The sequence below is a fragment of the Lathyrus oleraceus genome, chromosome 2 (assembly GCF_024323335.1).
Source record: "Lathyrus oleraceus cultivar Zhongwan6 chromosome 2, CAAS_Psat_ZW6_1.0, whole genome shotgun sequence".
Classification (NCBI taxonomy): domain Eukaryota; kingdom Viridiplantae; phylum Streptophyta; class Magnoliopsida; order Fabales; family Fabaceae; genus Lathyrus; species Lathyrus oleraceus.
The window spans coordinates 203,891,740-203,963,828 of NC_066580.1; the positions used below are offsets into that span (position 1 = coordinate 203,891,740).

At 33.3% G+C, this 72,089-nt stretch overlaps 1 long non-coding RNA gene and 1 other non-coding gene across 12 annotated transcripts; one reads left to right on the top strand and one right to left on the bottom strand.

Annotated features, from left to right (window-relative positions):
• Positions 1 to 10,867: 10,867 nt before the first annotated feature.
• Positions 10,868 to 49,093, top strand: LOC127118900 (uncharacterized). 11 transcript variants are annotated; one of them, XR_007802439.1, is made up of 9 exons: positions 10,868 to 12,417; positions 14,252 to 14,317; positions 17,048 to 26,060; positions 27,895 to 27,960; positions 29,744 to 30,616; positions 30,793 to 30,993; positions 31,451 to 31,508; positions 43,982 to 44,818; positions 44,995 to 45,226. It is a non-coding gene; the product is annotated as an uncharacterized LOC127118900 (long non-coding RNA). The 11 variants fall into 11 exon arrangements; XR_007802429.1 differs by having other exon boundaries at positions 10,868 to 14,317; XR_007802434.1 differs by lacking the exon at positions 31,451 to 31,508 and adding an exon at positions 43,748 to 43,805 and having other exon boundaries at positions 10,868 to 14,317.
• An 18,240-nt stretch (positions 49,094 to 67,333) lies between these two features.
• On the bottom strand, positions 67,334 to 67,440 carry LOC127124996 (small nucleolar RNA R71). Its single transcript, XR_007804464.1, has one exon. It is a non-coding gene; the product is annotated as a small nucleolar RNA R71 (small nucleolar RNA).
• Between the last annotated feature and the right edge of the window lie 4,649 nt (positions 67,441 to 72,089).

Consider the following 72,089-nt stretch of genomic DNA (forward strand, 5'->3'; position numbering starts at 1 on the left):
TGTGAAAGTATATTCTATAATCTCACTTCATTCTTCTTTCTATATTCACTATGAAATATCAAAGAATAACTTTTGTATATTTATTTATTTTCTATGTAGTAACGCATTCTTCCTGTATAAGAATGACAAATGTTGGTCAAGTTGCTGAGAAGGTAGATTTTGGTGAGACTTTTGGTCCAGTTGCTGAGATGATAGATTTTGGTGAAGTTTTTGGTCCAGCAGTTGAAGTTTCTGAAGCTACTGCCACTCAGGAAAACAATAAATGTTTCTTTTGCTGCATTGGGAAAAATTGGGGGAAGTGTATACTTTTTATTCCTATTCCTGCTCCTCCAACTCCAACTCCAACTCTTCCTTCCTTTGAATGAATTAGTAAATATAGGATTTAGATTTTTATAATATATTAAATAAAAATAATCCATATCCATTTTACTATTTCTCAATATAGGATATGATTATGGTGCTGTGTCAAAAAATAAAGCAAGGGACTTGGGTTAAGAAATTTTTTGAAAAATTTGGTCGAAAGCTATGTACTTGAAACTTCATGCCTCCATAACCCATTAGAATGGAACTGTAATGTTTTAAATTTTTATAAATTGAGATATATTCAAGGGAGAGAGATATATTATCTGAATTGAGATTTGGTGCAGTGAAATATGTTATAAAATCACACGTTAAAATGTGGATAACCGTGTGATTAAGATCAGACGAATATATTTTTAAAAAATATAAATATTTATTGGAAAACGTGTGATGAAGATGGAATGATCGAAAAAAAGAATTGAATTTTGATGGTTTGTCTCCACTTTCCTTCTTCGAGACATTTATTTTGTTTGGTTTCAGAAAACATTATATGACATTTATTTTGTTTGGTTTCAGAAAACATTATATGACATTTATTTTGTTTGGTTTCAGAAAACATTATATGACATTTATTTTGTTTGGTTTCAGAAAACATTATATGACATTTATTTTGTTTGGTTTCAAAAAACATCGCATATTCTATCAGGTTAGAAAACCAAATGCTATGTTTCTCTATTTAATATAGTTAGGTTATAGGTAACATTTTGAGATGTTATATAATGCTGTGAAAGTATACTCTATAATCGCACTTCATTCTTCTTTCTATATTCACTATGAAATATCAAACAATAACTTTTGTATATTTATTTGTTTTCTATGTAGTAACGCATTCTTCCTGTATAAGAATGACAAATGTTGGTCAAGTTGCTAAGAAGGTAGATTTTGGTGAGACTTTTGGTCCAGTTGCTGAGATGATAGATTTTGGTGAAGTTGTTGGTCCAGCAGTTGAAGTTTCTGAAGCTACTGCCACTCAGGAAAACAATAAATGTTTCTTTTGATGCATTGGGAAAAATTGGGGGAAGTGTATACTTTTTATTCCTATTCCTGCTCCTCCAACTCCAACTCCAACTCTTCCTTCCTTTGAATGAATTAGTAAATATAGGATTTAGATTTTTATAATATATTAAATAAAAATAATCCATATCCATTTTACTATTTCTCAAATATAGGATATGATTATGGTGCTGTGTCAAAAATAAAGCAAGGGACTTGGGTTAAGAAATTTTTTGAAAAATTTGGTCGAAAGCTATGTACTTGAAACTTCATGCCTCCATAACCCATTAGAATGGAACTGTAATGTTTTAAATTTTTTATAAATTGAGATATATTCAAGGGAGAGAGATATATTATCTGAATTGAGATTTGGTGCAGTGAAATATGTTATAAAATCACACGTTAAAATGTGGATAACCGTGTGATTAAGATCAGACGAATATATTTTTAAAAATATAAATATTTATTGGAAAACGTGTGATGAAGATGGAATGATCGAAAAAAAGAATTGAATTTTGATGGTTTGTCTCCACTTTCCTTCTTCGAGACATTTATTTTGTTTGGTTTCAGAAAACATTATATGACATTTATTTTGTTTGGTTTCAGAAAACATTATATGACATTTATTTTGTTTGGTTTCAGAAAACATTATATGACATTTATTTTGTTTGGTTTCAGAAAACATTATATGACATTTATTTTGTTTGGTTTCAAAAAACATCGCATATTCTATCAGGTTAGAAAACCAAATGCTATGTTTCTCTATTTAATATAGTTAGGTTATAGGTAACATTTTGAGATGTTATATAATGTTGTGAAAGTATATTCTATAATCGCACTTCATTCTTCTTTCTATATTCACTATGAAATATCAAACAATAACTTTTGTATATTTATTTGTTTTCTATGTAGTAACGCATTCTTCCTGTATAAGAATGACAAATGTTGGTCAAGTTGCTAAGAAGGTAGATTTTGGTGAGACTTTTGGTCCAGTTGCTGAGATGATAGATTTTGGTGAAGTTGTTGGTCCAGCAGTTGAAGTTTCTGAAGCTACTGCCACTCAGGAAAACAATAAATGTTTCTTTTGCTGCATTGGGAAAAATTGGGGGAAGTGTATACTTTTTATTCCTATTCCTGCTCCTCCAACTCCAACTCCAACTCTTCCTTCCTTTGAATGAATTAGTAAATATAGGATTTAGATTTTTATAATATATTAAATAAAAATAATCCATATCCATTTTACTATTTCTCAAATATAGGATATGATTATGGTGCTGTGTCAAAAAATAAAGCAAGGGACTTGGGTTAAGAAATTTTTTGAAAAATTTGGTCGAAAGCTATGTACTTGAAACTTCATGCCTCCATAACCCATTAGAATGGAACTGTAATGTTTTAAATTTTTTATAAATTGAGATATATTCAAGGGAGAGAGATATATTATCTGAATTGAGATTTGGTGCAGTGAAATATGTTATAAAATCACACGTTAAAATGTGGATAACCGTGTGATTAAGATCAGACGAATATATTTTTAAAAAATATAAATATTTATTGGAAAACGTGTGATGAAGATGGAATGATCGAAAAAAAGAATTGAATTTTGATGGTTTGTCTCCACTTTCCTTCTTCGAGACATTTATTTTGTTTGGTTTCAGAAAACATTATATGACATTTATTTTGTTTGGTTTCAGAAAACATTATATGACATTTATTTTGTTTGGTTTCAGAAAACATTATATGACATTTATTTTGTTTGGTTTCAGAAAACATTATATGACATTTATTTTGTTTGGTTTCAAAAAACATCGCATATTCTATCAGGTTAGAAAACCAAATGCTATGTTTCTCTATTTAATATAGTTAGGTTATAGGTAACATTTTGAGATGTTATATAATGCTGTGAAAGTATATTCTATAATCGCACTTCATTCTTCTTTCTATATTCACTATGAAATATCAAACAATAACTTTTGTATATTTATTTGTTTTCTATGTAGTAACGCATTCTTCCTGTATAAGAATGACAAATGTTGGTCAAGTTGCTAAGAAGGTAGATTTTGGTGAGACTTTTGGTCCAGTTGCTGAGATGATAGATTTTGGTGAAGTTGTTGGTCCAGCAGTTGAAGTTTCTGAAGCTACTGCCACTCAGAAAACAATAAATGTTTCTTTTGCTGCATTGGGAAAAATTGGGGGAAGTGTATACTTTTTATTCCTATTCCTGCTCCTCCAACTCCAACTCCAACTCTTCCTTCCTTTGAATGAATTAGTAAATATAGGATTTAGATTTTTATAATATATTAAATAAAAATAATCCATATCCATTTTACTATTTCTCAAATATAGGATATGATTATGGTGCTGTGTCAAAAAATAAAGCAAGGGACTTGGGTTAAGAATTTTTTTGAAAAATTTGGTCGAAAGCTATGTACTTGAAACTTCATGCCTCCATAACCCATTAGAATGGAACTGTAATGTTTTAAATTTTTTATAAATTGAGATATATTAAAGGGAGAGAGATATATTATCTGAATTGAGATTTGGTGCAGTGAAATATGTTATAAAATCACACGTTAAAATGTGGATAACCGTGTGATTAAGATCAGACGAATATATTTTTAAAAATATAAATATTTATTGGAAAACGTGTGATGAAGATGGAATGATCGAAAAAAAGAATTGAATTTTGATGGTTTGTCTCCACTTTCCTTCTTCGAGACATTTATTTTGTTTGGTTTCAGAAAACATTATATGACATTTATTTTGTTTGGTTTCAGAAAACATTATATGACATTTATTTTGTTTGGTTTCAGAAAACATTATATGACATTTATTTTGTTTGGTTTCAGAAAACATTATATGACATTTATTTTGTTTGGTTTCAAAAAACATCGCATATTCTATCAGGTTAGAAAACCAAATGCTATGTTTCTCTATTTAATATAGTTAGGTTATAGGTAACATTTTGAGATGTTATATAATGCTGTGAAAGTATACTCTATAATCGCACTTCATTCTTCTTTCTATATTCACTATGAAATATCAAACAATAACTTTTGTATATTTATTTGTTTTCTATGTAGTAACGCATTCTTCCTGTATAAGAATGACAAATGTTGGTCAAGTTGCTAAGAAGGTAGATTTTGGTGAGACTTTTGGTCCAGTTGCTGAGATGATAGATTTTGGTGAAGTTGTTGGTCCAGCAGTTGAAGTTTCTGAAGCTACTGCCACTCAGGAAAACAATAAATGTTTCTTTTGATGCATTGGGAAAAATTGGGTGAAGTGTATACTTTTTATTCCTATTCCTGCTCCTCCAACTCCAACTCCAACTCTTCCTTCCTTTGAATGAATTAGTAAATATAGGATTTAGATTTTTATAATATATTAAATAAAAATAATCCATATCCATTTTACTATTTCTCAAATATAGGATATGATTATGGTGCTGTGTCAAAAAATAAAGCAAGGGACTTGGGTTAAGAAATTTTTTGAAAAATTTGGTCGAAAGCTATGTACTTGAAACTTCATGCCTCCATAACCTATTAGAATGGAACTGTAATGTTTTAAATTTTTTATAAATTGAGATATATTCAAGGGAGAGAGATATATTATCTGAATTGAGATTTGGTGCAGTGAAATATGTTATAAAATCACACGTTAAAATGTGGATAACCGTGTGATTAAGATCAGACGAATATATTTTTAAAAAATATAAATATTTATTGGAAAACGTGTGATGAAGATGGAATGATCGAAAAAAAGAATTGAATTTTGATGGTTTGTCTCCACTTTCCTTCTTCGAGACATTTATTTTGTTTGGTTTCAGAAAACATTATATGACATTTATTTTGTTTGGTTTCAGAAAACATTATATGACATTTATTTTGTTTGGTTTCAGAAAACATTATATGACATTTATTTTGTTTGGTTTCAGAAAACATTATATGACATTTATTTTGTTTGGTTTCAAAAAACATCGCATATTCTATCAGGTTAGAAAACCAAATGCTATGTTTCTCTATTTAATATAGTTAGGTTATAGGTAACATTTTGAGATGTTATATAATGCTGTGAAAGTATACTCTATAATCGCACTTCATTCTTCTTTCTATATTCACTATGAAATATCAAACAATAACTTTTGTATATTTATTTGTTTTCTATGTAGTAACGCATTCTTCCTGTATAAGAATGACAAATGTTGGTCAAGTTGCTAAGAAGGTAGATTTTGGTGAGACTTTTGGTCCAGTTCTGAGATGATAGATTTTGGTGAAGTTGTTGGTCCAGCAGTTGAAGTTTCTGAAGCTACTGCCACTCAGGAAAACAATAAATGTTTCTTTTGATGCATTGGGAAAAATTGGGGGAAGTGTATACTTTTTATTCCTATTCCTGCTCCTCCAACTCCAACTCCAACTCTTCCTTCCTTTGAATGAATTAGTAAATATAGGATTTAGATTTTTATAATATATTAAATAAAAATAATCCATATCCATTTTACTATTTCTCAAATATAGGATATGATTATGGTGCTGTGTCAAAAAATAAAGCAAGGGACTTGGGTTAAGAATTTTTTTGAAAAATTTGGTCGAAAGCTATGTACTTGAAACTTCATGCCTCCATAACCCATTAGAATGGAACTGTAATGTTTTAAATTTTTTATAAATTGAGATATATTAAAGGGAGAGAGATATATTATCTGAATTGAGATTTGATGCAGTGAAATATGTTATAAAATCACACGTTAAAATGTGGATAACCGTGTGATTAAGATCAGACGAATATATTTTTAAAAAATATAAATATTTATTGGAAAACGTGTGATGAAGATGGAATGATCGAAAAAAAGAATTGAATTTTGATGGTTTGTCTCCACTTTCCTTCTTCGAGACATTTATTTTGTTTGGTTTCAGAAAACATTATATGACATTTATTTTGTTTGGTTTCAGAAAACATTATATGACATTTATTTTGTTTGGTTTCAGAAAACATTATATGACATTTATTTTGTTTGGTTTCAAAAAACATCGCATATTCTATCAGGTTAGAAAACCAAATGCTATGTTTCTCTATTTAATATAGTTAGGTTATAGGTAACATTTTGAGATGTTATATAATGCTGTGAAAGTATACTCTATAATCGCACTTCATTCTTCTTTCTATATTCACTATGAAATATCAAACAATAACTTTTGTATATTTATTTGTTTTCTATGTAGTAACGCATTCTTCCTGTATAAGAATGACAAATGTTGGTCAAGTTGCTAAGAAGGTAGATTTTGGTGAGACTTTTGGTCCAGTTGCTGAGATGATAGATTTTGGTGAAGTTGTTGGTCCAGCAGTTGAAGTTTCTGAAGCTACTGCCACTCAGGAAAACAATAAATGTTTCTTTTGATGCATTGGGAAAAATTGGGGGAAGTGTATACTTTTTATTCCTATTCCTGCTCCTCCAACTCCAACTCCAACTCTTCCTTCCTTTGAATGAATTAGTAAATATAGGATTTAGATTTTTATAATATATTAAATAAAAATAATCCATATCCATTTTACTATTTCTCAAATATAGGATATGATTATGGTGCTGTGTCAAAAAATAAAGCAAGGGACTTGGGTTAAGAAATTTTTTGAAAAATTTGGTCGAAAGCTATGTACTTGAAACTTCATGCCTCCATAACCCATTAGAATGGAACTGTAATGTTTTAAATTATTTATAAATTGAGATATATTAAAGGGAGAGAGATATATTATCTGAATTGAGATTTGGTGCAGTGAAATATGTTATAAAATCACACGTTAAAATGTGGATAACCGTGTGATTAAGATCAGACGAATATATTTTTAAAAAATATAAATATTTATTGGAAAACGTGTGATGAAGATGGAATGATCGAAAAAAAGAATTGAATTTTGATGGTTTGTCTCCACTTTCCTTCTTCGAGACATTTATTTTGTTTGGTTTCAGAAAACATTATATGACATTTATTTTGTTTGGTTTCAGAAAACATTATATGACATTTATTTTGTTTGGTTTCAGAAAACATTATATGACATTTATTTTGTTTGGTTTCAGAAAACATTATATGACATTTATTTTGTTTGGTTTCAAAAAACATCGCATATTCTATCAGGTTAGAAAACCAAATGCTATGTTTCTCTATTTAATATAGTTAGGTTATAGGTAACATTTTGAGATGTTATATAATGCTGTGAAAGTATACTCTATAATCGCACTTCATTCTTCTTTCTATATTCACTATGAAATATCAAACAATAACTTTTGTATATTTATTTGTTTTCTATGTAGTAACGCATTCTTCCTGTATAAGAATGACAAATGTTGGTCAAGTTGCTAAGAAGGTAGATTTTGGTGAGACTTTTGGTCCAGTTGCTGAGATGATAGATTTTGGTGAAGTTGTTGGTCCAGCAGTTGAAGTTTCTGAAGCCACCGCCACTCAGGAAAACAATAAATGTTTCTTTTGATGCATTGGGAAAAATTGGGGGAAGTGTATACTTTTTATTCCTATTCCTGCTCCTCCAACTCCAACTCCAACTCTTCCTTCCTTTGAATGAATTAGTAAATATAGGATTTAGATTTTTATAATATATTAAATAAAAATAATCCATATCCATTTTACTATTTCTCAAATATAGGATATGATTATGGTGCTGTGTCAAAAAATAAAGCAAGGGACTTGGGTTAAGAATTTTTTTGAAAAATTTGGTCGAAAGCTATGTACTTGAAACTTCATGCCTCCATAACCCATTAGAATGGAACTGTAATGTTTTAAATTTTTTATAAATTGAGATATATTAAAGGGAGAGAGATATATTATCTGAATTGAGATTTGGTGCAGTGAAATATGTTATAAAATCACACGTTAAAATGTGGATAACCGTGTGATTAAGATCAGACGAATATTTTTAAAAAATATAAATATTTATTGGAAAACGTGTGATGAAGATGGAATGATCGAAAAAAAGAATTGAATTTTGATGGTTTGTCTCCACTTTCCTTCTTCGAGACATTTATTTTGTTTGGTTTCAGAAAACATTATATGACATTTATTTTGTTTGGTTTCAGAAAACATTATATGACATTTATTTTGTTTGGTTTCAGAAAACATTATATGACATTTATTTTGTTTGGTTTCAGAAAACATTATATGACATTTATTTTGTTTGGTTTCAAAAAACATCGCATATTCTATCAGGTTAGAAAACCAAATGCTATGTTTCTCTATTTAATATAGTTAGGTTATAGGTAACATTTTGAGATGTTATATAATGCTGTGAAAGTATACTCTATAATCGCACTTCATTCTTCTTTCTATATTCACTATGAAATATCAAACAATAACTTTTGTATATTTATTTGTTTTCTATGTAGTAACGCATTCTTCCTGTATAAGAATGACAAATGTTGGTCAAGTTGCTAAGAAGGTAGATTTTGGTGAGACTTTTGGTCCAGTTGCTGAGATGATAGATTTTGGTGAAGTTGTTGGTCCAGCAGTTGAAGTTTCTGAAGCTACTGCCACTCAGGAAAACAATAAATGTTTCTTTTGATGCATTGGGAAAAATTGGGGGAAGTGTATACTTTTTATTCCTATTCCTGCTCCTCCAACTCCAACTCCAACTCTTCCTTCCTTTGAATGAATTAGTAAATATAGGATTTAGATTTTTATAATATATTAAATAAAAATAATCCTTATCCATTTTACTATTTCTCAAATATAGGATATGATTATGGTGCTGTGTCAAAAAATAAAGCAAGGGACTTGGGTTAAGAATTTTTTTGAAAAATTTGGTCGAAAGCTATGTACTTGAAACTTCATGCCTCCATAACCCATTAGAATGGAACTGTAATGTTTTAAATTTTTTATAAATTGAGATATATTCAAGGGAGAGAGATATATTATCTGAATTGAGATTTGGTGCAGTGAAATATGTTATAAAATCACACGTTAAAATGTGGATAACCGTGTGATTAAGATCAGACGAATATATTTTTAAAAAATATAAATATTTATTGGAAAACGTGTGATGAAGATGGAATGATCGAAAAAAAGAATTGAATTTTGATGGTTTGTCTCCACTTTCCTTCTTCGAGACATTTATTTTGTTTGGTTTCAGAAAACATTATATGACATTTATTTTGTTTGGTTTCAGAAAACATTATATGACATTTATTTTGTTTGGTTTCAGAAAACATTATATGACATTTATTTTGTTTGGTTTCAGAAAACATTATATGACATTTATTTTGTTTGGTTTCAAAAAACATCGCATATTCTATCAGGTTAGAAAACCAAATGCTATGTTTCTCTATTTAATATAGTTAGGTTATAGGTAACATTTTGAGATGTTATATAATGCTGTGAAAGTATACTCTATAATCGCACTTCATTCTTCTTTCTATATTCACTATGAAATATCAAACAATAACTTTTGTATATTTATTTGTTTTCTATGTAGTAACGCATTCTTCCTGTATAAGAATGACAAATGTTGGTCAAGTTGCTAAGAAGGTAGATTTTGGTGAGACTTTTGGTCCAGTTGCTGAGATGATAGATTTTGGTGAAGTTGTTGGTCCAGCAGTTGAAGTTTCTGAAGCTACTGCCACTCAGGAAAACAATAAATGTTTCTTTTGATGCATTGGGAAAAATTGGGGGAAGTGTATACTTTTTATTCCTATTCCTGCTCCTCCAACTCCAACTCCAACTCTTCCTTCCTTTGAATGAATTAGTAAATATAGGATTTAGATTTTTATAATATATTAAATAAAAATAATCCATATCCATTTTACTATTTCTCAAATATAGGATATGATTATGGTGCTGTGTCAAAAAATAAAGCAAGGGACTTGGGTTAAGAAATTTTTTGAAAAATTTGGTCGAAAGCTATGTACTTGAAACTTCATGCCTCCATAACCCATTAGAATGGAACTGTAATGTTTTAAATTATTTATAAATTGAGATATATTAAAGGGAGAGAGATATATTATCTGAATTGAGATTTGGTGCAGTGAAATATGTTATAAAATCACACGTTAAAATGTGGATAACCGTGTGATTAAGATCAGACGAATATATTTTTAAAAAATATAAATATTTATTGGAAAACGTGTGATGAAGATGGAATGATCGAAAAAAAGAATTGAATTTTGATGGTTTGTCTCCACTTTCCTTCTTCGAGACATTTATTTTGTTTGGTTTCAGAAAACATTATATGACATTTATTTTGTTTGGTTTCAGAAAACATTATATGACATTTATTTTGTTTGGTTTCAGAAAACATTATATGACATTTATTTTGTTTGGTTTCAGAAAACATTATATGACATTTATTTTGTTTGGTTTCAAAAAACATCGCATATTCTATCAGGTTAGAAAACCAAATGCTATGTTTCTCTATTTAATATAGTTAGGTTATAGGTAACATTTTGAGATGTTATATGTAGCACCTCAATTTGCACCCTACCATTTTGTACATTCATTGCATACTAGGTCATAACATTAATAATGTCCGCTGCATAACATTGCATTGTCCGTTTGCCCAAGTGCAAGCTCAGTTGATGAATCAGGACAAACTGATCGGGAGAATCAGTCAGTCAAGCAAGCAAGTGCCATTTTCATTGAGACAAAGCCCTAGGGTTGATTTTTTAAGCTCATATGGTCCAAAGATCATTTTGAAGTGGTTTGGCCAAAGATTGGATGCTCAGAAGTCACCAGTCATTGTTCAGTCAACCAGAAACCCTAGAAAGTCAACTGTGGTCAACTGTGGTCAACTGTGCCCGATTTTATGGATTGGAAGGTGGGAAATGGTTTGAAAGGCCTCATTCATGTCCATATAAACTTCATTTGGCATTTCGAAGATCAAGGTTGAAGGAATTGAGCTCAGACAGAAAGTTTCCAAAAATAGCAGGTGACTGGTAACTGAAGTTTCCAAAAATGGAAAGTTTTTGACCTCAAAAACAGAAGTCCAAGGAAGCTTCAAATGGAAAATTGTTCAACATGACAGATGTAGATCTTGTTCTCACCTTTCCAAAAAGTCCAAGAACTTGAAAATCCAATGTACGGTTTGCAAGATATGGCTCAGTGAATTTCAGAAAAGACCCGTAATCAGGAGGCCATAACTACCACATACTTTGTCCAAATTGCAAGTTCTTTATATGCACAAACTCCATTTGACATGTACTTCAAGGGTGAATCATTGGATTTTTCCAAAAATGGCCAATGCAAAAAGTCACTTTTCAACTGGACTGTTAATTGAACCAGGGGCAAAATCGTCCAACTTGTGAAATAATTGGAATTTTTGAGTGGGGATTTTTGCAACACCTCACAAATGGCATTTGAAATTTGTTGGAATATTCACAACATGCCTAGGCCTTGTGGTTTGAGAATTGGGTTTGAAAATGAATTGGAAAAAATGGACACATAAGCCATCACATGGTGAAATTGGAAAATATTGGGAATTTGAAAATAAGGCCTATACCAACAGCTCCCAAATGATATTTGTGGTTTGCTCAAAGTGTTAATTTGCTGTTAAGAAGCTTCTAATGATCAAGAGCCAAAATTCCAAATGCATGACATAAGCTCATTTGCACTAATCACCATTTTTTGCTTAATCATCATTAAGGAATGGTTTAAGTGCTTGGTATATATATTTAATCCATAACAGAAATTAGGGACTAATCATTTTTTTTTCACAATCATTCTTCACAATCATCTAACAGAAAAAGCTCTCAAAGAAAATTCTCTCAAAAACCTCACAAATTTTTCTTCACAATTTTTGAGAATTCATCAAGAATTCCTCATTTCTTCTGTAGTTTCTGGTGTAGATTGTTTTTTGCAGGTGGAATCATACTCCTGTTCCATCAATTCGTGGGAAGAGCATCAAGAAATCGCAACCGTGGCGAAACCTGCTTTCTTCCATAACAGTTGGTAAAATCGGCGGATTCAAACACTATCGAGCTGCGTTCCGATCATCATTCATCTTCTACAACCGTATTCAACGTCTGTTTCTGCATCTCGAGCTCGAAATCGCAACGGCGCCGGTACTGCACTCAAGAAGGTCAAGTTTCGCTCATCATCATTTGTCAAATTGTGATAGGGATATTGTAGAACACTTATTGTAGACTGCGTATCAAGTTATAGATTGAATTTCCATTGCGAATTGCATGAATTATTTGCGATTGAAGTTTATATGCGTTTCTTTCTTTCGTTCGATTCGTTGTATGTATTAATTGTTGGATGAAATCATTTGCGTATTCACGATCCTGAGTTCATGCCGGTTCCAACGGTATAAAGATTGTTCGGTTCGGTGGTCGTTTGCTCGTAACCGAACTCGCCGGCGATGAGATGTACGAGCTGTGCGAAGAAGATGATGAAAGCCTGGAAAAGTTCTGTGTTGATCCTGCTGTCCGCGTTTTCATTTCGGATTGGTTGTTTCCCACTGGCCAGGCCAAATCTCAGCCGTCCATTCCACCTAATTGAAACTACAGCGTTTTTGGCTTGGCTACGTTACTTACTGTGTTGCCATTCATTCATAAATTAATTAATTAATTCTTTGTAAATCCTAAATAAACATTTCAATAATTATTTCAATAATTCAAGAAACTTCTAAAAATCACAAAATCATCAATATTAATCCAAATAATTTGAGACTTTTTTTGATGGACTCCATTTTTAATCTACTTTTTTATAGAATCAAAAAATAAAATAATGCTTGGTAGAAAAATTAAGTGACATAGAAATCTTTACAATGTATGCCATTTCCACATGCTGTAGCATTTTAATTATATAATCACCATGCATAATCCAAATTAAATGAAATTTTAGATATTAATTCTTAACACTTCCCTGGAATTTTTGACATAGGTTTTATAATTTTTGGACTTCTGGTTTATTATCTATGAATTATTGAGTTTGAGTATGAAATAATGTGACATAGTTGGATATGCTGAATTCTTCTAATTGATTACCATGCTTCCCTCTGGCCAATGGCCCTGATTTTTTGCATGAAGCTTATTTAACATGTTAAGATTCACTGTGAATTTTTGTGGATTTTTACAATCTATTTTCAATTTGATTCATATTTTTCCTTGCTGCCTAGCATGTTAGAGCTTCATTTGTGTAACCTTTTGTATATATGTTGCCATATTCTCATACTTAATCCAATGACCATGAAAATTGATGACATAATTCCTAACATGTATAGCTATCTTTTGGCTTCGGTCCTACTAATTTCTAATATACCATTGCTGTTTACCATCTAATTGAAGTTGGTGTATAATTGTAGGCTTCATTTGATGTAGTTTTTGCATGCCTTGTCATGTTTAATTAATTCCTATTGATCTACTAGTCCAAATGACTTGAAAATTAACATGTGGCTTGCTGAATGTCTTCTGATTAGAACATAATTTTTGTGGATTTTTTGGTGCCATTTTGGCATTTATTTGAATGTGATCTTGCTGGTTGTTTGTATGAGACTCCACATTGCATCTTTTGCCTTCCATGTTGCATAAATTAAAAGGTGCACATAGTTTGGATATGGGACCAATTGGGATCCCTTTGTTATTGAAATAGCTTGACTTTGATCATGAATTGGTTGCTGTTTTAACATTTTTCCATCTTTTTGACCCTAGGCTAGTCCTAGTGGTCATGTTACTTACATTTGAATGTGATTGTGGCTTTTCAGGTTAAGGAGTTAAGGCTTAAGGATATTGTTTCACATTTGGGATGTTTTGCTTGATACTTGTAAACTAATGTGGCTGTTTTGTAGGATGCATAGCATTTGAGCTTTGAGCCTTGTGCCTTGCACATTGTTGTTTGATTGTACATTATTGATTCTTATTGTTGTTATCTGATCATGAATGGGATGCTGATTCTGTTTGACTTTTGTACAGGTACACTTAGTTGCTCAGTTCTCTTAAGAACTTGCATTGCTTTGCTTATAAGCAATTGGCATTGAGGTATAGAGCCTTCTTCTTCATGTAGTCTGGAGACCCGGCTGTTACCGGGCCGGGCAAACTGTCTGAAGTCCTCCTTAAGAGGCAATGCTTGTGTATGTTTATATTTGTCCCAAGCAGGGAAAGTCCTCATTCGAGGCAATTGGTGGAAGGTAGGGATAAGCAATCTATCCCCCACTATTCTGTGAGTCTTCTCCTTGCTCCCATTACATGGTTGTAGCATTGAGATCCAAGCCCAAGATCTTGTACATCGTACAGTCGAGTCTATGTCCTGAGCGTAGAAGGGTCCCCCCATTCTGGACCCACGCTCCCTTGTCTGATGCTCTCTCTGACTTGAGATAGAAGCAATGAGGCACACCCCTCATCACCTTTCATCTGGCTTCACCTTAGCCCCTCAATGGCAAGGTTAAGAGCCAACCTGACCCCGATACAGAGGCTTGTTTGTTGAGGTTGATATGACCCCTCGACTAAAGCCTAGCCCTGATGTTTGAGCCCCTTGCTGGTGTGTTTATTTCATGCTGTATATGTTTGTGTGGTGTGATTGTATCCCCTAGGTTTGCTAGACTCCGCGTAGTCTCGTTTGCATGACAATTAAGGTAGCACGGTTCCTTCATATAGGACTTCCTTTTTGCTTGAGCTTTCCTAAAACACAAACAAACATTATCCCCTCTTAAGGATACGTCCACTCCTTCTACTACAGGTGAGTAAGTCTCCAAAGGTCGAGCATCAGGTAGATTGCGTAGTGACGTCGTCCACTTAAAAAACACAAACCAACAGGAATAGTTTAGCCGAACTACGGCAACTCTGATTCTCATGTCCAGATGAGATACGTAGGCACGAGACGCGATGTCTTGCCGAGTTTGACTAACAACTAACACTAATTCTTTTCTCTCGCCCTCGTTGCGATTGAGACCTCCCCTTTCTCTTGCCCTAGTTGCAATCGAGACCCTTCTTCTTCCTGTGTCTTTGTTTCGTGTTGCTGTTGTGTGTTTTGGGTTCGGATGCCGACGTAATTCCATCAATTGGTTGTCGGGCTCCATGTTTGCCCTTTTGAGTGTGTTGTGGGTTCGGATGCCGACGTAATTCCATCAATTGGTTGTCGGGCTCCACGTTTGCCTTCTGGTGTGCGTTTTTGGTTCGGATGCTGATGTAAGCCCAGTGATTGGCATTCAGGCTCCACGTTTGCCTTTGCCTGTTTCTGTTTGTGTGCGTGTCAGCCGAGCTACGGATGCTCTGATTCTCCTTCGTCCAAAGGAGATACGTATGCATAGGATGCGACATCCTAGCGAGCATGTGTCGTTTCCCCTGTCCGAACTACTTTGACTCTGATGTCTATGCCTGATAGACTAAGTAGGCCCAGGATACGATGTCCTGCCGAGTCAGTCTTGTTTGTTTCCTTGTGTCTCTTTCAGCCTGTGTAGATGTTTATTTGAGCAGTGTTTTAGCAACCATTTTCCTTCCTATTGTGCGTGGATCCCGTCGAGTACGACGGATGCGTAGGGGTGCTAATACCTTCCCTTCGCATAACCGACTCCCGATCCCATTCTCTTTGGTCGCGAGACCACGTCTTTTCCAGGTTTACTCTGAGCGTTTCCTTTCCCTCTTTTGGGATAAATAACGCACGGTGGCGGCTCTGTTGTTCTTGTTTTCCCGCCGGTTTTTCGCGTAATGCGACAGCTGGCGACTCTGCTGGGGATTGTAGAGAAGTTGACCTGTGCTGGTCCTTCTTCCCTAAGCGAGTCTCTCCTAGCGCTCTCTAGGTTAGGGCTTTGGTTGTTATATGCTGCTTTATTTATTGCATTCATGTCGTTTACTGTTTGCTTTCAATGTGTGCATTAATGTTTGCATTCATTCATTTTATCTGCTGTGCTGGCTGTGTTTCTCTGTTTGGGGTGGGAGTTACTCGAGGTAAAAGGCCCAATACCCAGGCTATGAGTGCAATCTAGGAAACTTAGGAATAGAGTGATTCATGGGAAGCGGGTGGTATGGCGCCACTTAGCGGAACATTGATATCACGAGCAGTTCAGACCCTGGTGGGATATTATCGGTGCATACATCGGGTGTGCACAGGATGATATTCTGCGAAAGGTTATTTATGCTGCGTTTCTCTCGACCTTACCCTGGCCTAGATGACACCCGTGAGTGGGAGGGAATGATTATTACAGGTACAGTTGCTGACTGGTTGGTGACTTGTTGGTGACTCTTGGTACTGATGGTGACTGTGAATTATGGACATTTATTTCTGGGACGCCGGAGTGCTGTCCGTGGTTTGTCAGCGGGTTCCGTTTATTTCGGATCCCCGGGTTGAATATGAGAGTACCGGTTCAGAGGATCTGATTGTCATCCGTTCAGTGGATGTTCCTGTGATGGTAGTGATGTAATCTCCAGTTCCGTTTATTTCGGAGCTCCCCAAGTTGGATTTATGGTGACCTAGTCTTTCAGATAACTGTGACTGGTTCAGAGACTTAATGGGTCTACAGATGACTTGGTGGCACAGCAACCTGCATTCATGCATTTGCATTGGTCTCATTTCACATTCATCTGCATTCAACTCATGTCTGTCCGTACTCAGGGTCCATTATTTTTAACAGAGACTCAGGTTGAGAGACATCCAGATGTCATTGTTGATAAAATTTTATCTGTCTCGATGAAACCGGAATCAAAGGACAGATATTCCTGGTACGGGTAGACATTGCATGTGTGAGTCATACTAACCCATTTGCTGTTTTGTAGGTGTCATCCGGTGCGCATAGCCCGTCTGTTCAAATTTCCTGCTAGGGACAACAAATCCAAACTGATGGATCCACTCAACACCGGTAAAGGCAGACATGTTCGGGATTGGTTATCCAGATCAAGAGTCGTCTAGACCAAACAGAGGACGTCGTCCACCGTACATCTTTGTCAGTGCGGGAATGCTGAATTCTGATCAGGCTTGTTCAGTGAGTGAAGAGATCGACCGCGACCGCGAGCTAGAGCTGTGGATAAAGTCGTGCGTACCAGGCAATTGGAAAGCCTCCAAAAGCATCATTGTCGCTCATCCGGAAGAGTAGTTTTCCTGTGTTAATTTTGTTTGCATGAAAGCCATACGTTTTGCCCGAAACGTAATGGTCCATTGTAAGGGCCATCTCATGTGTCTCATTTTGCAACATTTTGCATCAGTAATAAATGGATGTTTTTGTGATCAAAAGCGGTGCTCCCTGTTTTTCACTTTTTGCAGTTTAAAAAATAAAATAAAAATGGCAATGTTTTTATTTTCTTTCCTTTTGACTCATTTGGTTCCGACCTTAAAAGTGATTACCCTCCTGATCTCATAGATAACAATTTGGTTACACCTCTATATGACTTCGACAATCCAAGCTATCATGCCGAAGAATAAGGCGAAGAAGATTGTGATCTGCTGGAATTAGCTAGGTTGTTGAAACAAGAGGAGAAGGTGATTCAACCGCACGAGAAGCGGGTCAAGATTGTCATCCCAAGTACCGCCGAGGTCAGAAGGGAAACGAAAGTGAGGCCGCTTCATCGGCAAGTCAAGAACAGAATGGTAGCCCTGTTGAAAGAGCAGGTTGATATCTTCACCTGATTGCATCAAGATACACCAAGGTGAGATACCAATGTTGTGGGGCACGAGCTACCATCGAGAGAAGACTATCCTCTAGTGAAGAAGAAGGTCGGTGCCACGGATCAAAGGGCTACGGTGACTTTGTTCCATGATATGACTCACCGTGAAAGCGAATGCCATGTTGATGACATGATGACAAAGTCCCAAGTAGAAGAGGGGCATCCGGTGGACTTGATCCCGTTGTTTGACAGGTAGAGATAACTCATACTGTTGAGTCTAAGTCAGTGCACTTATGGAGTGCTGTCCGGTGAGCTGCCGAGGCTTATTGTGGGCAAATCAGAGGAATCGAGGTCGATCCTGCAAAAAAAAAAAAAAAAAAAAAAAAAAAAAAAAAACAATACAAGAAATGCCTGAACCGAAAACAAAAAAGAAGAAGAGATCAAACGGTCAGGTAGGATAACGTTTGCCAAGTGGCATGGAAAGAAAAATGAGTAGCAGGAACCTCTGATTCTGATACCTTCCGGGGAAGAAACAATTGTTAATCTGGTACTTGACAGCCCTTAAAGGATCTATGAGGTGCGTATTGGGTCAGTATGACTAGTCTTGTCGAAAAGAGCACGCAATTTACCTAAGCAAAAAGTTCATCGACTGTGAAATAATACACTCACTGCTCGAGGAAACTTGATGTACTTTGGCATAGGCTGCTCGCCGACTGAGACAGTGTATGCTGATTCATACCACCTTGTGGATGTCCAAAATGGATCTGATCAAGTATGTGCTTGAGAAGTCAGCATGGACCGGACGGGTTGCGAGAGGGCAAATGGCGTCAACTGAATACGATATTCGGTATACCTCCCAGAAAGCAATCAAGAGGAGGGTATTGTATGGTTATCTCGCCCAACGACCCACTGATGATTATCAGTCAAGGAAGTTTGAGGTCCCTGATGAGGACATCTCGAGGTACTCAAATCGAAAGATTGAGAGTGACCGATCCTGGAGGAGGGGCCTGACCCTGAATCCGAACGGATTCTGATGTCTGATGGGGAGAGTTTAAAGTGAATGAGTTAGTGCTTCCCCGATAACATTTGAATGCACCAACGATGATGGCTGAGTACGAAGTCGGTATCCTGAGTGTCGTACCTCGATACGTGCATCTACTGGGGCAACGCCTTCCTCATTCAGTATGGGATGGAAGTGATATTGCCTGCTGGAGGTTAGATCTCATTGTGGAGAATCCGGATGGATGAGAAGTTAGAAAAGGGTGAGTGGATAAGGACTCGGTACGACACGTTGAGCCTGACCGAGGAGAAAAGGGCTGACAGTTACTTGTCATGGGGCAATGGTACCCAGTAAATGAAGCGTGTTGTTGACCGAGAAGTGGGACCTCGTGGGTGGTATGGAAGAGATGTGATGTTGAAAAGGATCCTTCCTCCTCAAGACGATCGTGGGACAAGTGGATAAACAGTTATGAATGTCCATTCGGGGTCGAAAAGGTCTCCTCTGACAGAGCCTTGTGATCGATGACCACGAATGATGAAGATTTTCCATTCCCTGCAGATGCGGACGCAGTTAAAAGATACTTCGTGAAAAATTGACCCGCTGGACAAAAAAAAAAAGAAAAGAGTTCAGGCAAAAAGGGGCATCCCGGCGAACCAAAAAAAAGAGAGAAAGGTTCGGACAAAAGTTAGGGATGATAAAAGAAAAGAACTGTACACCCGGCAAGTCGAAAACCCCACAAGGGCGACTTGGGCAAAAAAGGGTATCCCGGTGGGCTGAAACCTGAAAGGGCGGTCCAGGCAAAAGAGGGATTGAAACGAACAACTGCGTCCAGCATGATCGTTTGTGCTTGAGATATGGCTTGGATAGTCTCCGGCAGAGATCGATTGGAAGCGTCTTGTTCAGAAGACAGAAAGTGCGGAAAGTCTTGAGGACATATGGGGTGTAACCGAGTTGGAACCCGATGAGATCATGGTTTCACATTGCCAATAGAATAGATTTTCTCCTTTTATGCGCAATCACCTCTTTCCAGGGTTTGCCTCCTGTGTGTTGCTCAATTCTGAGCCACTTTTTTGTTTCAGTCAATAAAATGCGTATTCAGTCAAATAGTTTTGTTTTTGTTTTCATTACCGCTTTGATTACGAAAACATCTGTTTATTTTGATAAGAATACTTGCATTTTGAAACATAGAGGTCCCTTCCGATGCATGCTTATAAGATTGAAATCTGGAAATCTTATTCGGAAGTTTGAGTGACCAAGACGTTGAAGCGTTGGCACGCCTGGGGCACGCTTTTATCTAACAATCTCTTGTGCATGCGCTGTTAGATATCTTCATTCGCTGACAGGTGGTGATATGAAGCCTTTTGAAAAAAAAAGGGGAAATCCCCACAGAGTCCAATCAGGGGCAATGGACAGACGAACGGTGAAAAGCCCGTGACAGAGTTGTGGCGACGATCCTGGAAAGCTAATCAAGAAGACTCTTCAAAGTCTGAGGACTGGGAAGTTTGTATAATCCCAGGAGTGTGATCCCCGTGGAGTACGGAGGAGTCGGGAATATAAGGTGATGGATCAGAAAAGTCCAGATGAGTCTGGGAGTTCTCAAAAGCGGAAAGTCAACACTGTGGTAGGATGATGAACACCAGTGTTCGACGAATCGAAGGGCGGCCCGTGTCCGATAGGCCGTATTTCCCCAATGGGTTTGAGAGTGTCATCTCCCTAGCAGATTCGAGATCAGTGCCTCCTCAGCAAGCCTGAAGGTTACCGTACCCCCAGCGGAGTTGTGATTGTTTTCCAAGTCTGAAGCTGTCTTCCCAGCAGAAGTTGTGTTGTCGGGGTTCCCCCAGCAAGGTTCCCAAGCGGACCGAGTCCGGTGGAATCATCCCCAGTAGAGACAAACATGGGTTGCCTCCCCTAGCAGGGTAATCGTCAAGCAAGTCCGGGTTCGATGGAGGTCATCCCCAGCAAGGTTTGTCTTTCCCCAGCAGGGTGGAAATTGACTTAGTAATGAGATCCTCAGCAGAGTTCTTGGAGCTCCCTGGTGTTGTCTCTGAAGGGGACGTGTTTTTATGCATTCATCATTTAGACAAGCATAGCATGTTGCATCATTAGTGCATAGCATTTCCATAATCATGGGGCATTGTGTAAAGTGAAAAAAAAAAAAAAACTCATGCATCAGCATTGCAAACGCATCCATTAGCCCGAGGCCGTGGTGAATTGACCAAGAATGGGTTGTTGGAAAGAGTTTAGCATCGCTTGGATCGACTTCAGAAGTGGATATCCCCAGCAGGGTTGAGAGAGGCGTTTCCCCAACAAGCGACTCTTTAGTCGAGTGGGTATCCCCAGCATGGTTACTCCCCAATTGGTAGCATCTTGCCAGCTTGGATCCATTTCCCTAGCAGATGTGGGTGTGTCTGATCTCTCCATGTAGAGTTGACCTTTTAAGCAGAAAATGTCTGTCATTTCCTTCTGCGCTCCCCACGAGTTGTGTCCTCGTGGATGACGGTTGTTTCCGTTCCCTCCCCTTGGGATGGGTTTTCCCTAGTGAGTTCTTTCCTCATTAGGATGTCTTGGTTCAGTTTGCCTTTTTGGATCGATCCTGAATTGGCTTCCTTGTGACTGTCTCCTGTTTTTCCCTGGGGCATAAATGAATAGTTGCTCACTAACCGGCACTCATTCATCTTATCCTCAGCGGAATTTTTGGCCTCTACCTACGAACCGGTAGTTGTAAGTCCTATCTTTGTGGTTTGCTACCTACAACCTGGTAGTTGTAAAATCCCACTTTCATCCCCTAGCAGAGGTAACCTTTGTGGTTCATTCTGTTTGTTGGCTTCTACCTATAATCCGGTAGTTGTAAGTCTTATCTTTGTGGTTTTCTACCCACAAGCTGGTAGTTGTAAAATCCCACGTTCTCCCCTTGGTGGAGTTAACCCTTTGTGCTCATCCTATTGATGACTGGTTACTTTTCTGTGGTTTTCTGCCTACTAACCGGTAGATGTAATCCCCTCTTTGCAGTTATCAGTATCCGGTTTGCGGTATTGATATTCTTTTCCCCTCTAGATACTGGCCTTGATCAAGCAGTATTGTCCCCAGTGGGTCTCCCCCTTTCTTTTGGGTATTTGCTCCGAGTCAGCAACTTTATCCTCTTTTGATTGGTCATCTTTTGCATACCTGTTCCTGGTACACGATGCCTTTCTTTTCGGTCGTTTATCCATTTAACAACCAACCCGGTTATGGATAATCTTCCATGCGAGTATATTATCTACGTTCTGACGGCTATAGATAATATGTCTCATGCACTCTCTGGTCAGTCCTTTGATTGTTTTCTCCAGCAGAGTAAGGTTCGTATTCCTTTGTTCGGAATCGAATGTCCATCCTTTAACAAGTTTGCCTTTGCTCTCTTCAGGATGATGTCGGTTGATTTATCCATTTAACAACCAACCCGGTTATGGATAATCTTCCATGCGAGTATGTAATCTACGTTTTGACGGCTATAGATAATATGTCTCATGCGCTCTTGGGTCGAAGTCGTCCTCCCCAGTCGAGTAAGATTCGTATTCCTTGTGGAATCGAATGTCCATCCTTTAACAAGACTGCTTTTCTAGCCCTCTTCAGGATGTTGAGTGTTTTGGAACCCAAACCAATTCACGCTTTGGTCGGTCACCTGTTTCATACCTACAACCCGGTATCCTTGGTGTTCCTTCCTGTTTGCTCGCTGTCGTGACCTTGTTCCCCAGTGAGATCCCCTGCAAGTGTGTAGCCTTGCCCTGCCATCTTGTAGATGCCATTACCCTGTCAGCACCCGCGTGTGTTGTTTCTTTGGTGTCAGTAAGCACCATATTTCGGTGCTTTCCCAGTCATGCGTAATGTCTGGTCTTCTTTGGTGTCGGTAAACATCATCTTTCGATGTTCGTAACGTCGTCCCTTCCCTGGTGAATTTGATCCTCCTCTCCGTTGGTGTCGATAAACGTCGAGTTTTTCCCAGTTATCCGCTGATAATTTGGTTGTGTTCACTCTCCCTAGAAGAGTTTCCTCCTCTCCGTTGGTGTCGATAAACGTTGAGTTTTTCCTATGCGTCCTATGATGTATAGTTGATATCTTTCCCCACAGGGTCGTCCCAGAAGTTTCCTCCTCTCCGTTGGTGTCGATAAACGTCGAGTTTTTCCTGTACGTCCTATGGCGTATAGTTGATTATTCCCCGCAGATCATTTGGTAATGCCAGATGATTCCCCTCAAAATTTGATCCTCCTCTCCGTTGGTGTCGATAAACGTCGAGTTTTTCCTAGTCGTCCGATGACGTCTGGTTGTATCCTTCCCCCAGTGGATCTACCTCCGCGTTGGTTTCGATAAACGTTGTGTTTTTCTCATTCGTCCGCGAACGTTTGATTGTATACCCTCTTCCCAGTCATTCATTAATGTCTGGTTGATTCCCAGCCAGAATTCCCAGTAGACGTCCTATTCGGTTTCCGGTTGTGGTGCCTTTCCCTCGTGAAGTGGCTTTCTCCTTCTCCCTTTCGTCCTATGACGCCTGGCTGAGTTTTCTCCTTCTCCCTTTCGTCCGATGACGTCTGGTTGAGTCTCCCTTTCGTCCTATGACGCCTGGCTGAGTTTTCTCCTTCTCCCTTTCGTCCGATGACGTCTGGTTGAGTCTCCCTTTCGTCCTATGACGTCTGGCTGAGTTTTCTCCTTCTCCCTTTCGTCCTATGACGTCTGGCTGAGTTTTCTCCTTCTCCCTTTCGTCCGATGACGTCTGGTTGAGTCTCCCTTTCGTCCTATGACGTCTGGCTGAGTTTCCTCCTTCTCCGTTGGTGTCGATAAACGTTGAGTCTCCCTTTCGTCCTATGACGTCTGGCTGAGTTTCCTCCTTCTCCGTTGGTGTCGATAAACGTTGAGTCTCCCTTTCGTCCTATGACGTCTTGGCTGAGTTTTCTCCTTCTCCGTTGGTGTCGATAAACGTCGAGCTTCTCCCTTTCGTCCTATGACGTCTGGTCGAGTCTTCCCATTCATCCTATGATGTCTGGTTACCTCTCCGTTGGTCTTGGTAAACGCTGAGTTTTTCCCCGTTACGTCCGCTGACGTATGGTTGTATCTCTCTTTCCATTCATTCATTAATGATTGGTTACCTCTCCGTTGGTCTTGGTAAACGTTGAGTTTTTCCCCATTTCGTCCGCTGACGTATGGTTGTATCTCTCCTTCCATTCATTCATTAATGATTGGTTACCTCTCCGTTGGTCTTGGTAAACGTTGAGTTTTTCCCATTTCGTCCGCTGACGTATAGTTGTATCTTGTCCTGGTCGTCCCAGTAGAGTTGATTTACCTCTCCGTTGGTCTTGGTAAACGTTGAGTTTTTCCTAGTTGTCCGTTGGCATCTAGTTGAGATGATTTCTGATCCCATTCATCGTGTGTCGATGTCTGGATGTGGTTGTACCTCTGAAGCAGAAGAAGAAGAAAACAAATAAAGTCCCAGCAGTGTGCAAATTTCTACGGTTCTTGGTATTCAATCCCTGTTTACCCTGAAAGTCTGACAGCCGTTGCTCTCATCCATTCGGGTCCCCAGTCGATTGAATAGGGGCAGCTGTAGCACCTCAAATTTGCACCCTACCATTTTGTACATTCATTGCATACTAGGTCATAACATTAATAATGTCCGCTGCATAACATTGCATTGTCCGTTTGCCCAAGTGCAAGCTCAGTTGATGAATCAGGACAAACTGATCGGGAGAATCAGTCAGTCAAGCAAGCAAGTGCCATTTTCATTGAGACAAAGCCCTAGGGTTGATTTTTTAAGCTCATATGGTCCAAAGATCATTTTGAAGTGGTTTGGCCAAAGATTGGATGCTCAGAAGTCACCAGTCATTGTTCAGTCAACCAGAAACCCTAGAAAGTCAACTGTGGTCAACTGTGGTCAACTGTGCCCGATTTTATGGATTGGAAGGTGGGAAATGGTTTGAAAGGCCTCATTCATGTCCATATAAACTTCATTTGGCATTTCGAAGATCAAGGTTGAAGGAATTGAGCTCAGACAGAAAGTTTCCAAAAATAGCAGGTGACTGGTAACTGAAGTTTCCAAAAATGGAAAGTTTTTGACCTCAAAAACAGAAGTCCAAGGAAGCTTCAAATGGAAAATTGTTCAACATGACAGATGTAGATCTTGTTCTCACCTTTCCAAAAAGTCCAAGAACTTGAAAATCCAATGTACGGTTTGCAAGATATGGCTCAGTGAATTTCAGAAAAGACCCGTAATCAGGAGGCCATAACTACCACATACTTTGTCCAAATTGCAAGTTCTTTATATGCACAAACTCCATTTGACATGTACTTCAAGGGTGCATCATTGGATTTTTCCAAAAATGGCCAATGCAAAAAGTCACTTTTCAACTGGACTGTTAATTGAACCAGGGGCAAAATCGTCCAACTTGTGAAATAATTGGAATTTTTGAGTGGGGATTTTTGCAACACCTCACAAATGGCATTTGAAATTTGTTGGAATATTCACAACATGCCTAGGCCTTGTGGTTTGAGAATTGGGTTTGAAAATGAATTGGAAAAAATGGACACATAAGCCATCACATGGTGAAATTGGAAAATATTGGGAATTTGAAAATAAGGCCTATACCAACAGCTCCCAAATGATATTTGTGGTTTGCTCAAAGTGTTAATTTGCTGTTAAGAAGCTTCTAATGATCAAGAGCCAAAATTCCAAATGCATGACATAAGCTCATTTGCACTAATCACCATTTTTTGCTTAATCATCATTAAGGAATGGTTTAAGTGCTTGGTATATATATTTAATCCATAACAGAAATTAGGGACTAATCATTTTTTTTCACAATCATTCTTCACAATCATCTAACAGAAAAAGCTCTCAAAGAAAATTCTCTCAAAAACCTCACAAATTTTTCTTCACAATTTTTGAGAATTCATCAAGAATTCCTCATTTCTTCTGTAGTTTCTGGTGTAGATTGTTTTTTGCAGGTGGAATCATACTCCTGTTCCATCAATTCGTGGGAAGAGCATCAAGAAATCGCAACCGTGGCGAAACCTGCTTTCTTCCATAACAGTTGGTAAAATCGGCGGATTCGAACACTATCGAGCTGCGTTCCGATCATCATTCATCTTCTACAACCGTATTCAACGTCTGTTTCTGCATCTCGAGCTCGAAATCGCAACGGCGCCGGTACTGCACTCAAGAAGGTCAAGTTTCGCTCATCATCATTTGTCAAATTGTGATAGGGATATTGTAGAACACTTATTGTAGACTGCGTATCAAGTTATAGATTGAATTTCCATTGCGAATTGCATGAATTATTTGCGATTGAAGTTTATATGCGTTTCTTTCTTTCGTTCGATTCGTTGTATGTATTAATTGTTGGATGAAATCATTTGCGTATTCACGATCCTGAGTTCATGCCGGTTCCAACGGTATAAAGATTGTTCGGTTCGGTGGTCGTTTGCTCGTAACCGAACTCGCCGGCGATGAGATGTACGAGCTGTGCGAAGAAGATGATGAAAGCCTGGAAAAGTTCTGTGTTGATCCTGCTGTCCGCGTTTTCATTTCGGATTGGTTGTTTCCCACTGGCCAGGCCAAATCTCAGCCGTCCATTCCACCTAATTGAAACTACAGCGTTTTTGGCTTGGCTACGTTACTTACTGTGTTGCCATTCATTCATAAATTAATTAATTAATTCTTTGTAAATCCTAAATAAACATTTCAATAATTATTTCAATAATTCAAGAAACTTCTAAAAATCACAAAATCATCAATATTAATCCAAATAATTTGAGACTTTTTTTGATGGACTCCATTTTTAATCTACTTTTTTATAGAATCAAAAAATAAAATAATGCTTGGTAGAAAAATTAAGTGACATAGAAATCTTTACAATGTATGCCATTTCCACATGCTGTACCATTTTAATTATATAATCACCATGCATAATCCAAATTAAATGAAATTTTAGATATTAATTCTTAACACTTCCCTGGAATTTTTGACATAGGTTTTATAATTTTTGGACTTCTGGTTTATTATCTATGAATTATTGAGTTTGAGTATGAAATAATGTGACATAGTTGGATATGCTGAATTCTTCTAATTGATTACCATGCTTCCCTCTGGCCAATGGCCCTGATTTTTTGCATGAAGCTTATTTAACATGTTAAGATTCACTGTGAATTTTTGTGGATTTTTACAATCTATTTTCAATTTGATTCATATTTTTCCTTGCTGCCTAGCATGTTAGAGCTTCATTTGTGTAACCTTTTGTATATATGTTGCCATATTCTCATACTTAATCCAATGACCATGAAAATTGATGACATAATTCCTAACATGTATAGCTATCTTTTGGCTTCGGTCCTACTAATTTCTAATATACCATTGCTGTTTACCATCTAATTGAAGTTGGTGTATAATTGTAGGCTTCATTTGATGTAGTTTTTGCATGCCTTGTCATGTTTAATTAATTCCTATTGATCTACTAGTCCAAATGACTTGAAAATTAACATGTGGCTTGCTGAATGTCTTCTGATTAGAACATAATTTTTGTGGATCTTTTGGTGCCATTTTGGCATTTATTTGAATGTGATCTTGCTGGTTGTTTGTATGAGACTCCACATTGCATCTTTTGCCTTCCATGTTGCATAAATTAAAAGGTGCACATAGTTTGGATATGGGACCAATTGGGATCCCTTTGTTATTGAAATAGCTTGACTTTGATCATGAATTGGTTGCTGTTTTAACATTTTTCCATCTTTTTGACCCTAGGCTAGTCCTAGTGGTCATGTTACTTACATTTGAATGTGATTGTGGCTTTTCAGGTTAAGGAGTTAAGGCTTAAGGATATTGTTTCACATTTGGGATGTTTTGCTTGATACTTGTAAACTAATGTGGCTGTTTTGTAGGATGCATAGCATTTGAGCTTTGAGCCTTGTGCCTTGCACATTGTTGTTTGATTGTACATTATTGATTCTTATTGTTGTTATCTGATCATGAATGGGATGCTGATTCTGTTTGACTTTTGTACAGGTACACTTAGTTGCTCAGTTCTCTTAAGAACTTGCATTGCTTTGCTTATAAGCAATTGGCATTGAGGTATAGAGCCTTCTTCTTCATGTAGTCTGGAGACCCGGCTGTTACCGGGCCGGGCAAACTGTCTGAAGTCCTCCTTAAGAGGCAATGCTTGTGTATGTTTATATTTGTCCCAAGCAGGGAAAGTCCTCATTCGAGGCAATTGGTGGAAGGTAGGGATAAGCAATCTATCCCCCACTATTCTGTGAGTCTTCTCCTTGCTCCCATTACATGGTTGTAGCATTGAGATCCAAGCCCAAGATCTTGTACATCGTACAGTCGAGTCTATGTCCTGAGCGTAGAAGGGTCCCCCCATTCTGGACCCACGCTCCCTTGTCTGATGCTCTCTCTGACTTGAGATAGAAGCAATGAGGCACACCCCTCATCACCTTTCATCTGGCTTCACCTTAGCCCCTCAATGGCAAGGTTAAGAGCCAACCTGACCCCGATACAGAGGCTTGTTTGTTGAGGTTGATATGACCCCTCGACTAAAGCCTAGCCCTGATGTTTGAGCCCCTTGCTGGTGTGTTTATTTCATGCTGTATATGTTTGTGTGGTGTGATTGTATCCCCTAGGTTTGCTAGACTCCGCGTAGTCTCGTTTGCATGACAATTAAGGTAGCACGGTTCCTTCATATAGGACTTCCTTTTTGCTTGAGCTTTCCTAAAACACAAACAAACATTATCCCCTCTTAAGGATACGTCCACTCCTTCTACTACAGGTGAGTAAGTCTCCAAAGGTCGAGCATCAGGTAGATTGCGTAGTGACGTCGTCCACTTAAAAAACACAAACCAACAGGAATAGTTTAGCCGAACTACGGCAACTCTGATTCTCATGTCCAGATGAGATACGTAGGCACGAGACGCGATGTCTTGCCGAGTTTGACTAACAACTAACACTAATTCTTTTCTCTCGCCCTCGTTGCGATTGAGACCTCCCCTTTCTCTTGCCCTAGTTGCAATCGAGACCCTTCTTCTTCCTGTGTCTTTGTTTCGTGTTGCTGTTGTGTGTTTTGGGTTCGGATGCCGACGTAATTCCATCAATTGGTTGTCGGGCTCCATGTTTGCCCTTTTGAGTGTGTTGTGGGTTCGGATGCCGACGTAATTCCATCAATTGGTTGTCGGGCTCCACGTTTGCCTTCTGGTGTGCGTTTTTGGTTCGGATGCTGATGTAAGCCCAGTGATTGGCATTCAGGCTCCACGTTTGCCTTTGCCTGTTTCTGTTTGTGTGCGTGTCAGCCGAGCTACGGATGCTCTGATTCTCCTTCGTCCAAAGGAGATACGTATGCATAGGATGCGACATCCTAGCGAGCATGTGTCGTTTCCCCTGTCCGAACTACTTTGACTCTGATGTCTATGCCTGATAGACTAAGTAGGCCCAGGATACGATGTCCTGCCGAGTCAGTCTTGTTTGTTTCCTTGTGTCTCTTTCAGCCTGTGTAGATGTTTATTTGAGCAGTGTTTTAGCAACCATTTTCCTTCCTATTGTGCGTGGATCCCGTCGAGTACGACGGATGCGTAGGGGTGCTAATACCTTCCCTTCGCATAACCGACTCCCGATCCCATTCTCTTTGGTCGCGAGACCACGTCTTTTCCAGGTTTACTCTGAGCGTTTCCTTTCCCTCTTTTGGGATAAATAACGCACGGTGGCGGCTCTGTTGTTCTTGTTTTCCCGCCGGTTTTTCGCGTAATGCGACATTATATAATGCTGTGAAAGTATATTCTATAATCGCACTTCATTCTTCTTTCTATATTCACTATGAAATATCAAACAATAACTTTTGTATATTTATTTGTTTTCTATGTAGTAACGCATTCTTCCTGTATAAGAATGACAAATGTTGGTCAAGTTGCTAAGAAGGTAGATTTTGGTGAGACTTTTGGTCCAGTTGCTGAGATGATAGATTTTGGTGAAGTTGTTGGTCCAGCAGTTGAAGTTTCTGAAGCTACTGCCACTCAGGAAAACAATAAATGTTTCTTTTGATGCATTGGGAAAAATTGGGGGAAGTGTATACTTTTTATTCCTATTCCTGCTCCTCCAACTCCAACTCCAACTCTTCCTTCATTTGAATGAATTAGTAAATATAGGATTTAGATTTTTATAATATATTAAATAAAAATAATCCATATCCATTTTACTATTTCTCAAATATAGGATATGATTATGGTGCTGTGTCAAAAAATAAAGCAAGGGACTTGGGTTAAGAAATTTTTTGGAAAATTTGGTCGAAAGCTATGTACTTGAAACTTCATGCCTCCATAACCCATTAGAATGGAACTGTAATGTTTTAAATTTTTTATAAATTGAGATATATTAAAGGGAGAGAGATATATTATCTGAATTGAGATTTGGTGCAGTGAAATATGTTATAAAATCACACGTTAAAATGTGGATAACCGTGTGATTAAGATCAAACGAATATATTTTTAAAAAATATAAATATTTATTGGAAAATGTGTGATGAAGATGGAATGATCGAAAAAAAGAATTGAATTTTGATGGTTTGTCTCCACTTTCCTTCTTCGAGACATTTATTTTGTTTGGTTTCAGAAAACATTATATGACATTTATTTTGTTTGGTTTCAGAAAACATTATATGACATTTATTTTGTTTGGTTTCAGAAAACATTATATGACATTTATTTTGTTTGGTTTCAAAAAACATCGCATATTCTATCAGGTTAGAAAACCAAATGCTATGTTTCTCTATTTAATATAGTTAGGTTATAGGTAACATTTTGAGTTGTTATATAATGCTGTGAAAGTATATTCTATAATCGCACTTCATTCTTCTTTCTATATTCACTATGAAAAATCAAACAATAACTTTTGTATATTTATTTGTTTTCTATGTAGTAACGCATTCTTCCTGTATAAGAATGACAAATGTTGGTCAAGTTGCTGAGAAGGTAGATTTTGGTGAGACTTTTGGTCCAGTTGCTGAGATGATAGATTTTGGTGAAGTTGTTGGTCCAGCAGTTGATGTTTCTGAAGCTACTGCCACTCAGGGAAACACGAAATGTTTCTTTTGATGCATTGGGAAAAATTGGGAGAAGTGTATACTTTTCATTCCTATTCTTGCTCCTCCAACTCCAACTCCTCCTTCCTTTGAATGAATTAGTAAATATAGGATTTGGATTTTTATAATATATTAAATAAAAATAATCCATATCCATTTTAGTATTTCTCAAATATAAGATATGATTATGGTGTTGTGTCAAAAAATAAAGCAAGGGACTTGAATTAGAAATTTTATGAAAAATTTGGTCGAAAGCTATGGACTTAAAACTTCATGCCTCCATATAGAAGGGTAAAAAATGCCCTAAATGAGAAAGCCTCAACAATTAGGCCCTCTATTTGGGCCAATTTTTTTATTGGAAAACGTGTGATGAAGATGGAATGATCGAAAAAAAGAATTGAATTTTGATGTTTTGTCTCTACTTTCCTTCTTCGAGACATTTATTTTGTTTGGTTTTAGAAAACATTATATGACATTTATTTTGTTTGGTTTCAGAAAACATTATATGACATTTGTTTTGTTTGGTTTCAAAAAACATCGCATGTTCTATCAGGTTAGAAAACCAAATGCTATGTTTGTCTATTAAATATAGTTAGGTTATAGGTAACATTTTGAGATGTTATATAAAGCTGTGAAAGTATATTTTATAATTGCACTTCATTCTTCTTTCTATATTCACTATGAAATCTCAAACAATAACTTTTGTATATTTATTTATTTTCATTGCAGTAACGCATTCTTCCCGTATAAGAATGACAAATGTTGATCAAGTTGCTGAGAAGGTAGATTTTGGTGAGGCTTTTGGTCCAGTTGCTGAGATGATAGATTTTGGTGAAGTTGTTGGTCCAACAGTTGATGTTTCTGAAGCTACTGCCACTCAGGAAAACAATAAATGTTTCTTTTCCTGCATTGGGAAAATTTGGGGGAAGTGTATACTTTTTATTCCTATTCCTGCTCGTCCAACACCAACTCCAACTCTTCCTTCCTTTGAATGAATTAGTAAATATAGGATTTGGATTTTTATAATATATTAAATAAAAATAATCCATATCCATTTTACTATTTCTCAAATATAAGATATGATTATGGTGTTGTGTCAAAAAATAAAGCAAGGGACTTAGGTTAAGAAATTTTATGACAAATTTGGTCGAAAGCTATGTACTTGAAACTACATGCTTCCATAACCCATTAGAAGGGAACTGTCATGTTTTAAATTTTTTATAAATTGAGATATATTAAAGGGAAAGAGATATATTATATGAATTGAGATTTGGTGCAGTGAAATATGTTATTAAATCACACATTAAAATGTGGATAACCGTGTGATTAAGATCAGACGAATATATTTTTAAAAAATATAAATATTTATTGGAAAACGTGTGATGAAGATGGAATGATCGAAAAAAAGAATTGAATTTTGATGGTTTGTCTCCACATTCCTTCTTCAAGACATTTATTTTGTTTGGTTTTAGAAAACATTATATGACATTTATTTTGTTTTGTTTCAGAAAACATTATATGACATTTATTTTGTTTGGTTTCAAAAAACATCGCATATTCTATCAGGTTAGAAAACCAAATGCCATGTTTCTCTATTTAATATAGTTAGGTTATAGGTAACATTTTGAGATGTTATATAATGCTGTGAAAGTATATTCCATAATCGCACTTCATTCTTCTTTCTATATTCACTATGAAATCTCAAACAATAACTTTTTTATATTTATTTATTTTCATTGTAGTAACGCATTCTTCCCGTATAAGAATGACAAATGTTGGTCAAGTTGCTGAGAAGGTAGATTTTGGTGAGGCTTTTGGTCCAGTTGCTGAGATGATTGATTTTGGTGAAGTTGTTGGTCCAGCAGTTGATGTTTCTGAAGTTACTGCCACTCAGGGAAACACGAAATGTTTCTTTTACTGCATTGGGAAAAATTGGGGAAAGTGTATACTTTTCATTCCTATTCTTGCTCCTCCAACTCCAACTCTTCCTTCCTTTGAATGAAACAAAATATTTTATTTTTTAAAATATATATTTTAAAAATTAAAAAAATAAATAAATTAAGTTTTTTTCTGAAAAAAAAGTAAAAATTATTTTCAAAATTTTTTTAAAAATTTGATTTTTCCAAAAAAAACATTAAATTTTTTTCAAAAAAAAAATATCTGAAAAAAAAAATCATTTAAAACAAAATAACATAGTCGTTTTTTTTTAAATTATTTTAATTTTTGATTCTTTTTGAAAAATTGATATTTTTGGAAAATAAAAATATTTTTTCAAAAGTAGAGAAAAAATGATTTTTTCGAAAATATAAAAAAAAAATGATTTCTTTTTAAAATGATAAAGGTAATTTGTTTTTAAAATAAAAAATTTATTTATTTTTTAAAAAAAAAGTCGATTTTTTTCCGAAATATAAAAATTAATTTTTTTATAAATAAAAGAAGTCGATATTTTTATAAAATAATAAAAAAAAATGTGATTTTTTTTAAAAACGAGTTTTTTCCGAAAAATTAAATCGATTTTTTTTTAATAAAAAAAGTTATTTTATTTGAAACAAAATCCATTTTTTATGAAAATAAAAAAGTCAATTTTTTTGAAATAAAAAAAAAATAATTTTTTCTTTAGAAAAAATCATTTTTTTCTTTAAAATATCAATTTTAAAAAATGATGGGCCTTAAGGCCTCACTTGAATTTTATGGGCCTTTAGTTTAAGGGGCCCATATATTTTAGGGCTCATTTATTTTTAAAATTTTGGGCTTCCTATATTTTTGGGGCCTTAAAAATTAGGCCCCGACCCCCTAAATTGACAGCTCTACCTCCATAACCCATTAGAATGGAACTGTAATGTTTTAAATTTTTTATAAATTGAGATATATTAAAGGGAGAGAGATATATTATATGAATTGAGATTTGGTGCAGTGAAATATGTTATAAAATCACACGTTAAAATGTGGATAACCGTGTGATTAAGATCAGACGAATATATTTTTAAAAAATATAAATATTTATTGGAAAACGTGTGATGAAGATGGAATGATCGAAAAAAAGAATTGAATTTTGATGGTTTGTCTCCACTTTCCTTCTTCGAGACATTTATTTTGTTTGGTTTCAGAAAACATTATATGACATTTATTTTGTTTGGTTTCAGAAAACATTATATGACATTTATTTTGTTTGGTTTCAGAAAACATTATATGACATTTATTTTGTTTGGTTTCAGAAAACATTATATGACATTTATTTTGTTTGGTTTCAAAAAACATCGCATATTCTATCAGGTTAGAAAACCAAATGCTATGTTTCTCTATTTAATATAGTTAGGTTATAGGTAACATTTTGAGATGTTATATAATGCTGTGAAAGTATACTCTATAATCGCACTTCATTCTTCTTTCTATATTCACTATGAAATATCAAACAATAACTTTTGTATATTTATTTGTTTTCTATGTAGTAACGCATTCTTCCTGTATAAGAATGACAAATGTTGGTCAAGTTGCTAAGAAGGTAGATTTTGGTGAGACTTTTGGTCCAGTTGCTGAGATGATAGATTTTGGTGAAGTTGTTGGTCCAGCAGTTGAAGTTTCTGAAGCTACTGCCACTCAGGAAAACAATAAATGTTTCTTTTGATGCATTGGGAAAAATTGGGGGAAGTGTATACTTTTTATTCCTATTCCTGCTCCTCCAACTCCAACTCCAACTCTTCCTTCCTTTGAATGAATTAGTAAATATAGGATTTAGATTTTTATAATATATTAAATAAAAATAATCCATATCCATTTTACTATTTCTCAAATATAGGATATGATTATGGTGCTGTGTCAAAAAATAAAGCAAGGGACTTGGGTTAAGAAATTTTTTGAAAAATTTGGTCGAAAGCTATGTACTTGAAACTTCATGCCTCCATAACCCATTAGAATGGAACTGTAATGTTTTAAATTTTTTATAAATTGAGATATATTAAAGGGAGAGAGATATATTATCTGAATTGAGATTTGGTGCAGTGAAATATGTTATAAAATCACACGTTAAAATGTGGATAACCGTGTGATTAAGATCAGACGAATATATTTTTAAAAAATATAAATATTTATTGGAAAACGTGTGATGAAGATGGAATGATCGAAAAAAAGAATTGAATTTTGATGGTTTGTCTCCACTTTCCTTCTTCGAGACATTTATTTTGTTTGGTTTCAGAAAACATTATATGACATTTATTTTGTTTGGTTTCAGAAAACATTATATGACATTTATTTTGTTTGGTTTCAGAAAACATTATATGACATTTATTTTGTTTGGTTTCAGAAAACATTATATGACATTTATTTTGTTTGGTTTCAAAAAACATCGCATATTCTATCAGGTTAGAAAACCAAATGTTATGTTTCTCTATTTAATATAGTTAGGTTATAGGTAACATTTTGAGATGTTATATAATGCTGTGAAAGTATATTCTATAATCGCACTTCATTCTTCTTTCTATATTCACTATGAAATATCAAACAATAACTTTTGTATATTTATTTGTTTTCTATGTAGTAACGCATTCTTCCTGTATAAGAATGACAAATGTTGGTCAAGTTGCTAAGAAGGTAGATTTTGGTGAGACTTTTGGTCCAGTTGCTGAGATGATAGATTTTGGTGAAGTTGTTGGTCCAGCAGTTGAAGTTTCTGAAGCTACTGCCACTCAGGAAAACAATAAATGTTTCTTTTGATGCATTGGGAAAAATTGGGGGAAGTGTATACTTTTTATTCCTATTCCTGCTCCTCCAACTCCAACTCCAACTCTTCCTTCCTTTGAATGAATTAGTAAATATAGGATTTAGATTTTTATAATATATTAAATAAAAATAATCCATATCCATTTTACTATTTCTCAAATATAGGATATGATTATGGTGCTGTGTCAAAAAATAAAGCAAGGGACTTGGGTTAAGAAATTTTTTGAAAAATTTGGTCGAAAGCTATGTACTTGAAACTTCATGCCTCCATAACCCATTAGAATGGAACTGTAATGTTTTAAATTTTTTATAAATTGAGATATATTCAAGGGAGAGAGATATATTATCTGAATTGAGATTTGGTGCAGTGAAATATGTTATAAAATCACACGTTAAAATGTGGATAACCGTGTGATTAAGATCAGACGAATATATTTTTAAAAAATATAAATATTTATTGGAAAACGTGTGATGAAGATGGAATGATCGAAAAAAAGAATTGAATTTTGATGGTTTGTCTCCACTTTCCTTCTTCGAGACATTTATTTTGTTTGGTTTCAGAAAACATTATATGACATTTATTTTGTTTGGTTTCAGAAAACATTATATGACATTTATTTTGTTTGGTTTCAGAAAACATTATATGACATTTATTTTGTTTGGTTTCAGAAAACATTATATGACATTTATTTTGTTTGGTTTCAAAAAACATCGCATATTCTATCAGGTTAGAAAACCAAATGCTATGTTTCTCTATTTAATATAGTTAGGTTATAGGTAACATTTTGAGATGTTATATAATGCTGTGAAAGTATATTCTATAATCGCACTTCATTCTTCTTTCTATATTCACTATGAAATATCAAACAATAACTTTTGTATATTTATTTGTTTTCTATGTAGTAACGCATTCTTCCTGTATAAGAATGACAAATGTTGGTCAAGTTGCTAAGAAGGTAGATTTTGGTGAGACTTTTGGTCCAGTTGCTGAGATGATAGATTTTGGTGAAGTTGTTGGTCCAGCAGTTGAAGTTTCTGAAGCTACTGCCACTCAGGAAAACAATAAATGTTTCTTTTGCTGCATTGGGAAAAATTGGGGGAAGTGTATACTTTTTATTCCTATTCCTGCTCCTCCAACTCCAACTCCAACTCTTCCTTCCTTTGAATGAATTAGTAAATATAGGATTTAGATTTTTATAATATATTAAATAAAAATAATCCATATCCATTTTACTATTTCTCAAATATAGGATATGATTATGGTGCTGTGTCAAAAAATAAAGCAAGGTACTTGGGTTAAGAAATTTTTTGAAAAATTTGGTCGAAAGCTATGTACTTGAAACTTCATGCCTCCATAACCCATTAGAATGGAACTGTAATGTTTTAAATTTTTATAAATTGAGATATATTAAAGGGAGAGAGATATATTATCTGAATTGAGATTTGGTGCAGTGAAATATGTTATAAAATCACACGTTAAAATGTGGATAACCGTGTGATTAAGATCAGACGAATATATTTTTAAAAAATATAAATATTTATTGGAAAACGTGTGATGAAGATGGAATGATCGAAAAAAAGAATTGAATTTTGATGGTTTGTCTCCACTTTCCTTCTTCGAGACATTTATTTTGTTTGGTTTCAGAAAACATTATATGACATTTATTTTGTTTGGTTTCAGAAAACATTATATGACATTTATTTTGTTTGGTTTCAGAAAACATTATATGACATTTATTTTGTTTGGTTTCAGAAAACATTATATGACATTTATTTTGTTTGGTTTCAAAAAACATCGCATATTCTATCAGGTTAGAAAACCAAATGCTATGTTTCTCTATTTAATATAGTTAGGTTATAGGTAACATTTTGAGATGTTATATAATGCTGTGAAAGTATACTCTATAATCGCACTTCATTCTTCTTTCTATATTCACTATGAAATATCAAACAATAACTTTTGTATATTTATTTGTTTTCTATGTAGTAACGCATTCTTCCTGTATAAGAATGACAAATGTTGGTCAAGTTGCTAAGAAGGTAGATTTTGGTGAGACTTTTGGTCCAGTTGCTGAGATGATAGATTTTGGTGAAGTTGTTGGTCCAGCAGTTGAAGTTTCTGAAGCTACTGCCACTCAGGAAAACAATAAATGTTTCTTTTGCTGCATTGGGAAAAATTGGGGGAAGTGTATACTTTTTATTCCTATTCCTGCTCCTCCAACTCCAACTCCAACTCTTCCTTCCTTTGAATGAATTAGTAAATATAGGATTTAGATTTTTATAATATATTAAATAAAAATAATCCATATCCATTTTACTATTTCTCAAATATAGGATATGATTATGGTGCTGTGTCAAAAAATAAAGCAAGGGACTTGGGTTAAGAAATTTTTTGAAAAATTTGGTCGAAAGCTATGTACTTGAAACTTCATGCCTCCATAACCCATTAGAATGGAACTGTAATGTTTTAAATTTTTTATAAATTGAGATATATTAAAGGGAGAGAGATATATTATCTGAATTGAGATTTGGTGCAGTGAAATATGTTATAAAATCACACGTTAAAATGTGGATAACCGTGTGATTAAGATCAGACGAATATATTTTTAAAAAATATAAATATTTATTGGAAAATGTGTGATGAAGATGGAATGATCGAAAAAAAGAATTGAATTTTGATGGTTTGTCTCCACTTTCCTTCTTCGAGACATTTATTTTGTTTGGTTTCAGAAAACATTATATGACATTTATTTTGTTTGGTTTCAGAAAACATTATATGACATTTATTTTGTTTGGTTTCAGAAAACATTATATGACATTTATTTTGTTTGGTTTCAGAAAACATTATATGACATTTATTTTGTTTGGTTTCAAAAAACATCGCATATTCTATCAGGTTAGAAAACCAAATGCTATGTTTCTCTATTTAATATAGTTAGGTTATAGGTAACATTTTGAGATGTTATATAATGCTGTGAAAGTATACTCTATAATCGCACTTCATTCTTCTTTCTATATTCACTATGAAATATCAAACAATAACTTTTGTATATTTATTTGTTTTCTATGTAGTAACGCATTCTTCCTGTATAAGAATGACAAATGTTGGTCAAGTTACTAAGAAGGTAGATTTTGGTGAGACTTTTGGTCCAGTTGCTGAGATGATAGATTTTGGTGAAGTTGTTGGTCCAGCAGTTGAAGTTTCTGAAGCTACTGCCACTCAGGAAAACAATAAATGTTTCTTTTGCTGCATTGGGAAAAATTGGGGGAAGTGTATACTTTTTATTCCTATTCCTGCTCCTCCAACTCCAACTCCAACTCTTCCTTCCTTTGAATGAATTAGTAAATATAGGATTTAGATTTTTATAATATATTAAATAAAAATAATCCATATCCATTTTACTATTTCTCAAATATAGGATATGATTATGGTGCTGTGTCAAAAAATAAAGCAAGGGACTTGGGTTAAGAAATTTTTTGAAAAATTTGGTCGAAAGCTATGTACTTGAAACTTCATGCCTCCATAACCCATTAGAATGGAACTGTAATGTTTTAAATTTTTTATAAATTGAGATATATTAAAGGGAGAGAGATATATTATCTGAATTGAGATTTGGTGCAGTGAAATATGTTATAAAATCACACGTTAAAATGTGGATAACCGTGTGATTAAGATCAGACGAATATATTTTTAAAAAATATAAATATTTATTGGAAAACGTGTGATGAAGATGGAATGATCGAAAAAAAGAATTGAATTTTGATGGTTTGTCTCCACTTTCCTTCTTCGAGACATTTATTTTGTTTGGTTTCAGAAAACATTATATGACATTTATTTTGTTTGGTTTCAGAAAACATTATATAACATTTATTTTGTTTGGTTTCAGAAAACATTATATGACATTTATTTTGTTTGGTTTCAGAAAACATTATATGACATTTATTTTGTTTGGTTTCAGAAAACATTATATGACATTTATTTTTTTGGTTTCAGAAAACATTATATGACATTTATTTTGTTTGGTTTCAAAAAACATCGCATATTTTATCATGTTAGAAATCCAAATGCTATGTTTCTCTATTTAATATAGTTAGGTTATAGGTAACATTTTGAGATGTTATATAATGCTGTGAAAGTATATTCTATAATCTCACTTCATTCTTCTTTCTATATTCACTATGAAATATCAAAGAATAACTTTTGTATATTTATTTATTTTCTATGTAGTAACGCATTCTTCCTGTATAAGAATGACAAATGTTGGTCAAGTTGCTGAGAAGGTAGATTTTGGTGAGACTTTTGGTCCAGTTGCTGAGATGATAGATTTTGGTGAAGTTTTTGGTCCAGCAGTTGAAGTTTCTGAAGCTACTGCCACTCAGGAAAACAATAAATGTTTCTTTTGCTGCATTGGGAAAAATTGGGGGAAGTGTATACTTTTTATTCCTATTCCTGCTCCTCCAACTCCAACTCCAACTCTTCCTTCCTTTGAATGAATTAGTAAATATAGGATTTAGATTTTTATAATATATTAAATAAAAATAATCCATATCCATTTTACTATTTCTCAAATATAGGATATGATTATGGTGCTGTGTCAAAAAATAAAGCAAGGGACTTGGGTTAAGAAATTTTTTGAAAAATTTGGTCGAAAGCTATGTACTTGAAACTTCATGCCTCCATAACCCATTAGAATGGAACTGTAATGTTTTAAATTTTTTATAAATTGAGATATATTCAAGGGAGAGAGATATATTATCTGAATTGAGATTTGGTGCAGTGAAATATGTTATAAAATCACACGTTAAAATGTGGATAACCGTGTGATTAAGATCAGACGAATATATTTTTAAAAAATATAAATATTTATTGGAAAACGTGTGATGAAGATGGAATGATCGAAAAAAAGAATTGAATTTTGATGGTTTGTCTCCACTTTCCTTCTTCGAGACATTTATTTTGTTTGGTTTCAGAAAACATTATATGACATTTATTTTGTTTGGTTTCAGAAAACATTATATGACATTTATTTTGTTTGGTTTCAGAAAACATTATATGACATTTATTTTGTTTGGTTTCAGAAAACATTATATGACATTTATTTTGTTTGGTTTCAAAAAACATCGCATATTCTATCAGGTTAGAAAACCAAATGCTATGTTTCTCTATTTAATATAGTTAGGTTATAGGTAACATTTTGAGATGTTATATAATGCTGTGAAAGTATACTCTATAATCGCACTTCATTCTTCTTTCTATATTCACTATGAAATATCAAACAATAACTTTTGTATATTTATTTGTTTTCTATGTAGTAACGCATTCTTCCTGTATAAGAATGACAAATGTTGGTCAAGTTGCTAAGAAGGTAGATTTTGGTGAGACTTTTGGTCCAGTTGCTGAGATGATAGATTTTGGTGAAGTTGTTGGTCCAGCAGTTGAAGTTTCTGAAGCTACTGCCACTCAGGAAAACAATAAATGTTTCTTTTGCTGCATTGGGAAAAATTGGGGGAAGTGTATACTTTTTATTCCTATTCCTGCTCCTCCAACTCCAACTCCAACTCTTCCTTCCTTTGAATGAATTAGTAAATATAGGATTTAGATTTTTATAATATATTAAATAAAAATAATCCATATCCATTTTACTATTTCTCAAATATAGGATATGATTATGGTGCTGTGTCAAAAAATAAAGCAAGGGACTTGGGTTAAGAAATTTTTTGAAAAATTTGGTCGAAAGCTATGTACTTGAAACTTCATGCCTCCATAACCCATTAGAATGGAACTGTAATGTTTTAAATTTTTTTATAAATTGAGATATATTAAAGGGAGAGAGATATATTATCTGAATTGAGATTTGGTGCAGTGAAATATGTTATAAAATCACACGTTAAAATGTGGATAACCGTGTGATTAAGATCAGACGAATATATTTTTAAAAAATATAAATATTTATTGGAAAACGTGTGATGAAGATGGAATGATCGAAAAAAAGAATTGAATTTTGATGGTTTGTCTCCACTTTCCTTCTTCGAGACATTTATTTTGTTTGGTTTCAGAAAACATTATATGACATTTATTTTGTTTGGTTTCAGAAAACATTATATGACATTTATTTTGTTTGGTTTCAGAAAACATTATATGACATTTATTTTGTTTGGTTTCAAAAAACATCGCATATTCTATCAGGTTAGAAAACCAAATGCTATGTTTCTCTATTTAATATAGTTAGGTTATAGGTAACATTTTGAGATGTTATATAATGCTGTGAAAGTATACTCTATAATCGCACTTCATTCTTCTTTCTATATTCACTATGAAATATCAAACAATAACTTTTGTATATTTATTTGTTTTCTATGTAGTAACGCATTCTTCCTGTATAAGAATGACAAATGTTGGTCAAGTTGCTAAGAAGGTAGATTTTGGTGAGACTTTTGGTCCAGTTGCTGAGATGATAGATTTTGGTGAAGTTGTTGGTCCAGCAGTTGAAGTTTCTGAAGCTACTGCCACTCAGGAAAACAATAAATGTTTCTTTTGCTGCATTGGGAAAAATTGGGGGAAGTGTATACTTTTTATTCCTATTCCTGCTCCTCCAACTCCAACTCCAACTCTTCCTTCCTTTGAATGAATTAGTAAATATAGGATTTAGATTTTTATAATATATTAAATAAAAATAATCCATATCCATTTTACTATTTCTCAAATATAGGATATGATTATGGTGCTGTGTCAAAAAATAAAGCAAGGGACTTGGGTTAAGAAATTTTTTGAAAAATTTGGTCGAAAGCTATGTACTTGAAACTTCATGCCTCCATAACCCATTAGAATGGAACTGTAATGTTTTAAATTTTTTATAAATTGAGATATATTAAAGGGAGAGAGATATATTATCTGAATTGAGATTTGGTGCAGTGAAATATGTTATAAAATCACACGTTAAAATGTGGATAACCGTGTGATTAAGATCAGACGAATATATTTTTAAAAAATATAAATATTTATTGGAAAACGTGTGATGAAGATGGAATGATCGAAAAAAAGAATTGAATTTTGATGGTTTGTCTCCACTTTCCTTCTTCGAGACATTTATTTTGTTTGGTTTCAGAAAACATTATATGACATTTATTTTGTTTGGTTTCAGAAAACATTATATGACATTTATTTTGTTTGGTTTCAGAAAACATTATATGACATTTATTTTGTTTGGTTTCAAAAAACATCGCATATTCTATCAGGTTAGAAAACCAAATGCTATGTTTCTCTATTTAATATAGTTAGGTTATAGGTAACATTTTGAGATGTTATATAATGCTGTGAAAGTATATTCTATAATCGCACTTCATTCTTCTTTCTATATTCACTATGAAAAATCAAACAATAACTTTTGTATATTTATTTGTTTTCTATGTAGTAACGCATTCTTCCTGTATAAGAATGACAAATGTTGGTCAAGTTGCTGAGAAGGTAGATTTTGGTGAGACTTTTGGTCCAGTTGCTGAGATGATAGATTTTGGTGAAGTTGTTGGTCCAGCAGTTGATGTTTCTGAAGCTACTGCCACTCAGGGAAACACGAAATGTTTCTTTTGATGCATTGGGAAAAATTGGGGGAAGTGTATACTTTTTATTCCTATTCCTGCTCCTCCAACTCCAACTCCAACTCTTCCTTCCTTTGAATGAATTAGTAAATATAGAATTTGGATTTTTATAATATATTAAATAAAAATAATCCATATCCATTTTAGTATTTCTCAAATATAAGATATGATTATGGTGTTGTGTCAAAAAATAAAGCAAGGGACTTGAATTAGAAATTTTATGAAAAATTTGGTCGAAAGCTATGGACTTAAAACTTCATGCCTCCATATAGAAGGGTAAAAAATGCCCTAAATGAGAAAGCCTCAACAATTAGGCCCTCTATTTGGGCCAATTTTTTTATTGGAAAACGTGTGATGAAGATGGAATGATCGAAAAAAAGAATTGAATTTTGATGTTTTGTCTCTACTTTCCTTCTTCGAGACATTTATTTTGTTTGGTTTTAGAAAACATTATATGACATTTATTTTGTTTGGTTTCAGAAAACATTATATGACATTTGTTTTGTTTGGTTTCAAAAAACATCGCATGTTCTATCAGGTTAGAAAACCAAATGCTATGTTTGTCTATTAAATATAGTTAGGTTATAGGTAACATTTTGAGATGTTATATAAAGCTGTGAAAGTATATTTTATAATTGCACTTCATTCTTATTTCTATATTCACTATGAAATCTCAAACAATAACTTTTGTATATTTATTTATTTTCATTGCAGTAACGCATTCTTCCCGTATAAGAATGACAAATGTTGATCAAGTTGCTGAGAAGGTAGATTTTGGTGAGGCTTTTGGTCCAGTTGCTGAGATGATAGATTTTGGTGAAGTTGTTGGTCCAACAGTTGATGTTTCTGAAGCTACTGCCACTCAGGAAAACAATAAATGTTTCTTTTCCTGCATTGGGAAAATTTGGGGGAAGTGTATACTTTTTATTCCTATTCCTGCTCGTCCAACACCAACTCCAACTCTTCCTTCCTTTGAATGAATTAGTAAATATAGGATTTGGATTTTTATAATATATTAAATAAAAATAATCCATATCCATTTTACTATTTCTCAAATATAAGATATGATTATGGTGTTGTGTCAAAAAATAAAGCAAGGGACTTAGGTTAAGAAATTTTATGACAAATTTGGTCGAAAGCTATGTACTTGAAACTACATGCTTCCATAACCCATTAGAAGGGAACTGTCATGTTTTAAATTTTTTATAAATTGAGATATATTAAAGGGAAAGAGATATATTATATGAATTGAGATTTGGTGCAGTGAAATATGTTATTAAATCACACATTAAAATGTGGATAACCGTGTGATTAAGATCAGACGAATATATTTTTAAAAAATATAAATATTTATTGGAAAACGTGTGATGAAGATGGAATGATCGAAAAAAAGAATTGAATTTTGATGGTTTGTCTCCACATTCCTTCTTCAAGACATTTATTTTGTTTGGTTTTAGAAAACATTATATGACATTTATTTTGTTTTGTTTCAGAAAACATTATATGACATTTATTTTGTGTGGTTTCAAAATACATCGCATATTCTATCAGGTTAGAAAACCAAATGCCATGTTTCTCTATTTAATATAGTTTGGTTATAGGTAACATTTTGAGATGTTATATAATGCTGTGAAAGTATATTCCATAATCGCACTTCATTCTTCTTTCTATATTCACTATGAAATCTCAAACAATAACTTTTTTATATTTATTTATTTTCATTGTAGTAACGCATTCTTCCCGTATAAGAATGACAAATGTTGGTCAAGTTGCTGAGAAGGTAGATTTTGGTGAGGCTTTTGGTCCAGTTGCTGAGATGATTGATTTTGGTGAAGTTGTTGGTCCAGCAGTTGATGTTTCTGAAGTTACTGCCACTCAGGGAAACACGAAATGTTTCTTTTACTGCATTGGGAAAAATTGGGGAAAGTGTATACTTTTCATTCCTATTCTTGCTCCTCCAACTCCAACTCTTCCTTCCTTTGAATGAAACAAAATATTTTATTTTTTAAAATATATATTTTAAAAATTAAAAAAATAAATAAATTAAGTTTTTTTCTGAAAAAAAAGTAAAAATTATTTTCAAAATTTTTTAAAAAATTTGATTTTTCCAAAAAAAACATTAAATTTTTTTCAAAAAAAAAATATCTGAAAAAAAAAATCATTTAAAACAAAATAACATAGTCGTTTTTTTTTTAAATTATTTTAATTTTTGATTCTTTTTGAAAAATTGATATTTTTGGAAAATAAAAATATTTTTTCAAAAGTAGAGAAAAAATGATTTTTTCGAAAATATAAAAAAAATGATTTCTTTTTAAAATGATAAAGGTAATTTGTTTTTAAAATAAAAAATTTATTTATTTTTTAAAAAAAAAGTCGATTTTTTTCCGAAATATAAAAATTAATTTTTTTATAAATAAAAGAAGTCGATATTTTTATAAAATAATAAAAAAAAATGTGATTTTTTTTAAAAACGAGTTTTTTCCGAAAAATTAAATCGATTTTTTTTTAATAAAAAAAGTTATTTTATTTGAAACAAAATCCATTTTTTATGAAAATAAAAAAGTCAATTTTTTTTGAAATAAAAAAATAATAATTTTTTCTTTAGAAAAAATCATTTTTTTCTTTAAAATATCAATTTTAAAAAATGATGGGCCTTAAGGCCTCACTTGAATTTTATGGGCCTTTAGTTTAAGGGGCCCATATATTTTAGAGCTCATTTATTTTTAAAATTTTGGGCCTCCTATATTTTTGGGGCCTTAAAAATTAGGCCCCGACCCCCTAAATTGACAGCTCTACCTCCATAACCCATTAGAATGGAACTGTAATGTTTTAAATTTTTTATAAATTGAGATATATTAAAGGGAGAGAGATATATTATATGCATTGAGATTTGGTGCAGTGAAATATGTTATAAAATCACACGTTAAAATGTGGATAACCGTGTGATTAAGATCAGACGAATATATTTTTAAAAAATATAAATATTTATTGGAAAACGTGCGATGAAGATGGAATGATCGAAAAAAAGAATTGAAGTTTGATGGTTTGTCTCCACATTCCTTCTTCAAGACATTTATTTTGTTTGGTTTCAGAAAACATTATATGACATTTATTTTGTTTGGTTTCAGAAAACATTATATGACATTTATTTTGTTTGGTTTCAAAAAAGATCGCATCTTCTATCAGGTTAGAAAAACCAAATGCTATGTTTCTCTATTTAATATAGTTAGGTTATAGGTAAAATTTTGAGATGCTATATAAAGCTGTGAATGTATATTCTATAATCGCACATCATTCTTCTTTCTATATTCACTATGAAATCTCAAACAATAACTTTTGTATATTTATGTATTTTCATTGTAGTAACGCATTCTTCCCGTATAAGACTGACAAATGTTTGTCAAGTTGCTGAGAATGTAGATTTTGGTGAGGCTTTTGGTCCAGTTACTGAGATGATAGATTTTGGTGATGTTATTGGTCCAACAGTTAATGTTTCTGAAGCTACTGCCACTCAGGGAAACAAGAAATGTTTCTTTTGCTGCATTGGGAAAAATTGGGGGAAGTGTATACTTTTTATTCCTATTCCTGCTCCTCCAACTCCAACTCCTCCTTCCTTTAAATGATTTAGTAAATATAGGATTTAGATTTTTATAATATATTAAATAAAAATAATCCATATCCATTTTACTATTTCTCAAATATAGGATATGATTATGGTGCTGTGTCAAAAAATAAAGCAAGGGACTTGGGTTAAGAAATTTTTTGGAAAATTTGGTCGAAAGCTATGTACTTGAAACTTCATGCCTCCATAACCCATTAGAATGGAACTGTAATGTTTTAAATTTTTTATAAATTGAGATATATTAAAGGGAGAGAGATATATTATCTGAATTGAGATTTGGTGCAGTGAAATATGTTATAAAATCACACGTTAAAATGTGGATAACCGTGTGATTAAGATCAGACGAATATATTTTAAAAAATATAAATATTTATTGGAAAACGTGTGATGAAGATGGAATGATCGAAAAAAAGAATTGAATTTTGATGGTTTGTCTCCACTTTCCTTCTTCGAGACATTTATTTTGTTTGGTTTCAGAAAACATTATATGACATTTATTTTGTTTGGTTTCAGAAAACATTATATGACATTTATTTTGTTTGGTTTCAGAAAACATTATATGACATTTATTTTGTTTGGTTTCAAAAAACATCGCATATTCTATCAGGTTAGAAAACCAAATGCTATGTTTCTCTATTTAATATAGTTAGGTTATAGGTAACATTTTGAGATGTTATATAATGCTGTGAAAGTATATTCTATAATCGCACTTCATTCTTCTTTCTATATTCACTATGAAAAATCAAACAATAACTTTTGTATATTTATTTGTTTTCTATGTAGTAACGCATTCTTCCTGTATAAGAATGACAAATGTTGGTCAAGTTGCTGAGAAGGTAGATTTTGGTGAGACTTTTGGTCCAGTTGCTGAGATGATAGATTTTGGTGAAGTTGTTGGTCCAGCCGTTGATGTTTCTGAAGCTACTGCCACTCAGGGAAACACGAAATGTTTCTTTTGATGCATTGGGAAAAATTGGGAGAAGTGTATACTTTTCATTCCTATTCTTGCTCCTCCAACTCCAACTCCTCCTTCCTTTGAATGAATTAGTAAATATAGGATTTAGATTTTTATAATATATTAAATAAAAATAATCCATATCCATTTTAGTATTTCTCAAATATAAGATATGATTATGGTGTTGTGTCAAAAAATAAAGCAAGGGACTTGAATTAGAATTTTATGAAAAATTTGGTCGAAAGCTATGGACTTAAAACTTCATGCCTCCATATAGAAGGGTAAAAAATGCCCTAAATGAGAAAGCCTCAACAATTAGGCCCTCTATTTGGGCCAATTTTTTTATTGGAAAACGTGTGATGAAGATGGAATGATCGAAAAAAAGAATTGAATTTTGATGTTTTGTCTCTACTTTCCTTCTTCGAGACATTTATTTTGTTTGGTTTTAGAAACATTATATGACATTTATTTTGTTTGGTTTCAGAAAACATTATATGACATTTGTTTTGTTTGGTTTCAAAAAACATCGCATGTTCTATCAGGTTAGAAAACCAAATGCTATGTTTGTCTATTAAATATAGTTAGGTTATAGGTAACATTTTGAGATGTTATATAAAGCTGTGAAAGTATATTTTATAATTGCACTTCATTCTTCTTTCTATATTCACTATGAAATCTCAAACAATAACTTTTGTATATTTATTTATTTTCATTGCAGTAACGCATTCTTCCCGTATAAGAATGACAAATGTTGATCAAGTTGCTGAGAAGGTAGATTTTGGTGAGGCTTTTGGTCCAGTTGCTGAGATGATAGATTTTGGTGAAGTTGTTGGTCCAACAGTTGATGTTTCTGAAGCTACTGCCACTCAGGAAAACAATAAATGTTTCTTTTCCTGCATTGGGAAAATTTGGGGGAAGTGTATACTTTTTATTCCTATTCCTGCTCGTCCAACACCAACTCCAACTCTTCCTTCCTTTGAATGAATTAGTAAATATAGGATTTGGATTTTTATAATATATTAAATAAAAATAATCCATATCCATTTTACTATTTCTCAAATATAAGATATGATTATGGTGTTGTGTCAAAAAATAAAGCAAGGGACTTAGGTTAAGAAATTTTATGACAAATTTGGTCGAAAGCTATGTACTTGAAACTTCATGCTTCCATAACCCATTAGAATGGAACTGTCATGTTTTAAATTTTTTATAAATTGAGATATATTAAAGGGAAAGAGATATATTATATGAATTGAGATTTGGTGCAGTGAAATATGTTATTAAATCACACATTAAAATGTGGATAACCGTGTGATTAAGATCAGACGAATATATTTTTAAAAAATATAAATAGTTTCATTTTTAAAATCACACATTAAATTTTTATTATTTAATATTTGGATCAATAGTTTCATTTTTCTCGTTTCATGTAATTTCTATTATATGAAAAAATAAAATTTAATAAAATTTTATCAACTCACTACATAATTTTGATCAGTTGTTTTATTTTTTCTGTTTAATATAATTTCAAAGATATGAAAAAAAAAATTATTAAAATTTTATTGATTAATTACATATTTAGACCAATAGTTTCATTTTTCTTATTTCATATAAGTTCCACGATAAGAGAAAATCAAATTTATTAAAATTTTATTGACTCACTACATATTTGAATCAACAGCTTCATTTTTTCATTTCATACGATATAATTGTAATCAAATGTAGATTATATATATATATATATATATATATATATATATATATATATATATATATATATATATATATATATATATATATATATATATATATATATATGAATGTTTTCCTGTCTAGATCTAATGGTTTGTGTCCTGTGCCACTTTAAAAATAAAACCAAAATAAATTTTAAAATCAATTGTATTTTATACTTTATTCACATACATATAAATAATATAATTAATTTTGTTTTCAAAGTAATCAAATATATTTACTATAAATTTTAGGGTCATGCTAACGGGCGCTGGGTAATAATTCCAAATAAAAAAAATATGTTATGCAGGTCATTGAATACACATAATACTCTTTTAAAAAGTTGATTATTTATATTTTGAGTGCATTGAATACAAATATATTTAGAAAAAACATGTCTTTTTAATCTCTTAAATAATGCTCAACTTTTCATTTTAATTTCTTAATTAGCAATTTCCTAAATTTTATGAAAATATGTACTAATTTTACAAATAAAAACAAATTTTGCAATAATATATATATATATATATATATATATATATATATATATATATATATATATATATATATATATATATATATATATATATATATATATATATATATATATATATATATATATATATATATATATTTCTTTCAACTATTATTGACATTATCTAAGTTTTGAGGTTAATTTAATTAAATTTAATAGTAAATATTTGACTTATAAAACATTATACATGATTAATGGTAAATATTTGACAAAATGCTTTTACATTAAATCATTTTACCAACATAATGAGGAGCATAATCCTTTAGCTAAATGTAGGGAGTTAATTAACTCAATTTGTTCAAACACATGGGAGTGGTTAAATCTATTATACTAAACACACCAAATATAAATCGATTACGCTAAACGCGTGGTAGAATGATTTGTATTCAGTTGATATAAATGAGAATAAAAAAATATGTATGGTTTAAACTATAAAAGGCCACTATAATATACATGGTTATAGGGAAAAATGAGAGAGTACATACACTTGATTAAATATCAACTTTAAAATGAAGAGTATTATTTTTCAGCTTAATTTGAGCAGCAACATCAACGTCTCCAAAGGAAAGTTACTCTTCAATAATGTTGAATTCAAAACCCGAGATTATGGTAAATTAGTAATAATTAAAAAAAATTACAATGACTATTATTAAATAATTAGCGTTGTAGTAGATAGGAGATCCTTATATCTAATTATCAATCTGCTATGTTAGTATTACTTATCCTAATTTGAAGGGGAAAGAATGTGATCAAAGTCAGCAAGACATATAAGGGTATGAAACGCAAAAACTCAAAAATATGTAAACACGTAAAACGAAAATGCATTTGCAGAGAAGACAACATATATGCTTCTTCATCAACCTGTGACTGTGTAAACCACAGTTAGCAACAACTAAGTCATCCATTTGCAGAGTTTCTATAAAATATGAAAATAAAACACAGAAGAATATAAATTATATGTTAATGTCTTCTTATATCGTGCAAGAATCGGAAAAAACATTGCATTTATTTCAAAACAATTCTAATAGATAATTGTAACAAAACACAATACACTATACAAAAAACTCACAATATCGACGAACCAAATCCACTTGCTTAAAGAAATTTGAAAAAGTCACACAACAACCATTTCAAATCTGACCACCACGACACTCATCGCCATTCAAATCTGAACACCACCACACTCATCGTCGTAAATGCGTTACTGCCATTATAGATTTACCCCCACAAAATAGACACCACCGTAAACTGTCCGAAACGCCATAGCTTCTGTGGGAAACACTATAATTATCGCAACACCTTAACCAATTAAAATTGCAAAAAGTCTTTATGCTACCGCGACCATTTTTTTAAAACCTTGACAACTACACCTCAATAGTATAGCGTCATAAAACATTTCAAAAAATCAAATCATCAAATCAAATAAAAAAGAACTCGTAATACTCACCCAACTTCCTCTTATAACTCCATAGTGAAGTCTACTTAAATTTCTCAGCTTCGTTTTTTATTCGGTATAATTTGAAGCTTTGATCGGTAGTGATAACTCAAAAATTTATTGTTAACATAACAAATCATTTTCATCATCAAAAACAATAAAAAATTATTATAAAATAAAAATTGTCTTGATATTATTGCATAATATTTAATTTGGCAGCAACAATTATTTCTGAACTTTCTTACTTCACATTCACACGAAACTTACCTCACATTAAAAATAAAATTTTGTTCACCATTTTCCCTTGAATACAAAGAGATCAGTAAGAATCTGAACAACTCATATGAGTATTTTAGTAATAAATGCAAATCATCACAAAAATATAACAGATTGAAAAATAGAAAACGCATACAAACGTTTGGAAAAACATGAATCGAAAGTAAACTAGAGATTTTTTAGGTGAGAGAGTTAAGAGAAATTATCGATTAGTGAAGAAGATGAAGTATGTGAGAGAGGTGGTGGTGGTTATTCGTTGTTGTTTTTTAGGGTTTGTGTCAAATGTTACCGAAAATGAGAAGAAAAGAAGAAGAAGGTGGGGTTAGAAGAAGGATCTTAGCAATGAAAGAGCGTGGGAGTGAAGGAATAAAAGGAAGAGAGAGATGAAGAAGCGGGAGAGAGAAAGGAGGCAAAGATGATGAGAAGTCATTTCAAAAGTGAAATGAAAGTACAAAAGTTGGATATGTTAGTTTGATTTGAAACCAGATTTAACAAAAATAGTTCAAAATGTTGTATAAAGTGAAACCAAGTACAAAAAATAGCAATCAATGAATTACTTTGAAAATTGAAAATTTTGGACAAAAATTGCCCCAATATTTTGGAGATGCGACAAAATTAGAGTAAAGGTTAATGATGCATTTTCCAGAACATCTAATTTTCTTATATTATAGATTATAAGATTTTTATTAATTAACTAGCAATATATTTATAACTTTTTTAAATAGAAAAACTAAATTAACAAAAAAAGTAATAATTTTGTTGGATTAAAAACAAGTTTTTTGTAAGAATAATGCACCAATAAGATAAAAATATATTTTGCATTAATCGATCGAATGGAAATTAAAATTCATTTTTTGGGTAAAATTGTTTAAAATTAAAGTTGTTCAAGTGGTGATTGACGCTGAATTTGATAGGAAGTATCACAGTTCAATTTTCCGCAACTACGATCGAGAAAGAGATGAAACCACTTAGGGCTCGTTTGAATGAGTTTTACTTTTTACTTTTTAAAAATTATTTTATAAATCTATTTTAGAAAAGTCTTTTTAAGAAGAGAATAAATAAAAAATTTGTTTGATAATTTAACTTTTCAAAACTATTTTAGAAATGAGAAAATAAAAAATTCATTTGGTAAACAAATTTTCAAAAACAGTTTTAGAGATAAGAAAATAAAAAATCTCTTTGGTAGTCTATTTTTTAAGAACATTTTTATTAATAAATATATATATTGAAAATATTTTTATTATAATTAATAATTAAATTTTAATTTATCGATTTGTACTAACTACTTTACGTTATTGGGATATCTTACCTCTGACGTTCTTTAACTATGCCTTAACACACTCTTGTAGAATATTTTCTCTGAACATGTTCAACTGAGTATACTTTGAAAATCTGAATCGGGGTCCTCAATGCCCTTCTCTACTTCCGTCCACGTGGTGCCTATTGTCTTCATGCCTTCCTATAGTGATGCCTTCCTATAGTGATGTTTCCAAAAACTCTGATTCTCTCTTCATATGTGTGACTGCTTCCAACATCTTAAGCTAAGAACTTCTCTTCATAGTTGATATAGGGTTTGACTTGAGTGAGGAGCTCACTCATATTTGTCGGTTCCTTCACCCCGAACTTCTTTCTGAACAAGAAATCCAGCTTCAGTCTCTTCTCGAAGATCCAACACTCTAGTTTATCGTCGAGTCATTCTACTTATACGACTACCTTGATGAATCTATCAATATACTCTCAGAGTGTCTACTTCTTACTCTAATGGATATCACTAAGAACTACCTCCGTCTTTCACTAAAATGTTAATATATTGAATAATAATTTAACAAAAATAATGTTTAAATGTAATATTGGTCATTCTATTTTCAAATAAAAAGTTTTAATTCCTCTATTTTAAAAATTATATTTTTGGTGTCTTAATTTTATTGTGCTTTTGAGTTTGAGTCTCATACTCCATTTGAGACACAATTTTGTCAATGTGATCGTGCTTAGATTGATAAGTTTAAATTATACGTCATACTTTAAGAGTAATTTTGTTGATATGACATCTAAAATTTATCCACTTAAACACTTCCACATCAAAACACTAAAAAAATTCAAAGTCGGGGACCAAAATACAAATTTTAAAACTGAGGGATCAAAATTTTATTTTTTTGAAAGTAAGAAGAGCAAAAATGCATTTAAACCTAATTTTTATTGATAAAAAGAATATATTCTTATATTTTTGTTGTCTCAAATAGAAAATTTCCATATATTTTAAAACTTAATAAAAATCATAACTATAACTTTAATAATTTTAAATATTTGTTTTTGAAAGTTTCAAATAATTATTTTTATGATACATATTTTTCTTTGATAAAATACTTTTATCAGTTATATATTTTAGATATTTTTAGTTAGGTTTTTGAGGCGTAATTTTTTAAAAATAATCTTAAATAAATTTACCATATATAATTTGTATGTTCTTATTATCTAAAACTTTTTAATCGAATCAAAATACATGCTAGTGATACATTATTAGACTAATTTTTAATATATTTATTTGATGTAATTTAGTTGAATGTATATATAAAATATTTTAAAATTAATATATATATATATATATATATATATATATATATATATATATATATATATATATATATATATATATATATATATATATATATATATATTATTTCATTAATGAAATATAAAAAATCGGAAGAATTAAGTTATTCAAAGAAAAAAATTAGAACTTGAATGCATGAATAGAATTAAAATGATCAACCATTAATATTTATTGGTAATGGTTTTATGCTATTATTATGGATTTTTTTTCTTAAAATCTCATACAATATTAATATCCTTTTGAAGTTATAAATAAAAAAAATCAAAAAATTACCAAAATATCATTAATAAAAATTTACAGTTTTCCGTAAGTTTTTACTTTTTGGATTTTCTTTAAGCAAAAATTGAAAATGAAAACTGAAACTATATTTATCAATTTTACTTTTTCAGTTTTTAAAACTAAAAAACAAAACTAATTTTCAAAACTACTATTTTAAAAATAGTTGATCAAACAAGTTTTTTAGTTTTTATTTTTTAAAAATTAAAAAACAGTTTTTGAAAAGTGATTCAAACAGACCCTTAATGTCAGAACTGACTCTCGAACAAATTAATATCTTTAATAGATAGGATATGTGAAACCTAAAAGAAAATTACGTGATTTACAAAGTACTATACATTTGTTTGAATAAAAATATAGATACACATGTGTAACATTTTTCTTTTAAAAAATGAAGTTGAAATATTCAACATAAACATATTAGAAAATGTAAAATTAACACAATTAAGTTTTATATTCGTGTTGATGTTCCTATTAGTGATTTGGTTAATTGTAAGTTAGCTACACAACATGGTGAATAGCATTTCTTAAAATAACTTGAGAAATTTAAATTCTATGTTGGAGGAAGAGACTTTACTTCTAAAAGAGTATTTAGAAAGATTAACATTAGTGTGAATTACAATTAAATTCAAAGAAATAAACTTTAAAGTTTATTTTAAAAAACAATTATGGCCAAATATCCATAACATTTTAATGATAACAATTAAGAATAAATCAATTAGTCGCTTACTTCAAGAATTATAAAATTTTGGAAGTAAGCCAAAGCTACAAACTACATGTATTAGAAATTGTGGCTTATTGTGTCAATATAAATGGGAGGTATCCTGAAGTGATATGCATGACTTGGTTTTTCAAATATGTCTCATCATTATCCAATATTATTGAACTTCATGCATAAATATAAATAACATTGGTCCAAATGTAGGTGCTAATATCATATTAAAAATTATGGTTAAGTCTAACATTATTTATAAAATTGATTTGTTAGGTGATGGTTTATAAACTCTTTTTAAATTATATTTTTGATCTATGTGAGATTTTATATTTTTTCAATAATAAGAAAAGAGACCTTTTATGATAGGGTGATAAAGAGTTTCTAGAATACCAACATAAAGGATATAATAAGAATCAATAGTAAACCCTTATTTACTAAAATTATCAGGAAATATATTTATTAGGAAAAATCGGTCTAGAGAAAAATAAAAGACACAATCATAATACAAGAATATAAGATGAAAATTCTATGATCGGAGAAAAAACTTTCATCGTCAAATAAAAACCACATAATAATATTTATGTGGACATTGTTATAAACATAATCTATCATCAACCACCCTCATGGTCCTCCATACACTCACACTTTCGCAAAACAAATATTTCATTACATCTCACAACACTCTAACACAATAGTATAAGAGAAAATAAAAATATCAAATACAAGTTTAAAGTTGTTTTGATTGGTGCATTTTGTAATGAAGAACTTGAATTCATTATATAGTTTTGGACGCTCTCTTCCCTTACAAAACTAAGTGATATGGGACTTAACTAACGCTAACAATCTCCACCTTAACTAAAAATAATACATCAACTTCCATTGTTCAAAAGAATTAGCATACTCCGTTATAAAGAGTATAGTCATTTAAACTACACCATTTCAATATTTTTCACATTGTCTTCATCGACGATCATAGTGCATAAACTATCATTCTCCGTTGAAAGAAGAGTATATTTCACTTGAAGCTAAACCACTTCAAGAATTTTCACGTATCAAAAACCAAGTTGGAAACTTATGATGCAACTTTCATATCGGTAGAAACCTCTTCAACCACCAACATAATTTAATAGTACACATTGCATCAATATCAATCAATATTTTGTATTAACCACTAATCAACACCTTACGGAATCCTGATTATATTAACATGTCTTTGACTTGAATTTTCTACTAGTCGAAAACAATTATTCCATCAATTTTCTCTAGCCAAACTACACGGTGGAACTTGTGATTGCAACTCAACAACTATTTCACAATACCACCATTCTTTTTTAATGTGGATGATTGGACAAAGCTTTAACTATGGAGCATACTAAGAAACGTTACATCTAGATCAAATCAAAATTTGGAATACCTAGATCAAATCAAAAATTTGGAATACCTGTTGTTAAGAAAAAACGGCATAGAGAAAATAAAAGAACACAATCATAACACACTTATATAACATGGAAACTCCAAACTAGAGAAAAAACATTTATTGTTGTCAAATAACAACTAGAGAATAAGACTAAATGTAAAAATTGCCACCACATATAGTATACCCTCGACAGTTCCTACAACCTCCAGTATACTCATATTCTCTCAAAGTAAATATTTAAATGTATCTCAGAAAAGAAAAATATCAAATACAAGCTTAAAGTATTTTGACTTGTGCATTTTGTAATAAAGAATTTGAATTAAATATATAGTCTAAGGCGCACGGATGCTCAAATTAACTGATTGTTTGGGTTATCCATATTCATATCCAATCAAGTTATTAAAATCGGTTAACTATGAGTATGATTTTAACCAAATCAATATTTTGAACATGTTATTAATATGGTTTTAACAATCCATATTTTAGACATCCATATAAAAATAAAAATCAAATTAGTTTATTTTTTGAAAAAAAATCATAAGTTAATATTTTGATAAAAAAAAATTCAAAATTTTTATTTTATTTTTAGAAAGCAATATTTTTTATGAAAATTAAAAAAAAAACTTTTTAGTCAAAAAAACAAAAAGTACGTTGTTTTTTATCTGAAAAAAAATAATTTTTTTTAAATAATTTTTTTTCTGAAAATATAAGAAGTGTAAATCAAAACAAATAGAATCTTATTATTAAAACAGAATCTTATTATAAAACTGTAAATCAAAACAAATAATAAAAATGGTTACGAATATAATCTATTTATAACCTTTTAAAAAAAATAGAATCTTATTATTATGATAATTGGTTTTAATAACCGATTATAGAATATGATTTATATATAATTATGAGTTGGTTATAAGAATTAAACATGCATGAGCATCCATACTTAGACTTCTTCATTCTTTATATATAAAACAAAGTGATGCAAAATTTAATTTTTCAGCTAACACCAACAATATTATGCAAAATATTCTAAATAACTAAAGAATTTGATGAGGATCCGTAAATAACTAAATCATAATACTCAACCTAACAAAAGGTTTGGAAAGAGTAAGGAAAGTACAAATGTCACACTCCTTTATTTTAGTTTATTTATTTTTGAGTTATTTATGTCATTTATATATATATATATATATATATATATATATATATATATATATATATATATATATATATATATATATATATATATATTATATATATATATATATATATATATATATTATATATATATATATATATATATATATATATATATATATATATATATATATAATATATATATATATATATATATATATATATATATATATATATATATATACACATTGGGTTAGTTGAAGTTTCTTGACATTGGTCTAAAAATAAGAATATGATTAAAAGTCTTATACCCTTTTCATTTCAAATGGGTATAAGAAGTACACACAACAATTTTGTAAATAATGGGTTAATTTAAGTTTTACCACATAATTATAGACACCCTTATTTATTTTTTAAAAGGAGTGTTGAGATATTAGTTATATTATTCATATTATATCTAAAAACAGGTGTTAAATTGTTTAAATCCTAATTTTTAAATTTTATACTCACACTTCATTACACGTCATTTACGAACTCTCCTTATTCTCTCTTATATATTTTGTCTCTTTTTTTATTCTCACCTTTAAAGTATTCACATTAAATTTTATACTCACACTTCAGTACACATCATATACGGACTCTCCTTATTCTCTCTTCATTCTTTTTATTCTCTCTTTTTAAGTATGTATTTTTCAACATTCTTGTTCTTTCTTCTATAAAAAATTGGCGTTCTTCTTCCTAAAATTCACTAATAAATAGAAGGAAAAAAAGAAATAAAACTTCTTTCATCTTTAAGAGTGGTAAGCTCTATTGGGGAGTCCGGGGAGCGCCAGAAGTATCTATCGATCAAACGTTTAAGATCCAAAAGACTTTAACAACACATATTCATCAAAAATCATAAGGCATTAGGGGCATAAGTCTTTTCTCTTATATATCTGTTAGCCTATAAATTTTAGCTGAAGGAAACTCTACAAAGAGTGGTAATAGCTACATTGAAAATGCTAAGTGTCAAGAGCTTCAACAAAAGCTTCAACATACTAGCTATGTCAACTAAGATAATTTGACTAACCTATTAGATGAGTCGAAGGGAAGGCATGGTTAGAGGAGTTTTAGGAACAAATCCATAAGATTAAGACCACTCTCTTCTAAACATGTTCATAATCATGAAAAAGGGTTCACAAATCGGACATTCGACTAGTGTCGTCGTCGACACGTCTACCGGGTGTTAGAGATTTAGGATATTCTTAAGTCTAAAGACTGTGTGATATGAAGATGTCTCAGCACTATGTGAGTTGATCAAGGACTCTCGGCAGAGGCAGTTAAGAGGTTCGGAGTAGTTATCAACACACTTATCAGCATGATGGTTGATCAACATCAAGTACATTATTCGAAGTCTTTTCAAAGGTAGTAAAATCAAACTCAAGTACATTATTCAAAGTCTGTTCAAACCTCGTTCCATTTCAAACGCAATTCAAACTATTTTTCGTTAAAATATTTTCTTAAACAAGTACGAAAGAAAGTGGTCCTTGGAGTCTCGCATTCCTTGAATCCTTGAATAATTTCTCTCGAGTCGCACATCTTGGGTTGCCTTTCATTAACTTTTTCGTTTCTAAAAACATTTAACCTAAAAACTTGGATGAAAAGAAGGGGCCATTGGATTCTAGCAGTCCGGTAGTACCTTTGAACAATCTTTTGAAGGTTCATCGTCCATCAAACAATTTCATAATTAATTGAATAAAGAAGATGTTGTTGGAGTCTAGCATTTTGGCCATATCCCAAATAATTGGTTCCAAGGCTCACATCTTGCTCTTATCAAACATTCGTCATTCACCTTAAAAAACACGCATCAAAGTACATTTCGTCATTCACCTCTCTCGCCTCCGTGCGATTGAAAACCTTTCGTAAAAGTACATTTGTCTAATCCGTCGCGAGTAAGCAAGTCATGTTTTACCGTTAGAATACGATCTAAGCATGTGTTCAACCCTAACAAACTTTAATCAATCAAACCTTTATTTTCTCACAAGAACATTGCTTAATCCCTTCTAATGCATATACAAACTAGCGCTTAAGTCTCCACCGCAAGCATGCAAGCCAATATTTAACTGTTATAATGCAATCTAAGCACTTGTTTATTAAAACATACTCAACCAATCAAATCTCTTTTCTCTCCCCCGTGCCATCGAAACCTTTTTTCACAAACAGACAATGTTTAGTCCTTTCTAGCGCGTATACAACAAGCACTTAAGTTTTCCATGCGCGAGCATACAACTAAATGTTTAAACTGCTAGAACGTGATCAAACATGATCCCTTCTACCGCAAAATAAATAAATGCTAAGTCTCTCATCCGTGAGAAAATAAGCCAATGTTTAACCGTTAGAATGCGACCTAAATATTTGTCCATTAAAACCAATCAACCAACACTCTTGGATACTAAGAACTACATAGCTTTGAGTTCTCCATTGCACCTGGAAATACGTAGGAGTAAGATTCACGTCTCGTCAAGCATTATAATGAAAAACACCAAAAATATCTTTTGTCTTGCCCCAAACTACGAATGCTCTGATTTCTTTATTGCACTATAAAGATACGTAGGCATGAGATTCCGATATCTTGGCGAGTACATTAATAAAAAACCTCTCTTTCCCCTTTTGAGGTTTCCTTTCATTTCTCTTTTCAATATTTTTATCTCCCAAGTAAAACAATTAACATTAGCTAACATTCAAATCGCAAATTAAACTAAAAGGTTCCCGTTGAGTATAACTGACGTGAGTGGTGCTAATACCTTCTCCTTGCGTAATCGACTCCTGAACCCGAATATGGTTGCAACGACCATTATTCTATTTTTAAAGGTTTTATCGATATTTCATATTCCTTCATTAGAATAAATAAACTTTGGTGGTGACTCTGTTCGAACCATTTTTATCGTGACCATCGTGAAGGGTCGTATTTTTCGAGATGCGACAGTCACATCCGAAGATTAGAAACGGTTCAGTTATCTAAGACAGTTGTCTTTAAAAAATGTTCCACTAATAGAGACTTATTAGTAGCTATTAAATGCAAAAAAATGTTCAATATCCAGAAGACATATTGTTTAACCAAAAAAACTCTGACTGGATACTTCTGAACTTATGAAACCTTCTCACTTCAGAAGACTCATACATTCAGAACCAAAAACAAATATCAGAGTCTCATTTGACCATTCTGAGAGATTAACATTCTGAGACAAACATCTTTTTTCATTATGGACATAAGTCCATTTTTAGATTTTTCAGAATGAAAAAGAGTTTATCTTCAGCAAGGGGTTTTGTAAAGATATTAGCCCATCATTGGTCTGCATCAATAAATTTAAAATTTAAAATTTCCTTTTGAACATAGTCACGTATAAAGTGATATTTTATCTCAATATGTTTTGCTCTAGAATGCAAAATGGGATTCTTAGATAAACAAATAACAGAAGTATTATCACAGATTTTAGGGATGTTACTCTCATATGTCTGAAAATCTTCTAGATGACTTTTCATCCAGCGCATGTGAGTGCTACATCTAGAAGCTGCAATGTATTCAACTTCAGTAGTTGATAGTGCTATTGTTGATTGTATTTTGCCGGACCATGAGATCAGGTTGTCTCCTAGAAATTGACAGCTTCCAGAAGTGCTTTTTCTCTCAATTCTATCTCTAGCATAATCATCATCACAATAACCCACTAGCTTGTAGCCTTTAGATTTTCTATAACACAAGCCAAGGTTAATCATACCTTTCAGATACCTTAAGATCCTCTTAACAACTGTTAAGTGGGATTCTCTAGGATCCGATTGAAAACGAGCACACAAACAAACACTAAACAAGATTTCAGGTCTAGAAGCAGTCAAGTATAAGAGAGAACCAACCATACCTTCGTATACCTTCTGTTCTACCTTAGAATTTACCTCATCCTTCTCAAGGATACATGTAGGATGCATATGAGTTTTTGACATCTTGCATTCTGACATGTCAAACTTCTTCAGAAGATACTCTAGGACCTTGTTTCAGACCATACAATGATTTCTTAAGTTTGAAAAAAAATCTGGGTTTTTAGGATTTTCAAAACCAGGGGGTTGGTGTACATACACTTCTTCAGTAATATAACCATCCAGAAATTCACTTTTAACATCTATTTGATATAAGATGATGTTGTGATTAATAGTAATATAACCAAAGTCAACAAATCAAAAATTCCATTTCTAAGCATAAATCATGGTATCCCTCTCATACATGGCTCACATAAGTACTTCATACGTTTTTGAAACATTTGCATTTGAATAAAACATTGCATTCATCACTTTTAAAAGTCAAGTACATATTTGGTTCACTACATAAGCATTGAATATTACACATTACATGAGTATTGAATATTACACATTACATTCCATTAAATACTACACTAGTACACTGCATCCTACTAATTGTTGACTTGGTGCTTGGAGTGGGTTTTGAAATGAAGAACTTTGGTCATCCTTCATGATTCAATGATGCATCCATTTTCAATTTGAGCCAATTCCAACCTGCACCACATAAAGCAAAATATCAGCATGGATAACATAAACAGAACCAGGGTTACCACATACCAAAATCAACCTATCACAATTGACCTAGCATTAAAAATTCAGCGCAAAACTTGATTAGTTAAGGAGATTAGGGCCATAGCATATTCCAGGGAAATACCGGAATTAACTCAAAATTGGTTCTTTCTAACAGAACTTGGTTTAATACATTGAACTATTATGCAGAATGATAAAGTGCAAGGCAATTTAAATTAAGTCCAATAAACTCAGAAGACATTTAACTCCAAATTCAAGCCAAAGTGACAAACCAGTCCATTTTCCAAACTGAGGTGGTAGATGTGTTTGTGTACATGCTCAATGCCACCTTGTGTTTGTGCATTAGTGGATGGGGCTTGAGGGCCTTAGGCCCAGATTCAGCCCAACGAACCATCACTAACTATGTGGTGTGGGCCTTCACGCCCAGTTTGTTTGCTTACCCTCCTTTACGGGCCTGCACCTCCATGTCTCTACTTTAGGCCTATTCCCATTGTTTTTTGTTGTCCTTGATTTTCATGTTGTTATGGTAATCACATTTGTTTAGGTTGATTAGAAGTTTTAGAACTAATTAGAGAATTTATAATTTGATTAGTTTTAGATATTAGAATTAATGGGAATCTAGATTTAGTTAGGAATTTTAGTTGATTAAATATAATAAGGGTGTTAGACTTAATTAGTTGTTTTTGGAATTTAATTAGTATTAGAATTTTAGATTTAGAATTAGAACATTTGATTAATTGGAATTAATCAGATTAGATGGAAAGATTAGAATTTAGTTAGAATACTTAGAATTTTAGGTTAATTAAACTTCCAATTATATTTGTTAGAAATTGATTAGTAAATTTAGTTTTAATTGATTAATGACAATGATAATTAGATTTTAATTGATTAACCTTTAGACATATTATACATAATTACCAACTAATCCATTCCCTTTTATTAAGTTGACAAAAAGAAATTTTGATTAACTAAATCATTTGATTGTGTATAATCCCTCAGTCTATTCAAGTGATCAAAAGTCCCTTAATGACTTAGTAAGAATAGTTCATGTAATGTTGTGGATCTCAAGGCCTCAAGTTCAGACTTTCAGTCAAGGCATCCCAGACAAATCAAGTTGTGGACTACTATGCAAACCACATCAAAGGTGTTTAGCAAGGATTCTTCTTCAGCAACTTGAAAGTTATGATGATAATCACATGCCATGAGCCTTATGTAGTAAAGAAGGAATGAGAGTGGAGAATTCCATTAACTCATTCTGAATATCTTTGGGTATTCGAAGAATGACCCATTTGCTCACTGTATTCTCCTTTACTCGTAGACTTTAGTGTGGTTCATATCCAATTACTGCCAAGTCTTCTTCATCTTTCGTTATCATTTATCATTTCTCTTTCCTCATCAATTTCTTGCAGTCTTTGTTCGTAGCCAGTCGAACTACGAAGCTCTGACTTTCTCATTGCACAGTGAGAATACGTAGGCACGAGGATTCAGATTCTTCGCGAGCTATCTTATTTATTAATTCTTCATCAATCAATACCATCCTTTTGATATCAAATACCTTTATCCCTTTGGATTACATGCATATCCTTTTAGGACGATTTAATCGGAGTCCACCTTGTGAACCAAGAGATGTTTGCCTTGATGCCAAACACCTAATTCATTTGTTTTTGGTTATTCAAATACATTGATACCATGCCTTAGGCCCCTCACATGTTAGTTTATGCCATGTTTACTCTTTGGTTCAGAGTTTACTTCCTTCATGGATTCAATATACCCTTCTTTTTTATTTCAAATTGTTTGTTTCTTACAGTGATATATTATCCAGTGTACCAATCATCATTCCCCTTTGGGTTCCATACCTATCCTTTTAGGGAAATCCCGGTGCCTACCTTACGAACCAATAGATTTGCCTTAATGCCAAACACTGAATTCCTTTGTTTTGGTTATTCCAATACAGTGGTATGATGCCTCAGGCCCCCCACATATTGATCTATACCTTTACTCTTTGGTTCAAAGTTCATTTACCTTTATGGTTTTCCATGCTACCACTGCCATTTGGTGCAAGTTATACTGTTCATCTCTTCAAATCTATCTTTCCTTTGTTTTCGTAGTTCTATGAACTACGAAGCTCTGACTTTCTCATTGCATGATGAGAATACGTAGGCATGAGGATTTGAATCCTTGGCGAGCATAATTATTATTTCTTCTGCCTTAGGGATCCACTCATATATTTCATGATCCATCATCTATCTTCAATCATAACCATTCACCTCAGTGACATACTGTTGGTGTAAGCCCTAGAGGTCAATACTTTTGGTACTTGTATCGAATTATTTATTAATAATAAAAGGCTTTTTTATTTATTATGTTTATTTAATAAAGTACCTAGAATAACTAGTCCGTTTAATGTATCAAGTGTGACTTAATCATGAGATCCCATTAAACATAAGGACACTATTCTTAAAGTATATGTAGTCGAGCTTTATTGTAAAGTGGGATAACATTAAAGCGTTAAGACTATTATGTATATATACTGATGATCACATCTCATGGATCATGGATAAGGAGTTATCAAGTCTTAAACATAAGTATGAATATTATGAGTAATATTTATACTGGATTGATGATCACACTGAATTACGTCGTGTTTTTTACTCGGATTTCACATGTTTATTAGGACTTTATTATCATTTTGTTTGTATTATGCTCTCTTTTCTCTTGTTTTTAGATATTTAGCACTTTCAGACTCTTTTGGAAGAAACGAAGCAAAAATACCTAAAATTAGGGTTTTTCAGCGAAATTACACACATGGCGTTGCACATGGCGGCCGCTATAGGGGAAGTCATGAGTCACCAGCCCACAACTAAGAGGTAACCGCCACGTTCCCATGATCCACCCCATTTACACACATGGCGGGTGCCATGAAGGGATGGCGGGCGCCACCTTTGGAAGACACGTTCCCACTAAGGGGAAGTTGGAGGGTACCATGGTCTTTACAAGCTGCTGGAAATCTCTATAAATAGCTCATTCCATTTCGTTTTCTAATCATCCAACTTAGTTTTACAACACTAAGCATATGTTTATCATTTGTAATAGCGATGATCCATCACATCGGGGGGTTATCGCACCTTTGTGAGATTGAGTTGGGTCACTTCGAGTTGTTGTCATCTTTAGCTTCAGGAGTCAGAGGTTTATTTTTGTACTAGAATCGAATCCTCCGTTTGGAGCAAGTTCTTATTTATCGCTTTATTTATTTATTTCCCGCATCGCTTTTATTTTATTTATTTCCCGCATCGCTTTTATTTTATTTATTTTCCGCACTCGCTTTACTTTATTTATTTTCCGCACTCGCTTTACTTTATTTATTTTCCGCACTCGCTTTATTTTATTTATTTTCCCGCACTCGCTTTACTTTATTTATTTTACGCACTTTACTCGCTCTCTACGCCTCACATTCTAAAACAAACTTTTCATCATGATTAACACTGTTGTGTTCGTTTGTATTACCATGTCTGGCTAAATCTTTTAAAGGTTAGAATGTAAGGATCACGGTTAAAGTAATGTTTCACATATTGAAATCTGTAGAAATGCTTAAAAGGCTGTTTTGATTTTTAACTTGAGTTTTCTAAAACAGACTTCGTTAGTTTTAACTATTCGAGGAGTGCGAAAGCACCCTGGCGTAGTAACTATGAATCTTTATCACTTTAAGGAAAAACTATTTTTGAAACTATTTTCGGACGTGTTGATAGGTTTAAAATCAGGAAACTCCTTGGGTAAACTTTCCAAATCAAAATCACTTTTCAACTAAGTTTACGAGTCTCATTTCTTAAAAATAGGTTTACTACTTTAGCGTTATGCGCACCTTTTATAAGTGACAATAAAAGGCCTTAATTTAAGGGTAAACTCGGTTCTGAATACGCGAAAGTGACAGTTCCTGTTAAATGGATTCTTTTCAAGAGTAGAAAATATTGCATTATAAGTAGTTCTATTTAGACAATCGAAACATCACTTAACTAACGTGAATTACATTCAACCTGTCTTTACCTGCATTTATTATTTTCCGTTGTTTTGCAAACCCAATATCTCTTTTATACCGCCTTAGATAAACACCGTAACGATAGTAATCGATAGATTGACGATTGGTCTCTGTGGGATCGATCTTCTTTTATATTACTTTGACGTTATTCGTGCACTTGCGAATCCCGATGATCAAGTTTTTGGCGCCGTTGCCGGGGACCTACTTCGTCAAATTTCGTACCCTGTTGTTACATCGTATAGACTAAGGAATTATTAGCCGGTAAATGGGAAGAACCCATAGTACCGGAAATTTAGTAGATCCTTTAGCGGAACCCGAACGTTATACTCGTACACGCCTCTTACTCATCCGAATTAAGAAAGCTATGGCCGAGAATCGCGATAGGAGACCTCTTAAGGAATTCGCCCAACCCTCTGATGAGGAACCTAGTTCGAGTATAATAAACCCCCTTATACCTGCTAACAATTTCGAACTAAAACCGTCTTTGTTGCAATTAGTGCAACAAAACCAATACGCGGGTCTCGCTACTGAGAACCCAAATCAATATTTAAAAGTTTTTATCCAACTAGCCGACACCTTTAAATCTAATGGCGCTTCACCCGATGCGATTCGTTTAAGATTATTCCCTTTCTCCCTCAGGGATAGAGCACGTTCATGGCTAGATTCACTTCCAGCTAATTCAATAACTACTTGGGAAGACCTTAGGAGAGTATTCCTTGCTAGATATTTCCCCCCTAGTAAGACTGCTATTCTTCAAAACCAAATAACTAGATTTGCTCAAAACCAAGGAGAATCGCTTTTCGAAGCTTGGGAGAGATATAAAGAGCTATTAAGAGTTTGCCCACACCATGGCCTAGAACAATGGCTGATCATTCATACCTTCTACAACGGACTCCATTATAACACCAAGATGAGCATCGACGCTGCCGCAGGTGGTGCGCTGATGAACAAACCTTATCCGGAAGCTTGTGACCTAATTGAGGATATGGCCCAAAACCATTGTCATGGGGAACTGAATGAGCATCAATAGAGAAAAAAGAGACCTAAGGTGGAATACATGAGGTAAGCTCTCTAGACATGATGCGGGCGAAAATGGACGCTTTAGCCCTTAGGGTCGAACATATGTCAACAAACACCAACACCGTAGCAGTAGTCCACACAGAGTGCGAACTTTGTGGATCTAAAGGACACGAATCGGCGGAGTGTAACCTTTTGAACGAACTAAATACCGACCAAGTGAATTACGCTCAAGGTAACCCATTTTCAAACACTTACAACCCTGGATGGAAGAATCATCCAAATTTCTCCTATAAAAACCAGAACCCTATCAAAAATCATGCACCTCAGAGACCGCAAGGTTATCAAGCCCAAAAACCAAATCAACCTATGCAAGTTGTGCCCCAGAAGTCTAACCTTAAGAAGATCATGGAAAGCTTTATATCGGGCCAAACTCAGCAAAATAAAGAATTCCTAAACCAGAACATTCACGTAAACGAACTTATAACGCAATTAGGAACTAAGGTTGATCAGATAATCACTCACAACAGGATGCTTGAAACCTAGATCTCACAGGTAGCACAAAACCAAGCCCCACAAACTACACCTGGAGGTCAATTTCCTAGACAACCTCAACCAAACCCTCAAGGGCAAGCTGAAGCTATCTCGTTACGAAGTGGGACCGCTTACGAAGGGCCTCAGAACCCAGCAATGAGCGAGTCCAAAACTTCTAAAGAAAATATGCCTACCAACCAAGAAGAGGAACCGAAGGAATCCGAGAAACAAACCAACCAAGGAGGTGAAGCCAAGGATAAAACTTACAAACCACCACCCCCGTACAAACCACCAATCCCGTATCCGCAAAGACTTAAACAAACCAAAGTCAACAACCAATATCAAAAATTTATAAAAGTGATAGAAAAGCTTCATGTAGAGATTCCTTTTACCGAAGCTATCACCCAAATTCCGTCTTACGCCAAATTTCTCAAAGACATCTTGACTAACAAGCGTAGGCTCGATAATCCAAAACCCTTGGAATACAAATTTATTTCTGAGGATAAACTTGCTAAGAAGGAGAAAGACCCTGGCAGTTTTTCTATACCTTGCATTTTAGGAAGTCAAGTGATCGACAAAGCTTTCCTAGACTTAGGCACTAGTGTAAGTTTAATGCCCTTAGCTGTGTGTAAGAGGTTAAACCTAGGAGAATTGCAACCAACTAAGATGTTCCTACAATTTGCCGATTGGTCTGTAAAGTATCCCGTAGGCATTTTATAAGACATCCCAGTTAGGATCGGTCAACTTTATATCCCAACAGAATTTATGGTCATGGATATAAAAGAAGACAAAGATATCCCTATCCTTTTAGGTATACCGTTCTTATCAACAGCCGGGGCTATAATAGATGTCAAAATAGGGAAATTAACCTTCGAAGTAGGGGATGAAAAGATCGAGTTCATTCTTTTGAAATTCCTGATGGCACCAATCCTAGGAGACGCATGTTATGCGATCGATATCATAGATGAGTGCATAAGAGAATTTGATCAGGGAGAACCTAAGATCGAACCATTTTCTAACCCGAATGAAAAGGATGACGAGTTAGAGGAAATGGAACCTCACGAATGTTTGGATCTTACTCCAGACCCTTCACCTAATTCTCAAAAACCAGCCCAAGAACTTAAGGAACTACCCAAGAACCTAAGATATGAGTTTTTGGATGAAGAAATTAATCGCCCAATAATAGTTAGTGCCACCTTAAACCAAGACGAGACGAATCGACCCTTGAACGTTTTAAGAAGGTACCCCTCTGCCCTAGGGTACAACATCTCTGGTCTAAAAGGTATTAGCCCATCCGTGTGTATGCACAGGATCTCACTAGAGGAGGATTCAAAACCTTCCAGAGAACATCAGAGAAGAATCAACCCTGTGATGAGCGAGGTAGTAAAGAAGGAAGTCCTTAAACTACTGGAAGCTGGTATAATATATCAAATTTCTGATAGTAAGTAGGTAAGTCCTGTACATGTGGTACCCAAGAAGGGAGGCATCACAGTTGTGCAGAACGAAAAGGGAGAGCATGTCGCTACACGCATAGAAGACGGATGGTGTATGTGCATAGATTATAGGAAGCTCAATAAGGCAACTAGGAAAGACCATTTCCCCCTTCCATTCATAGATAAAATGCTTGAGCGTCTTGCCAGACACTCTTACTTTTGTTATCTTGATGGATATTCTGGATTTTTCCAAATACCCATTCACCCAGAGGATCAAGAGAAAACAACCTTTACATGTCCCTACGGAACGTTTGCTTACAGACAAATACCGTTTGGACTCTGTAATGCGCTAGCTACTTTCCAACGTTGTATGATGTCAATTTTCGCAGATTATCTCAAAGGAATCATGGAAGTATTCATGGACGACTTCTCGGTGTGTGGATTAGACTTTGAAGACTGTCTTATTAAGCTTGAGAAAATCCTAGAGAGATGCATAAAAGTTAACCTTGTGTTAAACTGAGAGAAGTGCCACTTTATGGTCAAAGAAGGCATAGTGTTAGGACATATAATATCTGAAAGAGGCATTGAGGTTGATAAAGCAAAGATAGAAGTTATAGAAAACCTTAACCCTCCTAAGACAGTTAGAGAAGTCCGTAGTTTCCTTGGACACGCCAGTTTCTACCGACGCTTCATAAAAGACTTCTCTAAAATAACAAAACCCCTGACCGGCCTTCTGATGAAAGACATTGAATTCATTTTCGATGAGAAATGCATCAAAGCCTTTAACCAGTTAAAATAAGCATTAATTTCAGCACCCATTCTACAAACCCCGAATTGGACTAAACCCTTCGAAATAATGTGTGATGCTAGCGATTTCGCTATAGGAGTTGTTTTAGGGCAAAGAATAGATAATAGATTACACATAATATATTACGCTAGTAGAACCCTAGATGTCGCTCAATTAAATTATACAACAACAGAGAAGGAACTCCTAGCTGTAGTTTTTGCAATCGATAAATTTAGGTCTTATCTTGTAGGATCTAAGATTATAGTTTATACATACCATGCAGCTATCCGTTACCTTCTGAGCAAAAAGGATGCAAAACCTAGATTACTCAGGTGGATCCTTTTGCTACAAGAATTCGACTTAGACATTAGAGACAAAAAAGGAACAAAAAACGTAGTTGCTGACCATCTTTCCAGATTAGAGCATTTAAAGCCAGATCATTTACCTATAAATGATGACTTCACCTATGACACACTAGTAGCTAAGATAGATACCGCTCCCCTTGAACCTGATAGAGACAACCTTGGGACGATTTCAGAAATTAGCAGAGTACCATGGTACGCTAATTTTGTGAACTATCTAGCCGCTGATATCATACCACTGACCTCAACTATCAACAGAAGAAGAAGTTCTTTAAAGATATAAGACACTTCTATTGGGACGAACCACTCCTTTCCAAAAGAGGAACTGATAACATATTTTGACGCTGCGTCCCGGAAGAAGAAGTCAGAAACATCATAGAGCATTGTCATTCTTCACCCTATGGTGGACATTCAAGCACATCCAAGACATACACTAAGATCCTTCAAGCTGGTCTTTATTGGCCGACATTATGGCGTGATGTCCATGCTTATATTGTCCGATGTGACCGGTGCCAGCGCGCTGGAAACATCTCAAGACGTGACAAAATGCCTTTGAAGAACATCCAAGAAGTAGAATTATTTGACGTTTGGGGTATTGATTTCATGGGACCTTTTCCATCTTCATTGGGAAACAAGTACATTTTGGTAGCAATTGACTATGTGTCCAAGTGGATAGAAGTTATCGCCGCACCCACCAATGACACAAGAGTAGTCATCAAGATGTTCAAGAATAATATCTTTCCCAGATTTGGAGTGCCACGACTTGTCATAAGTGATGGTGGATCACATTTTATATCCAGGATATTTAATAAACTCTTAAGGAAATATGGAGTGAAACACAGAGTAGCAACGCCATATCACCCCCAGACTAATGGTCAAGTGGAAGTATCCAACAGAGAGATTAAGCAGATCTTGGAGAAAACTGTATCAATATCTAGAAAATATTGGTCTGAAAAGCTAACAAAAACACTTTGGGCTTACATAACTACTTACAAGACCCCCATTGCAACTACATCGTACCAGTTGGTCTACGGGAAGTCATGCCACTTACCTTTTGAACTCAAGCACAAGGCATATTGGGCCATCAAGACCCTAAATTTGAATTACCTAGCATCTGGCAAGAAGCGAATCCTTGATATTCACAAATTGGAGGAACTTCGCCAGAACGCTTACGAGAATGTCGTTATATACAAGGAGAGAACCAAAGCTTGGCACGACAAGAGGATCGTGAAAAAGGAATTTAATATAGGAGACTTTGTTCTTCTCTTCAATTCGAGATTACGTCTTTTTCCAGGTAAGTTGCGTTTGAGATGGACAGGCCCCTTTGAGGTGTCCAAAATTCTGAAATCTGGAGCGGTTGAAATCCGGAAC